Genomic DNA, 72,089 nt, shown 5'->3' on the forward strand with positions numbered 1-72,089 from the left:
GATTTTTAATATGTAGGTTGATTCCAATGATTTTTAATATGTAAGTTGATTCTAATGATTTTTAATATCTAAGTTTATTCTAATGATTTTTAATATCTAAATTTATTCCAATGATTTTTAATATCTAAGTTGATTTTAGTGATTTTTAATATGTAGGTTGATTCCAATGATTTTTAATATGTAAGTTGATTCTAATGATTTTTATTAACTAAGTTGATTCTAATGATTTTTATTAACTAAGTTGATTCAAATGAATTTTAAAATCTAAATTGATTCTAATGATTTTTAATATCTAAGTTGATTCTAATGATTTTTAATATGTAAGATGAATCTCATGATTTTTAATATCTAAGTTGATTTTAATAATTTTTAATATCTAAGTTGATTCAAATGATTTTTAAAATCTAAGTTGATTCTAATGATTTTTAACATCTAAGTTGATTCTAATGATTTTTAATACCTAAGTTGATTTTAGTGATTTTTAATATGTGTGCGCTCCAAAAATACGAGCCACAATAAGCGATTGTGAAGGTGCTGGATGCTCAATGAATTAATTAAAAAAAAATGATTCTAAATAAATTGTTTCTTTAATTAGTAACAAAGGTCGAAATAATAATAAATAAAATAAAGAAAAGTAAATTACCTTAGAAAATGCGGAAAGAAAGCGTAAGAACAAAACGAGACGATGCGGCACACACGCTGCGAAACGCTCGAGGTAGTGGTGAGTGAGATAATGCCCCCTGGCGGGGGTGGCATGTCATATTTGCGGAAATAGCTTAAGCGGAGCGAACAATCACCCGCCAAAAAATAACGAAAAGTTTTTTTTTTTTTACAACAATAAGAAATTGAAAATTTACAAAATTAAATATAGTATAATGACAAGATGAACGTGAAATTACAACGATGCAAAAGAGAATGGAACAGGATTGAATTAATTAAAAATTTTACAATAATAATTAGATAACAAACAGTTGTTGGGTTTACATTTCTGAAGGTAGTGGGCAGATTTTCGTTACTGGGCGTTGTAGTTCCCCTTGAGCGGTGCGGACGGTCACCACCCGAACGACGCCATCCAAACCGGGATGTGTTTGAATAATACGTCCCAACTTCCAACACCAAGGAGGCTGTTGATCGTTTTTTATTAGTACGACGGTGTTTAGCGGTATATTAGCTGTTGGAGTAGTCCACTTGGCCCTTTGCTGCAATGTGTGTAAATATTCTAAGCTCCACCTCTTCCAAAAATGTTGCATCATCTTCTGGAGCAAAGCCCATCTAGACAAACGGCCATTTGGGACATTCTGTAAATCGACATTCGGAATTTCATTAGATGCTGGTGATAATGTAAGAAAATGACCAGGAGTGAGGGGCTGAAGGTCATTTGGATCGGATCCAAGTGGACATAGTGGGCGAGAATTAAGGATAGATTCAATTTGAGTAACTAAAGTATAAAGTTCTTCAAATGTTAACACCTGGTATCCAATAATCCTCTTCAAATGGGTTTTTGCGGACTTGACACCAGCCTCACTCAGTCCGTTAAAATTTGGTGCCGCGGGAGGGTTGAATAGCCACTCTATACCCAACGTTTCACCCGCCATTTGGGCGTACTCGTTTAATTGGCGGTATGCTTCCACGAAATTAGTGCCTTGGTCTGAAAACAGTCGAATACATGTGCCTCGTCGAGCAACAAATCGGCGTAAAGCGGCTAAGAAAGCTTCGGCGGTTAAGTCAGAGACTAATTCTAGATGAATAGCCTTGGTTGCAGCACAAACAAAGAGACATATATACGCTTTAAAGGTTTTTGCTCCTCGATGTCTTCTGGCAGTTACAAAGAATGGGCCAGCATAATCAACACCAGCCGTAGTAAAGGCCTTCATTTGCTGTATTCTAAAAGTAGGCAAATCAGCGATAAATGAATTGATTGATTTGGGACGTGCTCGAAAACATTTTAAACATCTGGATATCACTCTATAAATTACGGTGCGAGGTGACATAATCCAGAATTGATTTGCTATCAGCGCATGTAACGTTCTATAACCAGGGTGCAAATTTTCTTGATGTAAGTGTTGAACAATTAATTCGCTCAGACGACTTTTACATGGTAACAATATACGATGTTTCGCGTCGTAGACCAGATCAGAGTGTCTCAAACGTCCACCCACTCTAATCAAATCTCCCTCGCCAATTAATGGTGCCAATTTACGATATGGTTTTGCGGGTAAACTACCAGTGTGTAAGCTTCGAAGGACATCCGGAAAGTGTTCCAATTGAACTTGACGTGCCAAAGTATGAAGTGCGGTCTGTTTCTCCAACATTGATATAGGTAGACGGCGATGTTGATTCAATTTTCGACAACCTGCAACGAATCTCAACACATAAGCTACTACATTTTTAATCTTACTTAGAGATGAACAGCGTTCCATCAATGTAAGTAAAAAGTTGTCGGTTTTCGTCGTTGTATTAACAGCCACTACATGTTTCTCTTCGGGTAATTTCTCGGCAAGGGTTGCGATTACTTGGGTAGGCCAGTCGGACGATGGACATGATAACCAGACTGGATCATTCCACCATAACTGACATCCAACCATTTCCGCCAGAAGTAGACCACGGGATCCAGGATCCGCTGGATTATCCAATGATGACACATGACGCCAACACTCGCCAGGTATTATATTTTGAATGTGGCTGGTGCGGTTGGCGACAAATGTCTTCCAACGATGTGGAGATGACTTCAGCCAACCCAAAACTATTGTGGAGTCACACCATGCGAACATCTTAGGTTGAGCGATGCAGGATAGATTGGAGATGAGAAACTCAGCCAAATCAGATAACAGAACAGCACCACAGAGTTCCAAACGAGGTAACGATGTGATTTTAAGTGGTGCTACTCTAGACCTTGCACAGAGAAAATTGACTTTAATAGAATTATCTGGTAACATTAACCTGAGATACGCCACCGCACAGTATCCGACCATAGAGGCATCGGAAAATAAATGAAGTTCTATGGATCTATCATCTGCCAATTGAACGGAACGAGGTATTCTTAATTGTGATAACTGTGGCAGCTGCTCTTTGTATTGGATCCAATAAATTTTGATTTTTTCAGACGGTGTATCATCCCAGTCACACTTTTCCAGCCATAATTGCTGAATTAAATATTTTGCGGCCAATATGCATGGTGTTATGAATCCCAAAGGGTCGAAAATACGGGCAATGTTTGAAAGTATTGCCCTTTTTGTGCACGGGTCATTTCTTGGAAGACTTGAGAACCCAAAGGTGTCGATCGAAGGGTCCCAATGAAGGCCCAAGTCCTTGATAAAACCATTCTCAGCGTGATCGAGAGACACTGGAGAAGTAACACCATCGGGACAGACTCGCTTCATTAGTTTAGGACAATTGCTAGCCCACTTGGCTAGTTCAAAACCACCCAATGAGAGTAATTTAATAATTTGTTCTTGTAGATGCAGCGCGTCGCGAACTGAAAAACTCCCGGTAACAACATCGTCTACGTACATATCGTTTATTAACACCTGAGAAGCCTCTGGAAATTTTGCCGCATAGAGCTTAGCTAGTTCCTTAATTGTGCGCAATGCCAAATACGGGGCAGAAGAAACACCATAAGTGACGGTATTGAGTTGATACTCACAAAGCTCATTTGTGTGATAGTTTCTCCAAAGAATACGTTGGAAATCTCGCTGATGGGAAATGAGTAAAATTTGACGATACATTTGCTTAATGTCGCAAATGAAGACGATTGGAAAGTAACGAAATTTGATAAGTATAGAGCATAAATTGTTTTGTAATTTTGATCCAGTCAATAAAATATCGTTTAACGATAAGCCTGACTTAGTTTTGGCGGAGGCATCGAAAACAACTCGGAGTTTTAAGGAATTGGGATTTAGGACGTAGTGGTGAGGGACATAATAGGCGTTTTCATTGCGATAATCATCACTACATACTGGAGACATGTGGCCTTTAGCTAAATAATCTTCCATAAATATTTTGTATTTTTGAAAAATCTCCGAATCTTTGATTAATTTTCTCTCGAGATATAAATATCGACGATGCGCTTGCGTATAAGATTCACCTAGCTTGGGAGTAGGTGTACGAAATGGAAGTGAGACTATAAATCTTCCTTCAGAGGTGCGATTATAGGTAGATTGAAAATGTGCGTCACATTGACGATCTTCAGGATCTTCAGGAACGATCTCGCTCATTTGTTCCAGCTCCCAAAACTTGCGAAGGCATGAATCAAGTGATGGTTCAACCAATAATGAAATGTTGGACTCTGGAAACGACGAATCAGCAGATCTTCCCGTCAATAACCATCCAAAAATAGAACCCAGGGCAGCCGGTTCATCCATGCCCCCAACACGACGATCACCAGTAAGAATATATGGCACCAGTTCAGCACCCAATAGTATGTCGATTGGCCCAGGAGATGATTGAGTTTTAGATATATTAAGATCTTGCAAATGCGGATACGCAGAAACATCAATGGAGATGCTGGGATGTTCTGAACAGATACGTTGACTGATTACAGCGGTGAAGTGTAACGTAGGTTGAAAGACATTGCACGGCTTGATATAGCATTCAACAGAGCCATTGTTACAATTGGATGACATATTATTCAAACCCTCAATCGGTACAGAATGAATCGAGCGGACCAGTTGCAATCGCTTTTGAAGGTTTTCACTGATGAAATTGATCATACTGCAGGTGTCGATTAGAGCTCTGACTTTATGGTATTTTCCAAATCGATCCTGAACATCTAATTCTGCGACCGGAAGTAAAATAGTAGCGACGGTATTGGTAGCAGAAGCGACAGTATGAGGTTGGGTTGACGTACCAGTTGAATTTGGATTTGGTGAAGATTTGTCCAGCGGAGTTAAATTTAAATGTAAAAGCGTATGGTGTCGCTTATTGCAAATTCTACAAGTTTTATTTGAGTTGCATTTACTTGTATGATGACGGTATCCTAAGCAATTCTTGCAGAACTTATTGTCAGAAATGATGTTAAACCGCTGTGAAGGAGACTTTTCGAGAAATTTATCGCACTGATAAAGGTTATGGTTCATTTTACATAAAATACAGCTTAGTTTTTGTTTTATTTCAGTAGCAAAAGTTGACGTGGACTTTAACGACGGCTTAGGTCCCTTGACTGACGATGTTAATTTAACTGAATCTAAGGCCTTTGATTGATTCTCCAAAAAACTTATTAATTGGATATAAGTTGGGATTTCGAATTCACTATGTTCTGTTTCAAATTTTGTCTTAATTGACGTGTCTAATTTTTGCAACAAAAGATTAAATAATAAAAAATCCCAATCATCAACAGGAAAGCCCAGCGTTCTTAACCCTTCAACGTTCTCGGAAAAAGTGTCTATCAACATCCGATAGGCCTTAGCGGAACCTTCAGTTGATTGTTTGATTGTAACGCTTTGAATTTCATTATAATATAGAGTCGCCAGATGTTGTTTATTTTGATATCTAGTTTTTAAAGTTTTGAAGGCGATCGAATAATTCGCCTCCGTCATCGGCAAACCCTTTACAAGATGCAAAGCTTCTCCGGAAATCGATGTTAAGAGATATTGGTACTTCGCTACCTCTGATAATGACTGATTTTCATGTACTAAAGATCGGTACAGATCGTAAAAGCTTGGCCAGCTCTTGTAATCGCCTGAGAATACTGGGAGCGAAATTTTATTCAATTTAGGAGAATTAATAGGTATAGGAGGATCTTTTGGTTTGGAAGTTTCAGAGGAAATTCTATAATTGACGGCTTTTATCGTAAAGTAAGATTCATCAGCTTGTTTACGTATAGCATCATGGGTATCAAAATCCGCCTCATCTATAAGCCCAATAACCTGATTGTGCAGCGTTTTGAATTCTTTATATGTGTCTTCAGAGTCATTAGCACGGGCAATGAAAATTAATTTTAAATCATTACTGTCAGATACAGTATGAGCAGCATCAGCCGTTTCAATTAAACGGTTAAGGCAACCGTTACGGCGTAAGATTAATTTTGAAAGTTTGTGATCAGCCATATTGACAATCTTCATCAATTTAAGAAATGATCGACAGAAAAAAAAATAAAGAGCGAAAAATAATATAATGCAATGTTATATCTTCTCTTCAAAGATAGAAAAAAAAAATAATAAACGAAATAATTAATATAATTTTATTTGTATATTTTTTTTGTTCAGATTGACTTGAATTGCGATTTCAACAAACACCAGATGTGGAGCGATGCGAATCGAAAAAGAAGTAAGAGCACGTGGTGTTGCGGGTGGGCGAAACTATATGATTGCAATTACTTAGAAATAAATTAAATTAAGGTATGCAAAGAACAATCGAAATGACACCAAGCATCCGGCTCGAAGGACCAAAAAAATGTGCTCTCCAAAAATACGAGCCACAATAAGCGATTGTGAAGGTGCTGGATGCTCAATGAATTAATTAAAAAAAAATGATTCTAAATAAATTGTTTCTTTAATTAGTAACAAAGGTCGAAATAATAATAAATAAAATAAAGAAAAGAAAATTACCTTAGAAAATGCGGAAAGAAAGCGTAAGAACAAAACGAGACGATGCGGCACACACGCTGCGAAACGCTCGAGGTAGTGGTGAGTGAGATAATGCCCCCTGGCGGGGGTGGCATGTCATATTTGCGGAAATAGCTTAAGCGGAGCGAACAATATGTAAGTTGATTCTAATGATTTTTAGTATCTAAGCTGATTTTAATGATTTTTAATATGTAGGTTGATTCTAATGATTTTTAATATCTAAGTTGATTCTAATGATTTTTATTATCTAAGTTGATTCTAATGATTTTTAATATCTAGTTTGATTCTAATGATTTTTAATATAGAAGTTGATTCTAATGATTGTTAATAAGTAACTTGATTCTAATGATTTTTAATATCTAAGTTGATTCTAATGATTGTTAATAAGTAAGTTGATTCTAATGATTTTTAATATCTAAGTTGATTCTAATGATTTTTAATATCTAAGTTGATTCTAATGATTTTTAATATGTAAGATAAATCTAATGATTTTTAATATGTAAGATAAATCTAATGATTTTTAATATGTAAGATGAATCTAATGATTTTTAATATCTAAGTTTATTCTAATGATTTTTAATATCTAAGTTGATTCTGATGATTTTTAATATGTAAGATGAATCTAATGATTTTTAATATCTAAGTTGATTCTAATGATTGTTAATAAGTAAGTTGATTCTAATGATTTTTAATATCTAAGTTGATTCTAATGATTTTTAATATCTAAGTTGATTCTAATGATTTTTAATATCTAAGTTGATTCTAATGATTTTTAATATCTAAGTTGATTCTAATGATTTTTAATATCTAAGTTGAATCTAATGATTTTTAATATCTAAGTTGATTCTAATGATTGTTAATAAGTAAGTTGATTCTAATGATTTTTAATATCTAAGTTGATTCTAATGATTTTTAATATCTAAGTTGATTCTAATGATTTTTAATATCTAAGTTGATTCTAATGATTTTTAATATCTGCGTTGATTTTAATGATTTTTAATATCTAAGTTGATTCTAATGATTTTTAATACCTAAGTTGATTTTAGTGATTTTTAATATGTAAGTTGATTCTAATGATTTTTAGTATCTAAGCTGATTTTAATGATTTTTAATATGTAGGTTGATTCTAATGATTTTTAATATCTAAGTTGATTCTAATGATTTTTATTATCTAAGTTGATTCTAATGATTTTTAATATCTAGTTTGATTCTAATGATTTTTAATATCGAAGTTGATTCTAATGATTGTTAATAAGTAACTTGATTCTAATGATTTTTAATATCTAAGTTGATTCTAATGATTGTTAATAAGTAAGTTGATTCTAATGATTTTTAATATCTAAGTTGATTCTAATGATTTTTAATATCTAAGTTGATTCTAATGATTTTTAATATGTAAGATAAATCTAATGATTTTTAATATAAGATGAATCTAATGATTTTTAATATCTAAGTTTATTCTAATGATTTTTAGTATCTAAGTTGATTCTAATGATTTTTAATATGTTAGTTGACTCCAATGATTTTTAATATGTAAGGTGAATCTAATGATTTTTAATATCTAAGTTGATTCTAATGATTTTTTATATAATCTGATGATTCTAATGATAAATCTAATGATTTTTAATATCTAAGTTGATTTTAATGATTTTTAATATCTAAGTTGATTCTAATGATTTTTAATATCGAAGTTGATTCTAATGATTTTTAATATGTAAGTTGATTCTAATGATTTTTAATATGTAAGGTGAATCTAATGATTTTTAATATCTAAGTTGATTTTAATGATTTTTAATATCGAAATTGATTCTAATGATTGTTAATATGTAAGTTGATTCTAATGATTTTTAATATGTAAGTTGATTCTAATGATTTTTAATATCTAAGTTGATTCCAGTGATTTTTAATATGTAAGTTGATTCTAATGATTTTTAATATGTAAGATAATTCTAATGATTTTTAATATCTAAGTTGATTTTAATGATTTTTAATATCTAAGTTGATTCTAATGATTTTTAATATCTAAGGTGATTTTAATGATTTTTAATATCCAAGTTGATTCTAATGATTTTTAATATCTAGGTTGATTCTAATGTTTTTTTATATCTAAGTTGATTTTAGTGATTTTTAATATGTAAGTTGATTCCAACGATTTTTAATATGTAAGGTGAATCTAATGATTTTTAACATCTAAGTTGATTCTAATGATTTTTAATATCTAAGTTGATTCTAATGATTTTTAATATCTAAGTTGATTTTAATGATTTTTAATATCCAAGTTGATTCTAATGATTTTTAATATCTAGGTTGATTCTAATGTTTTTTTATATCTAAGTTGATTTTAATAATTTTTAATATCTAAGTTGATTCAAATGATTTTTAAAATCTAAGTTGATTCTAATGACTTTTAATATCTAAGTTGATTCTGATGATTTTTAATATGTAAGATGAATCTAATGATTTTTAATATCTAAGTTTATTCTTATGATTTTTAATATCTAAGTTTATTCTAATGATTTTTAATATCTAAGTTGATTCTAATGATTTTTAATATCTAAGTTGATTTTAATGATTTTTAATATCTAAGTTGATTCTAATGATTTTTAATATCTTAGTTGTTTCAAATGATTTTTAAAATCTAAGTTGATTCTAATGATTTTTAATATCTAAGTTGATTCTAATGATTTTTAATATGTAAGATGAATCTAATGATTTTTAATATCTAAGTTGATTTTAATAATTTTTAATATCTAAGTTGATTCAAATGATTTTTAAAATCTAAGTTGATTCTAATGATTTTTAATATCTAAGTTGATTCTAATGATTTTTAATATGTAAGATGAATCTAATGATTTTTAATATCTAAGTTTATTCTAATGATTTTTAATATCTAAGTTGATTTTAGTGATTTTTAATATGTAGGTTGACTCCAATGATTTTTAATATGTAAGTTGATTCTAATGATTTTTATTAACTAAGTTGATTCAAATGATTTTTAAAATCTCAGTTGATTCTAATGATTTTTAATATCTAAGTTGATTCTAATGATTTTTAATATCTAAGTTGATTTTAATAATTTTTAATATCTAAGTTGATTCTAATGATTTTTAATATCTAAGTTGATTCTAAAGTTTTTTATTATCTAGGTTGATTCTAATGATTTTTAATATCGAATTTGATTCTAATGATTTTTAATATCTAAGTTGATTTTAGTGATTTTTAATATGTAAGTTGATTCCAATGATTTTTAATATGTAAGGTGAATTTAATGATTTTTAATATCTAAGTTGATTCTAATGATTTTTAATATGTAAGTTGATTCTAATGATTGTTAATAAGTAACTTGATTCTAATGATTTTTAATATCTAAGTAGATTTTATTGATTTTTAATATATAAGTTGATTCTAGTGATTTTTAGTATCTAAGTTGATTCTAATGATTTTTAATATATAAGTTGATTCTAATACTGCTAATAGCTCTGCCAGGGGTCGTTATTCAATTGGAAAAGGAATTGTCGATATGGTTTTAGACAGGGCTCGTAAATTGGCTGATCATTGTTCCAGTCTTTAAGGTTTCTTAATTTTACATTCGTTTGGAGATGGAACTGGTTCTGAATTCACATCCCTGCTCATGGAACGTTTGTCTCTTGATTATGGAAACAAATCAAAGCTGGAATTTGCGATCTACCCAGCTCCACATGTTTCCACAGCAGTCGTTGAGCTATACAATTCCATTTTAACCACCCATACCACTTTAGAATACTCCGATTGTGCTTTTATGGTCGATAATGAAGCCATCCATGACGTCTGCAGACGTAATTTGGATATCGAACGCCCTTCATACACCAACTAGAATCGTTTGATCTCCCAAATCGTTTCTTCTATCACGCCTCTTTACGTTTCGATGGTGCTCTCAATGTCGACCTTACCGAATTCCAAACAAATATGGTTCCATATCCTCGCATTCATTTCCCTCTTGTTACATATGCACCTGTTATTTCTGCTGGAAAATCCTATCATGAACAACTTTCTGTAGCTGAAGTCACTAACGCCTGTTTTCAGCCTGCCAATCAAATGGTAAAATGCGATCCTCGTCATGGTAAATACATGGCTTGTTGCATGTTGTATCGTGGGGATGTTGTCCCTAAGGATGTAAACGACGCGAGGGCCCTATGGATGACCTATGGATACGAGACCCTTACTCTCGACCTAGGACTTCGCCGCGATTTCACGTGTCTTTCATTGTCGCCGACGTGTGGAAACCCATCATCGGAGTCGACTTCCTGGAACACAACGGATTGTTAGTCGACGTGCGCAATTGACGGCTGGTGGACAGCGTAACATCGTTAAAAGTCCAGGGACGCGAAACGGCTGGCGAAGGTGTTCTTATCCGGGTTGTGGCGGGCGGATCCATTTTTCACAATCTCCTCACCGAATATAACCCGAAACACGGAGTAGAACACCATATCCACACGACCCCTGGACAACCCGTCGCGAGCCGATTTCGACGCCTAAGCTACAGATGAAGATAATCCGTCCATCCAAAAGTAGTTGGCCATCGCCCCTGCACATGGTCGCTTAGAAAGGCGACCATTGGAGGCCGTGCCGAGATTACCGCGCATTAAACGCGAGAACGGTGCCGGACAAATATCCGATACCTCACATGCAGGACTTCTCGCAGTCCCTACATTGGAAGAAAAACTTTTTTTGTCCTTTGGTCTTCGCAACGCGGCACAAACCTGCCAGAGACTAATGGACGAAGTTCCACGAGGTCTGGATTTCGCCTACGTGTATATCGACGATATTCTCATTCCCTCGGCCTCGGAAGAAGAGCACCTGGAACACCTGAAGCAGATTTTCCAACGCTTAAAGGAATATGGAATCCTGATAAACCCTGCGAAGTGCGTTTTCGGGAAACCGCAAGTAAATTTCCTGGGATTCAGCGTCGCCTGCGGAGGGGTAAAACCTTTACCTGAAAGGATCCAGGCCATCAAGAATTACCCGCGACCTAAGACGGCAAAGGAACTGCGGAGATTCATAGGAGCATTCAACTTCTCCAGGCAGGCCGTACCGAGAGCGGCCGAACTACAATCGCCCCTGAACGATTTTGTTAAAGGAACCTAAAAGGGAAAGCACCAATCGTCTGGACAGAGGGCGGGAAAAGACAATGTGCTGGCCGACACACTATCGCGAGTGGAAGAGTTGTCACCCGCGTTGGATTTCGAGGCATTAGCACGGGCTCAAACAAACGACGAAGAGCTATCTCAATTCCTAGAATCAGATTCTGTTTTCAACTTAAAGAAGATAACAATCCCAGGAACCAGCGAAAATGTGTACTGCGATATCTCTACGCCTAATGCCCGACTTTTCGTCACCAGGGAATTCAGCCGGGCAGCGTTCAATTCCCTACATCAACTATCACACCCCAGAATTAACGCCACGGTTAAGCTCGTAACTCAACGTTACGTGTGGCCGTTGATTAAGGCGGATTGTAGGAGGTGGGCCCGGCACTGTTTTGATTGTCAGCGAGCCGACATACGTCAGCCCCCACCGGAAACTTTACATTACCCAGTGGCAGGTTCAAGCACATCCACATTGACCTGGTGGGTCCACTACCTTTGTTAAGCGGATACAGGTACGCTTTAACGTGTGTGGACCGTTACTCGCGCTAGCCCGAAGTGATCCCCGTCGAGAATATAGAGGCATCCGCCATCGCAAAAGTTTTCGGAACCAGGCACGGATATAAAAAGGTCTTCGTCTTCAGAGACCTAGCCACCTATACACATGTTTGGATTCGCTTGGGTGGAGAACATCAAGCGTCGTTGGAAGTCCCATACGAGGGTCCATATCCCATCACCAACCGGAACGACAGGATGTTCACCCTGGAGAAGAAAGGGAAACAAATTACCGTTTCAATCGACCGCTTGAAACCGGCCTACATCCTGTCCGGAGAGGAACAACGCCAGGAGGATGCACAACGCCCAGAGGCTAGGCGGAATGATCCAGGACTCCAGCAGACAGACCCTACTCCGCCAACAACGCGATATGGGAGACGCGTTAGATTCCCTGGCCATTTCCATTCAGGTCTCTAGTATCGTGTTTTCCAACTCACGGTCAAACACTGGCAGGGGGTCTCTGTGGCGAACATCTGGGCGCCAGACAGACCTTCTCTAATGAGATGTCTGGTGGTGCGACATTCTTCCTTTATTTAATGATTTATTTAAATCCCGTTTTATTGCGATTTTTTGAAAAATACTTTTCAATTATGATTTTATTTATTTAATCCACTTCCGACTTCTTCTTCCATTTAAAAACATCGTTGATTGCAAATCAATTCCCATAATTCGATTTTTAATACTCAACCAACGATTCCGTTCACTACTTTGCGTCCTGTTTGATTTGATTACTTCAGTAGTTGTGGTTAAGATGTCGAAAACGCTCGGTTTTCACGTTGTAGAAACGTATTTCCGAAAATATCAGTTTTGGCCCTCCGCGCAAGGACTTCGCGGTCTTACGTAATAATATTACTTCCCATTTCAATTAAAACACTGGCAAATAACATCAATAATGTTATTTCAAACGTATACAATCAGTACTATTATTTATGTTATCCTCGGCATATGAATATTGTGTAGCTAATCAGGAATTATTGGTTGCACGTTTACAACATCTTATCGAAATAATTGATAGTATAAAATTAACGAGAAAAGAGAAAAGAAATTTAAAAAAATTAAAACGTGTTATGTATCACCATGAAATATTTAGGTATTCTAAACTTAAAATTTGTTTTGATGTATCGACGAAGAAATGTTAATGATTTCAGAATGTACCAATTCGCAAATACATTTTGCACTCCTTTTCTAATTCCTGCAAAAATTTTGGTTGCAATTTGTTTATCTGTGGGGATCACTGAATTTGTTCTGGTTTGAATCTTTATTTAATTTGTCCTATTTAATTAATACAATTGTTTTTAGAGAAAAGATTTAGCTAGTTTTTTCGTAATTGCAATAAACTTTGAGGGCTTCTTTCGTAATCATACAATCGGACAGCAACTTACTACTGTTGTATATATAACTTATCTTATATACAGGTGTTCCGAAACTCAACGTCAAGCTTGACGTTGATTTTCTGCAAACCCTGTATAATTTTATAAAAAGATTTTCTTGTTTTGAATAGACTGGTAGTGTGGCGGATGCTGTGTATAACTTAAATTGGTACGAAGCGGATGTATCAACACGCAAAGATGTTTTAATTTTACTATGTATGTCTCAGAAGGAGATTAAAGTGGAGTTTCCTGTGGTTCGCGAATTCTCGCACGCAGCGGCTGCAAATGTAAACATTTTTGTTTTGATATATTTGATGATAATAAATATTGTAGTAATTCAGACTGATACGAATATCTGATCCATATCCATTCCAAAATCTTATTTTCAAAATTTACCCATAATGATAAAGACGTATCTTGTAAAAATAAATTTGAATGATTTTTGGAATAATCTAAGATTGCCAGAACTTGGTCGCTAGGATTTTGATAAAAAAAAATAACAACAACATAATTAGAGTTGAACGGTAGAAGAAGACTCATCGTTTTATTGTGAACGTGTTCAACAATGAAAAGCTACTAAAGAAAAAACATAACCCGATACCAAGAGTAAGAAGAAGAAATAACTAAAGTGAATTTGAATTATTTAAAAAAAAAACTAGAACTCTAAAAAAATAATTAACCAAGTGAATAAAATTGTTTAAAAATTCAAAGTAAACCTTTAAAACATTAACCTTAGAAACAGTAAACAGAATAAAGAAAAACCCGGAAGAAGAAAATTTAAACGATTGATTTGAATTGACATCTAGTGTGAGAGTGAGGAAACACCGAGAATTTAACAGATGAGTTAGAAGATTCGGACATTGAAGCCAAGATAGAAAGAGACGGCCAGTCAGAGTGAGATGGAGACAAAACAAATTAATTATGATAAGTCTTTGATGTTTGTTTACTGTTCATTATCAATTTGAATTTAAAAATTTAATTTAATTTTTTTTGTCAATTAGACTATTCAATATTTAGTATATTTAGTATATTCAGCCCGATTTAACACAACATCTATTCTTGACACATGATATAAAATTAAACCCTTATTAAGTAATTAATTAAATAATTTATTAATTTATTATCATTTTTCTAATCTTAAATAAATTTGTTTTTTGAACTGAACTCACACAAGTGAACCCTGAGAACGAACGTTATCTTATAAATACTTCACTGACAATCGTTATCAATACAATATATACTATATTCCATACATAATGGGCACGCGAGTCCTTTGTCCTCCTCAAGGCAACTTGGAGCTATTTGGCCAGCGGGAAGGGAACGCCAGGGAGATGCACATTAGAAATTGAGTGATATAAATTCATTAAAGTGGAAATAATAGTTATAATATTAATAATAACAGTATATTATTATATGAGCATATAATGAGAGGGCTATTATTCAAGAAGGTTAAGTTTATGTCACGAGCGTAGCGAGTGGCATAATTAACCTGAGTGAATAATAGCTCATTATATGCGAGTAGAATACTATACTTTGTCCACGACTATTGGAAATTGATTTCATAAATTTATTTTTTAAATACATTTTTGAATAAAGGTTAAACGTCAATGTGACATAAATTCAATGTTACTAACTGTAACCAACTTCACAACAATTTGTCAAAATTAAACGTCAGTTTTATAAAATTAATTAATTTATGCTTAAATCATACGAAAAAAGGAATTTGTTTAGGTTTTTTTAATGTCAAACATTTAGAAAGTCCTAAAAAATTGAATTGAATTGACATTTTTTGAACTTTTAACGTTTCAAATAATTATTATTAGTCTGGTCAAGATGGCTACCCGTGAATAATGATTATTATTCTCCGCTATTATTCACTACGTGAAAAATGACTACCATTTTGTTTTAGAAAACTCATTATAAGGTATATACACTGTTGGAAATAATTCACGAGCACACCCTGTATAATCTGAACGCGTGTGTCTAGCGCAATAAAATTTGGTATGGAAGTAGTACTAAAGTAGTGTAACTTACTCTCACATGGAGAGCGGCACAACTCTACTGGGAGGAGAAACATCAATAGCGAGAGTATCCCCCGTGAGCTTCGCGTACCATCGCTACACGACGTGGCATGAAGTCTATAAGTCGCTGTATTGTAGCGAGAGGGATGGCCAACCATGCCATCTCAACTTGCCTCCATAGCTCCTCAACGTTAGCCGAGGAAGCCGGATAATGTAGAAGTCTCCGACCAGTCATGTCTCAAACATGTTCGACCGGATTCAGATGCGGAAACCGAGCTAGCCATGGAAGCTAGCCATTCGTATACGGTGCTCTTCCACAAAGGTCTGTACAACACGCCCGATGTGTTGTCGTACGTTGTCGTGCATGTATAGCAGACCTGGGAGCCGCCGAACGTAGGGATGCACAACGGACCGTAGCACCTCATCTACGTATCGTTGACCGGTCATGGTCTACTATACACGCAGCAGACGTGTACGTCCACCATATGTAATCGCACCCCATACCATAATGCTCGGTTGTCGGTGCATAGGGCGTTCTTGCACACACTGCTCGAGTAGACGATCACCACGGCTCCGACAAACTAAAATTCGCGCATCACCGGTGCTCAATTCGAATCTTGATTCGTCGGAAAACAAAATGTCCCTCTACTCGGCAACCAACTAATGCCTAGCGTCGACCCACTCGTGACGTATGCTGCGGTGCTCTGGTGTTACTGGAATCCGTTGTATCGCACGAGGCGAGCGCAGTCCCTACCTACTAAACGCCGCCGTACAGTTCGTGTAGTGAGTGCGCCTTCCCCTGCCGGTGGCCAAACAGCTCCAAGTTGCCTTGAGGAGGACACACACGACGCTAGAGCGCTGAGCACAAGAGCGCGATCCTCATGTGCTGGGGACGCGCAGGGCCGTCCCGGCCGCGGCTGAAGGTACTTATGTCCTACCTCAAACCATTCTCGCCATGCCCGTTGCACTGGTGATAACGACGCGCAATTTCATAGAACGATACACCCTCAATGTGCATACCCAAAAACATTCCTTGCTCAAACTCGCTTAAGTAACGCGATCGCCCAATCATTGCGCACAGAGTACGATAACAATGTGGTCCCGCACACCACACTAAAAACGACCGGTATTTTCCATCCACTTCGGTCTCCATAGCGTAAAAAGAAAAACAATGAAAACGTGGACGATTCTGGAAACGAGTGTGGACGCTACATTAACGGATTGTGGTGACGTCATAGCATATTCGAGAAAGATTACAGGTGTTGCGTCGGTTAAATACTTTATACGTGGTGTTTAAAAAAAAAAGAGAACAAATGAGTGAATACGGAGAAACGGTGGACGTGACAGGCGAATTTGGTTGTTCAACAGTACGAGATTTCAATGTTGAAGATGAAACGTCTATCGATGGAGAAAGAAGATTGCTGCAACAAGAACGAGAATTATTAAAGAGGGAACGAGATCTGATGGAAAGAGAAAGAAAATTAAACGATTCCGGACGAAGCGTAAATTACTTTTATAATGCTGGAAATCAAGTTTTACCTGAGTTTGACCCTGGAAAATTACATTCACTGACGGCCAAACAATGGATTAAAAAAAACGAAAATATGGCACAGGTGTTTCATTGGGAAGATGATACCTTACTGTTTAACGCTGTGTCTAAACTAAAAGGCGCTGCACAATTATGGTTTAATGCAGCACAAGACCGGATATCAAGTTGGGTTGAGTTCAAAAAATTGGTCGTTGCTGATTTTCCTACTGCCGTTGACGACGTTGATATTCATTTTGAATTATCAAGAAAGAAAAAGAAACCTGATGAATCATACGAGAATTATGTATATTTCATGAAAGCTATTGGAAATAAGGGTGAGATAAATGAAAAATCGTTGGTAAAATATATCATAATGGGAATACCTGATAGAGAACTTGGGAAGTTATTAGCTATTAGTACACCATGTGATACTCAAGATTTATTATCAAAAATAAAAGATTATGAAGCAACCATGAAAAATATGTTCGATCGAAGGGGAAATACTCAACGAGATACATTCCATGATCCACAAGGTGATAAGTCAGTCAGTGCTTCTCGAAATGAAAGAAGGTGTTACAATTGTGGTGAAACTGGTCATATGGCGACAAATTGCAGCAAACCAAAACAAAGAAAATGTTTCAAATGTAATAGAGACGGGCATATTGCGAAGGATTGTACTACACCAAGGCGAGTAAATAAAGTAGAACAATATACATGTAGAGATGAATATCATAAAATTGTACAGATTAATAAAACCGACATTGTAGCATTTATCGATCTTGGTAGTGATGTAGTTACAATACGCCAACAGGAAGCAAATGAATTAAAATTACATTATAAACCCTCTATTGTAAGACTGACAGGATTTGGGGGAGGAAAATGTCAACCAATAGGAGAATCCAATGTTGAAATAGTAATAGATGGAATAGAGATGACATCTGAAGTACTTGTTGTACCTGATTCGACCCAGAATGAACCAATAATAATTGGAAGAAGTGTTGTAGATAAACCTAATATCCGTGTTATAAAGGAATATAATACTTTGACGATAAGTCAGATTGAAAAAGAGAAAACTAAAGAAATTGAATATGTAGAAGTCGATTTAGATAATGAAGATTTCAATAAAGGTTGTAACCAAGCACAAGAAATAGTAAATATAGCAAGAACTCAGATGAAAGTACAAAAGCAAAAAGTTGATGTAAATGCAGAAATACAAGAAAGTGACAAAATGGAGTTAGTTAAATTATTAGAAGAACATGTACGAACATGAACATGTAAGAACATGAACCAAATGTTTGCGGATAAATATTCTGATTTGGGATGCACGGATTTGTTTGAGATGAAGATTGAAGTTACAAATACAAAACCAATATCAAGTCGTCCATATAGGCTAGCATATAGTCAGCGAGATATAGTCAACGATCAAGTCGGTGAATTATTGAAAGCTGGTATTATTAGTCCTTCAACATCTGAGTATGCGAGTCCTGTTGTGCTGGTGAGTAAGAAAACAGGAGGAGAGCGTTTATGTATTGATTACAGGCGACTAAACGAGGTGACCCGAAAAGAGCATACACAAATGCCGTTGATAGATGAACAACTAAATAAACTTGCTGGTAAGAAATATTTTACTACTCTTGACCTAGCTAATGGATATTACCAAGTACCGATTAGTGAAGAAAGCAGGCATTTGACAGCTTTTGTAACAATAGATGGCTTGTACGAGTTTAACAGGATGCCATTTGGACTTGTTAACGCTCCAAGTATTTTCAACCGTTTAATGAGTAAAGTCTTAAGAAAGGTAGGACCAAATATTGCTCTTGTGTACATGGATGACATATTGATTGCGAGCGAAACTGTCGTGGAAGGTCTTGAGAAATTGAAAATCGTACTTAAAGTGTTGAAAGAAGCTAGACTCACATTAAGAATGAGCAAATGTAAATTTTTGTATAATAAGATTGACTACCTTGGGTTCGAGATTAGCGAAGAGGAACTGAGACCAGGAATTAGGAAAATTGAAGCTGTTTCTTATTTTCGGAGACCACCAACAGTGCAGGAAGTACGACAATTTATTGGGTTAACTAGTTTTTTTAGAAGATTCATTAAGAACTTTTCCATTGTTGTTAAACCGTTGACAATATTAACCAGAAAAGATGAGAAGTTTGTTTGGGGAAGTGCACAAGAAAACGCTTTTGAATTACTAAAGAGGAGGTTATGTGAAAGACCGGTTTTGGCATTATACAATCCTGGTTCTGAACTGGAGGTACATACCGATGCTAGTAAGATAGGTGTTGCTGGAATATTAATGCAGCAAACTGAAGGTATGTGGAAACCAATATGTTTTTATAGTAGACAAACATCTGAGATCGAATCTAAATACCATAGTTACGAATTGGAAATGCTTGCTATAGTCGAGAGTCTAGAGAGATTTAGAGTGTATGTGCTAGGAAAACAAATTAGAATAATAACAGATTGCAATTCAATTAAACAAACAGTAAAGAAACAAGATATGTCACCGAGAATTGCTAGGTGGTGTTTGAAATTGTTGGAATATAATTATGTGGTTGAGCAACGAAAAGCCGAACAAATGAAACATGTTGACGCATTGAGTAGATGTCCTCAAGAAGAGGCTAGTGAACCAGAGATAGCTGGTTTGAACATTTTAATGATTAACGAAGAAGATTGGCTTATAACAATGCAAATGCAAGATGTAAAATTAATGACAATAACGCAAATATTGCAAAGACCCCCGAATAATAACGATGAGAAACAAATACATGACGATTATGAATTAATTAAGAACAGATTATATAGAAAATTGGTAGATGATAAATGTTGGGTTGTACCCAAAGGGATTATATGGAAGGTCATTCAAAATAGTCATGATCGTATGGGTCATTATGGTGTGGACAAAACGATAAGTCACCTTAATAGTTATTTTTGATACAAGATAGCGAAATGACACTTTTGCAATCGAGAACGAAAGTTCGAGAATGCAAAAGAATTTCGCTGTCGTGTATCAAACAACATTTTTTCGAAAACTGCGTATTCTAAAGTTATAAATTAATAAAAAGACCAAATAGAGGATAATGACATTTAGAATTCTGTAACAAGTCAGAAAAGATATCTATATTTAATTCGGGGAAGTACAGAAATATTTTGGGAGTGGGGACAACGGATGAGGGACTCGCGAAAAGAGGAGAGAAAGAAGAAGTTAGAGAGTGTGGTCGAGAGTTAGAGCAGAGGCATGGGTAAAGTGAGGGAATGAAAAGTGGGAAAAGACTAAAAAAAATTAAAAGAGAAAAATAAGAGAAGAAAGCAGAAGAAAAAGGTGTCAATCAACCCAAAAACCGTTATGTGAGTACGATATAGAAGTATTTACTGTTTTTTTTTGTTTTTTTTTTTTACTTGATTTGTGTTTAAAAGAAATTAAATTAAAGTATCTCATTAATTAATTCAAAGTTTTTATTGATTTTTTGTATTTTGTTTATTGACATCCGCCGCTTGATCCTTTCCCCCTTGTCTTTTGACACACTTAACCACGTTACGAGGCTCCTATAAAGAGTGGACCCGAGGAGAATACCCTTCTCCGAGAATATACTCGGGGGCCTCTTACCACCTCACGCTCGGGGGTGGTAACATATTTGGTGGCAGCGGGTGGGATGTGTGTTGAAGACGGGTGGAGATGTGTTAACGGTGAGATGTATGTAAAAATATGGGAAATTCCCCTTTATTCAAATTAAAATTGATCCCAACAACATAGATTTGGTTATGTAAAAATCGAAATTATTTTCATTGTTATTTTGTCTCGGTCATTTGAGTTAAAATAGAGCTTCAAATCTTTTTTTTTTTTTTTAATGAGATAGAGAGAGAAAGGTAGTATTTTTGCGAAAACAAATTTATCATATTATAAACTGAGATCCAGACGGTCTGAGCTGTTCCAACGTATCGCACTGTAGAAATCGCGAAATCATCAAGTTGCGAATTACTCTTGATAACGGACCCCCTTTATAAAATTTTTATTTTGCAAATACCATATACTTACATTTTATTTAAGTTTTATTCGAACTAAAAACCAAAATAATGGCTACAAATACAGATGAAAAACCTATCGTAAAAGTTGAAATGCCTAAACCATCATTAGCATCTATTTTAAATTCAATTGAAAATTTTACTGGTAAAGAGAACGTTAAACATTTTTTTGAACGAGTAGAACAGAGAGCAAGTTTAGATAACATTGGAGACGAAGACTTAATTAAAATCGAGCGATGTAGACTAACGGGAGACGCATTCAGTTACTATAAAAGCGAATCAACAAATGAAATAACATATAAGCAATTCAAACAAAAATTTATTACAAAATTTTCGAAATTGAAAATACCAGGTCAGGCTCAACTAATTTTGTCGAGATGTATACAGGGTCGTAACGAAACTATTAGTCAATTTCTCACGCGACTAAAATTAATTGGACAGGAGGTATTAGAAGAGGATTTAATTGACGCTTCACAGGCGGAACGGGAGGGTATAATTAAAAAACATAACAATATTCTATTGACGCAATTTAGAATGGGAATAAAACGGGAAATTTCTAGGATTATTGGAGTTTTACTGATGCGGGAGAGTGATTTAACACTCGATATAGCCGCAGAAATAGCGAGTCAAGAGGAATTGAACCAGATGATGACGGAAAATACAATTAATTACTGTTCACATAGTTATTATTCTGAATATGCTTGCAATTTCTCCCAAGAAGGTGTTTCTAAATCTCAGCCTCATTCAACTGCACCACGGGTTAGTTTTAATAAACCAAATTTTAAAGCACAGCAATTCGATAAAAAGAATCGCCCATCCACTTCGTATCATTCATCATTTTCTAAACCTTTCGAATCTAACTCAACAAAACCTGATTTTAAATATAATCAAAAATCAAATAATGTGTGTTACAAATGTTATCAACCGGGACATTTTTCTGGAAATTGCCGAAATGAGGTTGTTTGTAGATTTTGCAAAAAAAACGGGTCACGTAGAAGTTAAGTACTACTACTCGATCCCATACTCAGTTTAACCATCAAAATGGAAATATAAGAAATGAATCACGCAACCCAAATGAAACACAAAATTTTATAAAAACGGGAACCAGTCATTTAAACCTAAATGCCACCTCGTATGTGCCCCAATCCGAGGGAAAATGTTAAATCCAGGGGTAAATGATCAGATTACAAATAAAAACGCAATAGTAAAATCGGTTAGCAGTGCCATAAATTCAGAGGCAGACAAATCCATAATTTTTTTAAAAATGGGGTGTACAAAATTATCATTTTTGATTGATTCGGGTTCAGCAGTATCGTTATTGAAGGAGGGGAGTTTACTCCGGACTAAAATTAATTACCACTTAGATTTGCAGCAACATATAACTTTAAAATGTATCACGGGAAATGAAATAGAAGGAGTAGGATTTTCTTTGTTAGATTTTAGGGTGAAAAACAAGAAATTTAATATTAATTGTGTGATTTGTAAAAATATTGCCATTGAAACCGATGGGATAATCGGATGCGACTTCCTAATTAGCAATCAAGCTATTCTTGATTATAATCAGGGAATTTTGAGGTTAGGACATATTCACTTGAAATTGATCATGACATCATCAAAAAGACAAAAATCTTCTACTGCGCATGGGAACTGTTTACAAAATGACATGAATATGAGTGAGAAAAGCAACTGCCAAACACAAATTATAAAAACTCCCTCTCCAGTTTTAACTAAAGGTTTCCCATTTAAGGTGTTAACACCGAAAAATGAAGAACTATTATCTTCCAATATATCTTCGGTATTGGGTTTTGGTTTATCAAGTGGGTGCCATGAACAAAAGATAGGGAATAAAGAAAATATAGAAAAGGTTGGAGTAATGCAAACACAAACGAAGGATCATCGAGGGAAAGAAAAGAACACGGAGGGATCATCGTCATCTGGACCAAAGATGATTGGTGATACAGAACGAACAGTTGGTCCCTGTTCGGCTCTGTTGATGGGGGCTTTAGAAATTCCAGGACGATGTGAGGTTGTTTGTGAAGCTTTACAAAACCAATGGGAAAAAAATGAAGAAGTTATCATTGAACCAACTGATACGGGTGTTTATGGGTCAATGTCAGCAAGAGTTGTAACAAGGGTAAATAAAAATCAACGGGTTCCGGTGCGCCTGATCAACGTCACCGAGAAACCATTAATGATGAATAAGGGAACAAGTGTTGGAATTATTACGCGCGTAAATAAAATTGATATTGAACACAAAGGAGATGAGAATTCATCAGCTGGGATTTGGGAAGAGGTACCTCAACTTGAAAATGTAAATGGTGTAAATAGCACTACTCATAAAAGGGAGAAAATGTATAGTAATTACAGGGAATACGAAGAGAAAATATCGAAAAATATTGTAGAAAATTGGGATATTCTTGAAGATAAGGGTAATTTATTTGATGCACCGAGGGATTATAGCTTGGCACATTGTGTGAGTGAAGATTTGAAAATGGGAGCAGGAATTGCTGCTGAATTCAAAGAAAAATTTATGGGAATAAAAGAATTAAATAAACAGAATCCAAAAGTGAGAGATGTTTTGTATTTAAGACGAGATGGAAGGTAATATTTTGTACCTTATTACTAAAAGAAAATATTTTTATAAACCAACTTACGAAGATTTGTTTTATACCTTGGGAAAATTAAGGGAATTTTGTGAAAAAAATAATATTCATAAATTAGCCCTACCAAAGATTGCTTGTGGGTTAGATGGGTTAAAGTGGGACAGAGTTATCAATATAATCAGATGGATATTTAAAGGATCAAATATTTGGGTGAGAATTTATCATCTTAATGGATTGGATAGGGATGTGAACCCTTATTCAGTTCGTGTAATAGATACTGGAATTGAAAACGCGGAGCATGACATACAAAAATTATTTGATTTAAATCATTTGAAAGGTGAAGATAAACGGTTATTATTAAAATTGTTAATTGAGTACAAAGATATCTTTTTATTTGGAAATAATAAATTGGGAACTGCTAATGGCGTGAAACATAGAATTGTTACAGAGGATTGCCATCCAATTGCAAAACCACCATACCGAGTACCAAATAGTCAAAGGGAAGTTTTAAATAAAGAAATAAGCAAAATGCTTGACGAAGGAGTGATTGAAGAGTCGCAATCACCTTGGTCAGCACCTGTTGTTATGGTACCGAAAAAGTCTGATAATGGAAAACAAGAAGTTCGAGTATTGACTATCGAGGGTTAAATTCAGTCACTAAAAGGGATTTCTATCCGTTACCTAACCTGAACGAAACAATAGATAGATCGGGAAGTTCTACCATATTTACAACACTAGACCTTGCTTCTGGGTATTGGCAAGTGGAAATAGAAGAAGAAGATCAAGAAAAAACCGGATTTAGTACGCCAAAAGGGCACTATCATTGTAAAAAGATGCCATTTGGTCTGGTCAATGCGCCCAGTACCTTTCAACGGTTAATGAATACCAATTTATCGGGATTAACGGGGAGTAAGTGTTTAGTTTATTTAGACGACGTTATAGTATTCAGTGGGAACGAAATAATTGAACATCTAAACAGACTAACAGAAGTGTTTGAAAGAATTAGAAGGGCAAATTTGAGATTAAAACCAAGTAAATGCAAGTTTTTACTATCCGAAACCAAATATTTGGGTCACATTATTTCAAACGAAGGAATTAAACCGGATGCAGAAAAAGTTCAAGCTGTACTTAATTATCCTAAACCAAAAACTGTAAAAGATATTCGGGCATTTTTAGGATTAGCAGGGTTTTATAGGCGGTTGATTGAAAGTTATTCAGCAATTGCTAAACCTTTAACGGCATTAACAAAAAAGGATCAACCTTTTATTTGGGGAGAAGAACAGGAAAAATCACTTACTTTACTTCGGAAATCCTTCTGTGATAAACCTGTTTTACACTATCCTGATTTCACACAACCTTTTTATCTAACCACGGATGCTTCGGGAATAGCAATAGGAGCTATACTGAGCCAAAAAGTTGGAGGACATGAAAAACCTGTGGCATATGCCAGTAGGCAACTACAAAAAGCAGAAATGAATTACTCCACTACAGAAAGAGAATGCTTGGCGGTGATATGGGGCGTTAAACATTATCGGGTATATTTGTTTGGAAAACATTTTAAAATCATAACAGATCATCGACCATTAAAATGGTTATTGTCAATCAAAGATCCAAGTTCACGTTTAGCCCGATGGGCATTAACGCTAGCAGAATACGACTTTGAAATAATACATCGACCAGGACGATTACACGGAAACGCTGATGCGTTATCCAGAGTGCAAATAGAGGCAGGAGTAAATTCTTTAACCACCGGAGAGATAAAGACAATAGCTGATAAACAGAAGGAGGATTGTTTCGCTAAAACTATTATTGAAAGAATTGAAAACGATCCAAAGTATTTAGATTTCTTTATTGACAAAGAGGGGATACTATATAAACCAAAACAACAGAATGAAAGATACCATAGATTAGTAGTACCAGCGGAATTAAGAAAAGAAATTATGTATCAATGTCATGACTTGCAGTATGCTGGACATTTTGGAGTCGATAAAACCAAGTCTCAGGTGAAACAAAAGTACTATTGGAAAAATATGGGCGACGATATAAAAAGCTACTGTGATAAATGTTTAGCCTGTAACAAACGGAAAAGTTCGTCACATTTAAAACCAGCTCCATTACAATTATTTACGCCAGCACAGGAACCATTTGAAAGGGTATCAATGGACATCGTAGGACCATTGCCGATCACCTACAATGGAAATAAATATACACTCACGGTTCAGGATTATTTTACGAGATACACCGAAGCGATCCCATTGCAAAATCAGAAGGCTGAGACAGTGGCGAAAGCTTTTGTGGTCCATGTGATTACGCGGCATGGGACTCCAAAGTTATTACTTATCGATCAAGGCACAAATTTCATGTCGAAATTAATGGACGAAGTATGTAAATTACTACAAATCAAAAAGATTCGCACTACTCCATATCATCCACAAACGAATGGCATGATTGAGAGAATGCATCGAGTTTTAAAGGACTTACTATCTCATGTGGTAGATGATAAACAAAAAGATTGGGACGATTGGTTGCCATATGTAATGATGGCTTACCGAAACAACGTACATTCTACTACCCGAGAGTCTCCATACTTTTTATTTCACGGAAGGGATATGAATCTACCCTACGAACTTTATACCAAACCAGATCGTTATCGATATGATTATGACGACAATTACGTATCCGAACTGCTGGAACGATTACATCAATCGTATCAGTTTGTGAGAAGTCATGAGATCAAAGCTAAAAATAAACAATTAGTTCAATTTAATAAAAGGGCTAAAGAGAAAAATCTGGAACTAGGTGACAAAGTATTATTATACAATCCAGGGATCACAACTGGAGTAAATTTAAAGTTAAGTAAACCATGGGTAGGACCATACCGAATAATAGGACAAGCAGGTCCAGTAAACTTTCAAATAAAGGAAATTAATGGTTCAAAAGTTGAATTAGTACATTCGAATCGTATAAAACTCTATAAGGGAGAAGTTGAAGAAAAGTGAAAGAAACAGTCAGATACTAAAGACCTAGAGAACAACAAATTGAGTTTTGATATAGAGGAACCTATGTGGTATGATTGGAAAGTATTTCCGGACCAAAATAACGAAGACGGAGGGGAAGATCTGTTAGAAGAACAGACAGCTCAGAGTATAGTGCAATACGTTCCAGAAGAAAATATAGAAGATACTAACCTCGAAACAACTGAACCAGGGAATGATACAACGGTTCAAAGAGAAGAAAACACTGGGCATTCATATCGTACCAGAAGTAGAGGTGATGTACCAGAATTGCCATGGGTATTACCGAAAAGAATTTAATAATTTTTATGTATACATTTTGTTGGTTGTTTCCATTGATTATTGTTAATAAGGTTTTATCTATCTAGACATAGTATATTGTTAAGGCTTCGAATATTAATATATACATAGATACATAGATATAATACGTTTTCTTGGGATTTATAGATTTATAGGAGTATAATTGTTTGAATACATTAATAAAATATATATTTTCAGGTTCTATTTAACTAGTTGGCTACTGATTTTTACGGGGATGTATATAAAGGGTTTAATTGTATACGATTGTCGGGGACCACCTACCAACATTACAGCAGTGTCGCTTCACGATGTGGCACCCTGTCCATCTCCGCAAACAAACTACACTGAGAAGAAAATAAATGTCCGAGTGATTCAGAAAAATGACTATTCCAAAATAAATGTAAAAACTTGTCTTATAGAAGTAACACGGTTGATCAGATATTGTGGTATGAATAGTCATGTTAGTGATGTCCACCAAGGGTTGATGAAAACCATCAGGCCAATTGGACGAGATGAGTGTCGCAAACTTCATAATACTGGTACTTATATAGGATATTCAGGGAACGTTATTTCTAATATAAAAGTGAATGCCACAACATCTGCATCAATTACCGTTGCTGGGAAGTTATCTATGAACGGAGATTGTGAAGGAACAGTTTATACAGAAAATGGTCAGACTTGGTCTAGGGTAGTTGTTACTGCGGCTGTTACATTTATGTTAAAAGAATATTATGCCACTAGCGCTTTGGATTCTAATGAAATATCATTGATGGGAGGAAGTACATGTCCATTTGTAGATGGATACTGTATGGATGTTGAAGCAGGTGAAACTATTTGGGATGAAATAGAACAAGGAGCTTGTAAGAAACGGCAATATTCAATTATTTATGAAGGTATTGGAACAGAAGTTTCAGTAAGTAGTCAGGATACAGTTGAAAATTATTTGGTTGTTGAGCAAGACGAATACATCTTTGCATTGAATCTACTAAGGAAGGGTATTGTATGTAATTATGAGGTTTGGGTTACCGAACATCCTCGATTACTAGTAACAAAATCTAAAAATGCTTTTTATCATTTAAATTCTAAAACTCATGACGTCAATAATATAAATCCGTTAACATATGTTAATTCAAAATTTATGTATATTGAAATTTCGTCAAAATTACTATTTAGAGAGTTACATGTTCAAGCAGTATATCGAAGATGTTTAATAAAGAGAGAGGTATTGAGAAATAGATTGTTGATGGCACCTTTAAATACAAATGCTATTGCCAGTATTTTCAAGACTTCTCTGGGGTATATGGGAAGGGTTCTAGGGGAAGTTTTATACATCATTAAATGTGAACCAAAAATCGCAGAAGTGCGAAGGGTTGATAAATGCTATAATGAATTGCCGATACTGGTTAATAACAATGAGTCATTATTTATGGCTCCTATCACACATGTAGTGCAAGAGCATGCCGAAGAGATAATGTGCTCTCCGGTAGCTCCTTCACTATTTTATATAGAGAACCGATGGGTAGGATTTGGTCTATATCCTACAGTGTATAGTTCTCCAGTTTGTTTAGAAATTAACGATGAAAATAATATAAAATTTAGTCCTATTCGAAATTTGGGAAGTGGAGGATTGTATACTCAAAATGAAATTGATAAGATTCAACATAATTTTCTGTTTGGATCCGAGGGTGATGCAATTACCTCATTTTTAGTCAATCGGGTTGCAGGTAGAACTGATGATTCAAACCAGTACGACACAACAAAATTATTTAGTTCAAAAGAAATTAAACGAATCGCTAAGTCGACACTAAGTTATGCTTGGGTTGGTTTACCGATATTGGGATTATTATGTCAGGATTTATGGGAATATACATAGCATTTATCATCCTAAAATATATAGGTGTCCCGTTAAGGGTACGGAGCGGCTGTATCTCAACAACGGTAAGGCCTAGAGGTTTGGGAAAAAAATCCTTATAAGCAAAGTGGGTAAGAGAAATAGCTGGAAATTATTTTGAAGTTCGTAATTTGACCGCTAGGGGGCATTACTGCCATAGAGACACATAAAATTCCCGCTATCTCAGAAAGTTAGACGATGAGCTATAACTTTGACAACATCATTTAATAGCTCGGATAATACCGCATCGCTTTTGTTTTGCAATATTTCCCATATCTGTCATAATAAGGGAGGGGGAGGCCAACGCGTTTTCAAATGTTTACTTTTTAGTATCTTCTGAACCATTCAACCAATTTGAATATTTTTGGTCTCGTTTGAAAGAGCATTTTATGCTCTTTTAAAAGATATTTTCAGTAAGACCGTTTGGTTTAAAACAAATAAGCTAGAGGGCGTTATCTGCAGCGATGACCTATTTTTGTGATTTTTGAAAAAAAGTTAAATGGAACGGTACTATTTACTTCACAGATCCTTAGTCACCATAAAATTTGCTAAATATTAGTGAAAACCGCATCTCGATATCGCCATCCGTTCTCGAATTATAGAAGAAAATGTTAAAAATTCGGGTTTCTTCAATCAGATCTAATCACCTTATCGAGAAAACAAAGCACATAGCCATGGTAACTATGGTAACTAGTTGAAAACATTGCGCTTTGACAACTGTCAAAACTTAATTCAAATAATTATTGTCGGTTACATTTATTTTGTTTTACAATCATGTCTTTTACTAACGTAGAAGCGTATGATATGTTACGTATTTATTTTCAATGTTTGGAAAATGCTGTAATTGCATCGCGCGAATATGCAATGCAGTTTCCATAAAGAAGACATTTTTCTCGAGACGTGTTTTCAAGATTGGCTAGGCGATTACGGGAAACTGGTAATGTGCAACCTATTCAGGCACCTATAAGAACTCGCAAAACATGCATCGAGGAAAATATTATTAATGTTTTGGCCTACGTACAATTCGACCCCACATTGAGCACGAGAAAAATTTCCAACGACCTGGGAATCCCGAAACCAACTGTGCATAAGATTCTTCAAGAGAATAATATGCATCCCTACTATATTATTTTACATCAGGCCTTAAGAGAAGCCGATTATGATAACAGACTTAAATATTGTCATTGGCTGTTAAGTATGATTCGTGAAAATGAAAATTTTTCATCAGAAATACTATGGACAGATGAAGCATCTTTCAATAGCGCAGGTGGTGTAAATTTGCATAACATGCATTATTGGTCGGAGCAAAATCCACATTGGATGCGGCAGATAGAGCATCAAAATCGCTGGAGTTTGAATGTATGGTGCGGAATTGTGGAAGGAAAACTTATAGGCCCACATTTTTTTGACGCAACACTTAACGGAGAACGATTTTTGGAATTTTTGAACGTTTTCCTTCCACCCCTTTTAGAAAACGGCTCCTTGGAAACAAGAAGGAACATGTGGTTTCAGCTTGATGGTTGTCCGGCGCACTATGACCGAAACGTACGTCAGCATTTAGATGAACAGCATCCAAATCGTGTTATTGGAAGGGGCAGTCTATCTCCTTGGCCGGCGCGTTCCCCGGATCTAACTTGTTTGGATTTTTATCTATGGGGTAGATTAAAAGACCTAGTTTTTCAAGAAGAACCAACAACCAAGGAAAATATGATGGAGAGAATACGAAGTGCCATTAGAAACTTGTCCAGGGCTGAAATTCAAGCAGCAGTTTTTTCCACCGAAACTAGAACAAATAAATGCATCGAGAATGATGGAAAACATTTTGAACATTTATGAGCTATCTTTAGCTAAAAGTTGAGTAATTCTAAGTGTTTTTGTTTATTTTGTTTTATTGTTATAGTTGATGTTTCGTTGGTCCGTTGACCTTTAAACACGCTTCAAAAATGGTTTTCAACCAGTCCTAACCCTGGATAAAGTGTGAAGGAAGGCTCTACGTAATAAATTTTTATGCTCTGTTATTTGTTTGTTAAGATAATGTGATCAGATTGAGGTATACGAATTTTTAATATTTTCTTCTATAATTCGAGAACGGATGGCGATATCGAGGTGCGGTTTTCACTAATATTTAGCAAATTTTATGGTGACTAAGGATCTGTGAAGTAAATAGTACCGTTCCATTTAACTTTTTTTCAAAAATCACAAAAATAGGTGATCGCTGCAGATAACGCCCTCTAGCTTATTTGTTTTAAACCAAACGGTCTTACTGAAAATATCTTTTAAAAGAGCATAAAATGCTCTTTCAAACGAGACCAAATATAATCAAATTGGTTGAATGGTTCAGGAGATACTAAAAAGTAAACATTTGAAAACGCGTTGGCCCCCCCCTCCCTTATTATGACAGATATGAGAAATATTGCAAAACAAAAGCGATGCGGTATTATCCAAGCTATTAAATGATGTTGTCAAAGTTATAGCTCATCGTCTAACTTTCTGAGATAGCGGAAATTTTATGTTTCTCTATGGCAGTTACGCCCCCTAGCGGTCAAATTACGAATTTCAAAATAATTTCCAGCTAATTCTCTTGCCCACTTTGCCTATAAGGATTTTTTTCCCAAACCTCTACCCCTTACCGTTGTTGAGATACAGCCGCTCCTTACCCTTAACGGGACACCCTGTATTTGTTCAATAATTTTAAATGGTTTTGTTTTATACCAGGCTCTGGGATGCGGATTTTCGATTATTGACAGTTTTTGGACGACTTTAACTTCATGGTTTTTACATCGAAGTTATAATCACAAAGTATCGGATCCAGAGAACCAGGAAGATACTGCACGAGTACAAGATGGTCATTCTGTTCAACCTACAGCACCCTTGAGCAGTAAAGTGATGTATCCGGAAATTCATATTGTACAAGAGACGCCATGAATTTTCGATTAAATATGTCGTTACGAGTTTGTAACACAAAGACACTCTTATTGTCTGTAATTAGGTTAAGAAGTTATTGTTATGAAAAAGGAAAAAAAAATAATAATTCATTAAGAGAAAGTTAAGAAAGTTTGATACTCATCACCATGTGGAGGTAATAAGTTTTGAATAGTTTTTTTTTTGAGTTGTTAAAATTTTTTTTAAATTTATGAACGAAAAGTTTTGATTTAAACAAAGCTTTGCATATTGAATAACGCAATATATCTTATCAAAATAATTCTCCGAAAAAGAAAAAAAAATGCTGGGAAATGAAAAGGAAACGCCTTCCTTTCCTTGGAATGGATTAAGTGAAGAACAACTACGAAGGATGAAGCTGTTAGCTATCGGGCATGTCGTATGGAAATCGATACAATCTAGCAAGTAAAGACAGAAAAAGAAAAAATTACCACAAAACTTCGAAAGAAAGAAAAAATACATATATATTAAGAAGTAAAGAAAAGAAAAAAAAAACAATATATATGTATATGTTATGAAGAAAAGCGAAAATTAAGTTACAACTGTAGTTGACACAGCCAGTTAACACTAATAGTAACGATGATGCTCTACAATGAAGAAAAAAAAAAAAAAATCTTGAATAGATATATTGCTTGGGTAAAAACGTAAACGAGTATTGATAACGTGTTGATGACCATGTTGATGAGTATTTAAAGCATTAGTTTTATAAACATATATGTATGTACTTTATAAGAAAAAAAATATTTCAATTTCTTTTTCTAATAGAGTTAAGTTTATTTTGATGTTTAATTATGTATTGGATTTTTGATAAAATTGTTGATTGACACTTGGATGATACAAAATATTTCTGTTTTTTTGTAAATAAGTTGTTGGTAATGCGTAACCAACATCTTAATTAAAGGGGGGAGTAATGTAACAAGTCAGAAAAGATATCTATATTTAATTCGGGGAAGTGCAGAAATATTTTGGGAGTGGGGACAACGGATGAGGGACTCGCGAAAAGAGGAGAGAAAGAAGAAGTTAGAGAGTGTGTTCGAGAGTTAGAGTAGAGACATGGGTAAAGTGTGGGAGTGAAAAGTGGAAAAAGACTAAAAAAAATTAAAAGAGAAAAATAAGAGAAGAAAGCAGAAGAAAAAGGTGTCAATCAACCCAAAAACCGTTATGTGAGTACGATATAGAAGTATTTACTGTTTTTTTTTTTTATTTGATTTGTGTTTAAAAGAAATTAAATTAAAGTATCTCATTAATTAATTCAAAGTTTTTATTGATCTTTTGTATTTTGTTTATTGACATCCGCCGCTTGATCCTTTCCCCCTTGTCTTTTGACACACTTAACCACGTTACGAGGCTCCTATAAAGAGTGGACTGGAGGAGAATACCCTTCTCCGAGAATATACTCGGGGGCCTCTTACCACCTCACGCTCGGGGGTGGTAACAATTCATTTAATGTTATGTCAAAAACTTAACGTCACATCGATTTAACCTCATATATTGAACAAATGTACTACTATAAATTTGCATTTAAACATGAAATGAAATGATAAAACAATTAAATGTTGATTATTTTGTGTTTATAATTTGTTCATAACAATAAATTAACAGTTAATAGTATCAAATTCTTTGATTGTCGTAGCTGGACGTAAAAGTCTTTTCCGTCCTGGACGTAAAAGCTTTTACGTCCTGTTGACAAAAAACTATCGTTTTGACGGTCGCTAAGTACTACGCAAAAGTCAGCTTTTAATAGCAGTTTTCGAAAAACAATATTTATGGTTCCCAAAAATGAGGAAAAGAGTCAGAAATTATATACGAGCCTGTGTAGAATGTGCATATAGGAAAATATCTGGAGGTAAGAAGGAAGGAGAATTGCATAATATAGAGAGACAACCAATACCTTTCCATACAGTTAATATCGACCATTTAGGACCGCTTCCTAAGAGTACGAAGGGTAACACACATCTTCTGGTATATATAGACAACTTTACCAAATATCTAATAGTAAGAGCAGTGAAGAATACAAAAAGTGAACCAGTCGTGAGGATTATGGAAGAAATACATAATACTTTTGGACCACCAACTAGACTTGTATCTGACAGAGGCACGGCGTTCACCTCAAAGAAATTTACGGAATATTGTAAAATGAATCAAATCATACATATTCAAAATACAACTGCGACACCACGTGCAAATGGACAGGTGGAACGTTACAACAGAACACTAATGACAGCAATATTTACAAGAAGTGAGAATGAGGATGGACGAGATTGGGATAAACGACTGTGTGAAATCCAATTCGCTGTAAATTCCTTACCAAATAGTGTCACGAAGAAAACACCTCATGAATTATTATTCGCTTACAGGCCTAGAAATGCTTTACAAAATCATTTGTTATTGGCGCTAACAGAAGATGAAGCTGTGAGTGAGAAAGAGATAACAGAAATAAGAACAGACGCACTACATGTGATTAGAAAACGACACAAAGATCAAAAGGAAAGATTTGACAAACTACGCATAAAACTAAGAAAATATCAAGAAGGAGACTTGGTGTTAGTAAAATGTGAAGCAACAGCTACTGGCGAATCTAGAAAACTGGCATTACGTTACAAAGGACCTTACGTTATCCATAAAGTTTTACCAAACGATAGATACGAGTTGAAAGATATACCTGGAGCACCAAGAAGTCAAAAACCTTATCATTCTGTTTTTGCATCCGACCGTATGAAACCATGGTGTGTCATAACAGATCTGGACGGAGAAGAAGATGAGTCGACAGACAGCGAAGAAGAAATGAATTCGGAAGATGGAGAAGTCAGGGCCGAGGACGACCCAAATGGTAGCAAGGCCGAATGTGAAGATCGATACCGCTAAGAGAGAGAGAGAGAGAGAGATGAAGAACAGAGAGAGTAGGGAGTGGGAAGGACGGTTAAGGGCATTAGTTTAGTAAGAGAGTCAGAGTTGAGTTAAAGAGCGGAATGTGTGAGGCGTTGGAAGTTATTTCGTTTGTTATAAATTGATGACTTGTAGTTTACTGAGAATATTGTTAATAAAGTGATATCTAACACAAATATTGGTTTATTAGTTTTTCTCATAAAAATTAAACAAAATGCGGAATTTCGCCGGAAAAACCAACGTATCTTCGTCGACTACCTGTCGAAATGCAATCGGCCAGTTAAATGGTGGACGGTAGGTTAACGGTAGGTATACGCTCGAGCTAAGACGGATTTAAAATTGATAGTTCCCTTACTTATTTTTGAAGTATATTAAATTTATCAATCATATTTTATCAAAAAAAAATATTTAAAGTGAAAAAAATCAAAGTCAATATAAGAAATGAAATTTTTTATTAAAGATTTTGCCGTATTGGTTGAAAAATTGGCTTAGTGTTGTTATTGAATAATAAAAGAATTTTTTATTTATTAAGAACAAACATTTTTGTAGTGTTTCCTCTCTCACACGGCTTAACATGTGATGATCAATATTTTGGCAGACGTCAATAATTTTTTGTTTTAAATCCTCAATACTGTCCAGCGAAATTTTATATACCTTGGATTTTAAATAAACACCATAAAAAGAAATCTAAAGGTGTCAGATCTGGTGATCTTGCTGGCCATTCAATCGGCCCACGTCGACCGATCCACCGTCCATTAAAATTTGTATCAAGATAATTTCGTACCATTGCCGCATAAGGTGGAGGAGCCATTTCAAAATCGTCAGGATTCTAGTATACAATTTGCAAAAGACTTGGATTAATATCTTCTTCTAATAATCCTAAATGCAATTCCGGTCTAATTTTCGGTTAGGAATATTGGTCCCACGATGTGATTTCCCAATATGCCTGTCCAAACATTTATTTTCTTGGGAAATTGAGTGTTAACTTCACGATATTCATGTGGATTAAAATCACTCTAGTAACGTACATTTTGCCGATGCAATTTTCCATCCAAAAAGAAAGTACATTCATCACCGAAACAAATCTAAAAATATATCCCCGCCGTTGTTGGACCCACATCACACGTTGATGCGATAGCAGCAGACGACATCATGCACGCATTAAATACTTCTGTTAACATCTGCACTTGTGTGTCTTCAGAAATCGAACGACGACCAGTTCTTTTACAGTCTTCGACGGTTCCAGTTTCCAAAAACTTATTTACAAGTTCTCTTAAAAATTTTCGGCTAATTGGATGTTCAGGAAATCGTTCATTAAATTGTCGCTCTGTTTCATGTACATTTCTGTCAGCACGAGCGAATATTAAAATTCCTCCGATTTTGTGCTCTAAACTCCTTCTAGCCATTTTGATCTCGCCTTTCTTTGGTTATACTTGGTCGGGTAGAATTCCAAGATAGAAATGAAGGACAATCTTTGCATGCTGCCTTAAATACAAAATTTCAAGGTACCTACAAACTTTAAAATTGTTGTTATGACAATTTTTTCTTAGAAGTTTTTAGAAGAACTTTCTTTTTATCCTTCTTCTTGCATTGATTGTTTCATAACAACATTCTAAAAGAATTGCCGATTTTAACCCTGCTTAACCCGAGCGTAGACCGACCTTTAATTGACCGTCCACCATTTATCTGGCCCATTGTATCTCGACAGGTAGTCAACGAAGGTACGTTGGTTTTTCCTGCGAAATTTCGCATTTTGTTTAATATTTATGTAAAAAACTAATAAACCGATATTTGATTGTGAGGTATCGTTGGATTCGTATTGTTTTATTCTTTCGGAAGATACCATAATATACTGGGTGTTCCATTTAAAAAAACAAAGTTGATCCGTTTTCCGGAAAAACTAAAAGTGATAGCAAAATTTTCCATAAGAAAATGTTTGTGCTGATAAAATATAGAAACTGACGTTTTTTTGCTCATATTGATATCTCAATCTGTTCAGAAGTTAAACAGGGGGGGGGGGGTTACTTTACGCTAGCACTGTATACATATATGGTCTAAATATTGTAAGTTCGCCGGTCGAGGTGGGGAAGTCATCTGACGTTTTTCTCGTTCGATAGGAAGTAACCATTTTTATTTCGCTGCCACCTTACAACTTAATAATAACCGAAGATTACTCTAGTTTTAAAAACAAAAACACTAAACAGAACAGTTGGGACAAACTATTGCTGACCCGGGAGAGCATTCCTAAGCTAAGCTACCTGCAGGCTGAACAGAAAATCAATATTTTCAAAAAATCATAACAACTGAATTTTTAACAAGTTCAACGATTTACGCATTAATTTGTAGCTAACAGATTACAGTTTAAGAGAGATAAAAACCTTTATACATAAACAATAAAATCAATATTTTTAAAAAATTATACCAACTGAATCTTTATATAAATTGTTGATTTGAATAAATCATACGGGAATTGTCATGCTAAAAATCCATTAAACTAAATCAATTTGTATGATTAAATTTTTAATGTTGTTTTTACCGTTAAGTTAAGAATATTTTCCATTCAATTCCATTCCAGTCGGATTGTGTTCGAAATGCAGGCAACACCCGGTTTTTACCTTTTAGAACAACATTTTCGGAAACGTCAATTTTGGCCCGCACTGAATGGATTTCGAGGACTCGCACCAACAATTCTAATTATTTTTAATACATCGTGGGCAATTTATCCATTTATAACAGAAATTATTAGTAAGTATTTTTCTTTTAAGACTACGGAATAGAATTAAACATCATCATTTCAGATTATAAAACGAATTTTGCAAAATGTTTATTTCACATGGAATTTATTGTTATGAGTTCGGTAGTTGTAATTAGTAACATTCTATTATTTCGAAATCGGTATCGTTTACTTGAAATGATTGATATTTTGAGCAATTTTAAGAAATTCAATATCCCGGAGAGAACTAAATTTGTCGATAACATATTAAAATATTTACTAAAATCAACAAATTATTTGGCATTTCTTTTGCCGTTTCTTTTTGGTTTCTTTATTATGTTTGATAATAATTGCGCGACTTTAGGAAGTGTTAAGCATTGTTTTCTATTTGATTATTATGTCCCATTTAATTTGAAACATTGGAATATAACATTAATGATGTTATTTGAAGAATATGTATGGGGCGTTATAATAAATATCATGCTTTCTGGAATAACTTTGTATTGGTATTCCGTGGAATTATTGATTTTGCGTCTAAAAAACCTAAACGAGATTATTGCTAATACAAATTTGGCTAAACCTAAGAAGAGAAATGTCGAAAAATTGCGATTAATTATCGTGTATCAACAACAATTATTCAGGTTCGTATATAAGCATTTTATTGTTTTTTAATATTTACAATTTCCCCTGCTACTATACATTCTACTATATACGGGGTGATTTAAATAAAAAGGTAGGTACTAGAAGCCAAATTGAAAATATTTTCTTAATAATGTTTTGACCACAACTTAATAATCACAAAGATATAGAACGTCAAACACAACTTTGTTCACAATAAACAAAAAATAACAATAACTATCTCAATAACTGTCTCGAACCATACGCAAAGTCTACTCTGTTCACCGTGGCCGATTCTTAACTAACTAACTCTAACGTCTCTCTCTCTCTCTTTTTGGATTTCGTCATCGACGCTCCCCATCGACGTCATCGGGTCCCAGGAAGCTCACAGCTCAGCCTCTCCTGATCCTGTGACGTCCTCGTCCACATCTTAATTAATTAAGAGTTCACAACCATTCTCATCCATGGTTTCCCCTCTCCTAAGATCTGCCCTCGGTCCAACTCCTCCTCCCTCGACTCACTGCACCCATTCAACATATGTTCCAACGTTTCCCTGCGCACATTTCTCCCTGCATAGCCTACACCACCTCTCCTCATCGGCCACCCAGTATCTGTTAGCTCTCTCCTCGTTTCCACAACGGAACTTCTTCCCATCCTCATCTCCTTCCAATAACAAGTATCTAGTCAGCCCCTCCGTAATTATGTCCCTGTACCTTTCGTTATACCTTCTCTCTTTTATTTGTGTCCTTCTTTCCTGTCTCTGCACATCTCGGTCCCTATCTCTCAACTCCCTCCACATCTCCCTATAATCTTCCTCGCTGCCAGATTCCTTCCAAAGACCCTCTTCCCCCAACCCCATACTTGTCCCATCACTTTATTCGTCTTTTTTGCAATAGCTATCACATGCGACCCCTCCCTGTTGTCCTCCCTAAACACATATCCCAAGTAAGTATACTCCCTAACCGCCTCGATCTCTTTTCCCTCCCATCTCCAGTTTTCTGTTCTTTCCCTTATCCACCTTATCAAAAGCCGCCTTCAAATCTATAAACAGGGCGTACAATTTCCCTCCCTTCTTATCCAGCTCTCTATCTGCCAGATGCTTCAACACGTACACATTGTCGATTGCTCCCCTTCCCTTCCGAAAGCCTGCCCAACAAATTCGCCCCAACTCCATCTCCTCCTCCAGTCTTCCCAGCAGTATCTTCGTGTATACCTTGTATCCGGAATCTAGTAGGTTAATTCCCCTGTAGCTCTCTACCCTTCCCTTATTACCCTTTTTATATACTGGGCAAATTACCCCCACTTTCCATCCCTCCGGAATCCCACCCCCTCTCCATACGCTATTCATCCCCTCCATGGTGAACGAGGCATGCTTCCAACCATGCCTCGTTCTGGATCCTATCTTCCCTTAAGCGCTGCTTCCATCTCCTCTTCTGCTATCTCCTCTCCCCCATCTCCCTCATAGCCTCCCAAACCCGTTAGCCTCGTTTCAACCCCTCCCAATAATCCCACAAAGTAACTCTTCCATTCTGTCATGTGTTTTTCGCTGGTTATCCTCTCCCTACCCTTTTTTCTCTTTTTCAGATACCTCCAGATCACCTTCCCTTTGTTATCCCTCTAATCTCTGCCGCCTCCTTCTCCCTCAGTTCTGTTCTTTCTACTGCATAACTCTCTGTATCCTCTCCTGGCCTCCCTATATCTATCCACCCCTATCTTACCCGTCTCCACTGCCTCAACCTCCTTCTCGCCTCCCTCTTCGCCTTCTTGCACTCACCATCATACCAATCGTTCCTCCCTACTCTGCCCCCCCTACGTACACACTCCCTTTTCAGTGTTGCCTCTCGCACTATCTGGATAAGTTCTTCGAAACCATTGTATCCTCTGTTGCCAAGTGTCAAGGTTTCCCCTGTAGAATGCTACTCCTTCTTCCGACAAGTCTGTCCTGATGAACTTGCTCGCCTTCTGCCGTCCACCCCCTTTACCTCCACGTCCAACGGTTGGTGATCCGACTCTACCGCTTCTACCACTTTAAACCTTTCCACCCTCTCCCACATTTCAACAATTTTTTTTTTATTTAATGAATAAATAAGGAGATAACCCCAAAATAATAATTTTTTCGTTTTTATACATAATTATACTTAGATGCTTAATTAATAGAGATGTAAAATTTTTTTATTAAGATAATTGATTCAAAATCGAAATTGAAACAAATTTTATTTAAAACATTTTTTCATAAAAATAATAATTATCGAGATAATTCATTTTGATAGCATACTATTCAGAGGGAAATTAAAATTTCAAGTTAGCAAACAATTGTATTAACAAACACTGTTCCTGAAGTAATTCTAAAGAATTATTGTTAATAAAAATTTTTGATTTGATCAATAATTAAGAAGATAATCTCAAAAAAAATTTATATATTTATATATTTTTTTATTGAGAAAATCGTTTTAGAATTTAATTTAGAACAACTTTTGTATGACTTAACAAAATGATTGTCATATTTTTCTTGATTAATTGTTTTAGAATGTTTCAACTCGTTAAGAACTACTTTACAATGTTCCTTGTCCCAGCGAAAATGATTCTTTTACCTTCTTTAATTATATCGACAACTGTATTTGTTTTGGTTTGTTTTTTCTACATATTATAGAGTAATATGTATATCGATTAATGATTCTAATTATATTTTTAGAAAAAGAACTTGATAGCTTTAATTGTTTTAATATTGTGTTTCTTGGCCTTATTTTTAATTCATTCGATTGGACAAAGAGTTACTACTTGGGTATGGATAATAACACAAATCTTAATGAGGTAATATCGTTAATTCTATGTAGGCTGAAAATGTGGCAATATCAATTTATAATTTGAACTGGTACGAGGCGGACGTTTCAACAAGAAAAGATGTTTTAATATTGTTGTGTTGGAGTCAAAAAGCACTCGTTTTTGAATTTCCTCTGTTCGGGCAAACATCGCATGCCGCAGCAGCACGAGTAAGTAATTTATGCGGCTAAATATTTTTAAATCATAAAATTAAATCTTTCGTTAAAGGAATGCCAAAAGGTCTATGTTTTTTGCAATTGGGTTTTAAAAATTACAAAGTAATACACGTTTGAAAAGTACGCATTATAACTGTCACAATATTTAAATAAGGTAATGATATATATTTAAGTATAATAAATAATTTTAATCTTAAAACCGGATTTAATTTAACCCATGAATCACGCCTTAACTCCCAACCTATGTATATACCATACCTATGTATGTTAAATTGTTGTTTAAAGATTCTATTTTATGATATGATACAAACTATTGGATAGTGTTATGGAAATTTCCAGGAAAGAAATATTTAAAAAATTAATTATTAATTATAAATCAATTTCGGTTTTAACCAGCCTTGAGCAAGCACGTGTTTCGTTGTGCTCCTCTTTTATGGTAAAAATCGTTGTTCCGTGGTCTTATAATAATAATAATTTCCCACAGGTACCACCCAGTTGCAGGAAGCAAAATGTTATAATATCACAATATTTAAATTAACTAAATGAAAGATATAGCTCTAGTTACTTGAAAGAGCAACAAATTCATAAAATTTTCATATTTTTGTATTTATCTCGATATTGATGCATCTAAGAACAAAAGTGCAAGAGAGCAATATTGTTAAGAATAAAATTTGCAACAATTTTTGTTATAAAAGTTTTCTTATAGCATACTCCGATTCCTAAATGTTACCTTTAATATCTTGAAAAATAAACAAATTTTTCAAATTTTCATATTTTTGTAATTTTCTCGATATTGACGTATCTAAGAGTGAAAGTGCAACAGAGCAATATTGTTAAGAATAAAATTTGCAACAATTTTTGTTATAAAAGTTTTATTATAGCATACTCCGATTCCTAAACGTTACTGTAGCATGCTGTGCACACGACATGTACAAAACAAAAAACAACGTTTCCATAAAAAATTATTATCAATCAAATTATAATCAATCGATCAGTCCTTCCAATGTAGTCCATGTTATCATTTATTAAAATATTAAAATATATTATATTGTGGACACATATATATCCACAATTTGGTGACCCCGAAGATTGAACCTGCCCCCGACGAATTATTAACAACAATCAAAATCTGACGTTAACGTGTCAAGCACTAGTGACTACCATTACACAACAACAACAACAATAGGACAAAAAATTTAGAAAATCAAATAAATTCTTTGACTACCCAATTTCAAAACATACCAACAAATACGTCGAAGAATTGTAATTGTAATTGTAATTGTTTTCACAATTCTCGAGATAGACATCGTTCTTCGTCACGTCACTCGCGCAATAGATCCAATTCTACGAGTTATTCGACTATTTGTTGGTATCACCGTAAATTTGGAGACAACGCGGTTAAATGTGGAGGAACATATTGCAAATTTTATAATTCCTTCACCGACGAAAACAAAAATTTTCCATCGACATCAAAAAACTAATAAAGGTTTCAAAAGAAAACTTTTCCAAATTCAAAATTTTGACAAAAAGTCAACCTCAATTTACGGTAAATTCTGTCAGTTCGCGACTTTTTATTTTTATGAAATTTTCATTTTTCATTTTTTTACTATGGGATCCCCCATTTCAGGAATCATTGCTGACATTTTCGTCAATAACTTCGAGGCCACTTTGTTCTCTGACAAATATCTTTTCTTCACTAAACACATTAAATTTTACAAAAGATATGTTGATGACATTCTTCTTGTATTCGAAGGTAATAAGGCTTAACTTGTTGCTCTTAACAACATATTTAATAACATTAACAACTTACAGTTTACTAACGAAATAGAAAACTACATGTGCATTAACTTCCTTGATTTAAAAATTACTAGAAAACCGTCTGAGAACAGAGTGGCCTTCGATATTTTCCGCAAGCCTACTACCACCGATTGCATAATTCCTAAAACCTCCTTCACTTGTAAACAGCATAAATACGCCTCCTTGAGATTCATGTTCAACAGAGTTCTTAAATACCCTCTTGATCTTACAGAGTTTAAACAAGAAATCCAAACAATTGTAGGGGTGGGCCTCGATAATGGTTATTCCTTTGATGAAATACAGAGCCTTTTTTACCGTATACATCAAAATAATATTAACAATCTCATATACCCTAAATTTTCTAAACAACCTTTTTACATTTCCGTACCTTATCAGCCCCACTTACAGGAGACTCTCTCTGCAAATCTGAAAGACTTTAATATTACCCCGGTATTTACCGCTGGACATAAACTTGGGCAGAATCTTGCTAACAATAGACACAGTTTTTCTGATATTCAGAGAAGCGGGATTTATAGACTGAGTTGTGGTGATTGTGACAATTTCTATATAGGCCAAACTGGTCGTGACCTAGAGACCAGATACAAAGAACACATATCTAAATCCTCTTCTGCCTTTAAAAAACATCTAATAACCATACCTCCAACATTTCCAACATAAAATTACTTAAACAACTAAAAAAATGGACCTCTATGAGGAGTATTACATTAACTTATACAATAGAAAAAACCCTAACTTAATCATCAATGAAATCACTGAATTTTATAACAACCGTTTATTTCTTAAAATTTGAATTTTGAATTTTGCCGCCTCTGCCTGCTCGTTGCAATGATCATCCCCCCTCCTTTTTTGTAAAACCAACTTCATACCGGTCTTATGAAAATGGCCGATTAAGTGCGCACTTAACTCTAGGTAACGTTTTATAAGTTTTTTTCGTTTTATACTCATTTAATTATTCTTTTTCCTTTTTTCTTTTTAGATTATTTTTGTTTCAAAAACTGTATACTCGTTTCATCGCCTCACTTATTTAGCCTTCAGCCTTTTTGCCTTTAACATGCCTTCAGCTTTTCTTTTAGTGGGTGAGACGATGAAATGATGGTTCAGTTTCTTTAATTGTTCGAGTCTCCAATCATTTTTGTTAGTTTTTATCAATTTTCGTTTCTCAATCTTTTTCCACATGATGCATAACTGTTACGATCTTTTGATCATTTCTCGTTGATTTGACGGTAAGAAATAATTATTCCTTAAATTTTTAACACCTGCTAATTTTTTATTATCACTTTAGTTGTACCTGAAGACGCTCTAATAAAGCGAAACAATTGTTGTACATATCCTCTAATAAATTTACATCATTGTGGAATTTTTTGATATCATTCCTTATAATCATCACACAATGAACCTGGAGTATCTCATCGCTAAATTTTCATTTTTGACAATCAAAATAACCTAAACTTTTAATTGACACTGGAGCTGACATTTCGGTTCTACCTCACAAATTATATCCGAAACGTAACCAAGATACCAACTCAAACCTTTCTGCCGCTAATGGTACTACAATTACTACATACGGTAAAAAAATGCTTACAATTTCATTAAATCTAATAAGGAATTTTCCATTCGTATTTACTATAGCTAATGTTAGTAAACCAATCATTGGTGCGGATTTCCTTCATGTATTTGGTATCTTGGTGGATATAAAAAAGAAGCGATTGGTAGATTCGAAAACCAATTTGTTTTCAGTCGGTTCCATTGTCAAAAATACTATTCCAACTCCCAAAATTTTCTCTTTTGAAACCAAATATACAACACTCTTAAAAAAATTTCCAAAATTAACGTCTGCACCGGACTTTACAAAACCAGTTGGACATAACACTCGACACAGAATTGTTACCAACTCACACTTACCGTTTTGTCGTCCCCGACGTTTAGACGTGCACAAACACAACATCGCAAAGAAAGAATTCGAACAAATGGTGGCATTAGGAATCTGCCGACCCTCTTCTTCTTCTACAGCGTCGCCTCTTCACATGGTTCCTAAGAAAGATTCCAACGATTGGACATCATGTGGAGACTATCGACAGCTCAACAACATCACAGTACCAGATCGGTATCCTCTTCCGCACATTCAGGATTTTAATTTACATTTACACAACTGCAAATTTTTTTCAAAATTAGATCTGGTACGAGCTTATCACCAAATTCCTGTAGAAGAAGACGATATTCCTAAAACGGCTATGACTACACCGTTTGGTCTGTTCGAATTCACGAGAATGCCTTTCGGTTTACGTAATGCCGCACAAACCTTTCAAAGGCTCATAAACGAAGTTCTATCTGGCTTAGATTTCCTATTCGTATATCTAGATGATATTCTTGTAGCCAGTCGCAATGATTAAGAACATTATCTTCATTTACAACAATTGTTTGATAATCTTGATCTCTTGTAATATCAATATACAACCAATAAAATGTGTTTTTGGAGTTACAGATTTAAATTTCCTAAGTCACCAAATTTCTGCTGAAGGCATTCGCCCTTTGCAATCTAAGGTTAATGCCATAACTGAATTTCCAAAACCAACCACACTAAAACAATTACAGTGATTCTTAGGAATGATAAATTTTTATCACAGATTTTTACCAAACATCTCAAACAATTTAGCTCCTTTACATCATTTATCAAAAACACTTTATTCACAAAAACTTAAATCAATCACTTCTTGGACACACCATCACGACATTTCTTTCACTACAGCCAAAGAACTTTTATCAAAATCCTCTTGCACACCCATCACCACAAGCAACTCTTTCACTGACGACAGACGCCTCAAGTAAAGGTATAGGGGCAGTTTTATCACAGACTATAGACAATAAAATACAACCTTTAGCATTTTTTTCTCAAAAATTATCTTCAAGCCAAATAAATTATTCAACTTTTGATAGAGAATTGTTAGCAATTTACACTAGTATCAAATTCTTTAAAGATTTTTTACATGGACATCAATTTGTGGTTTACACTGACCACAAACCTCTAATCAACACATTTTTTTCTAACACAGAAAAAAGTCCACGTCAGACACGACATCTTAGTTATATAATACAATTCACATCAGATATCAGGTACATTACAAGAGAATCAAACATTGTAGCGGACATGTTGTCCAGAACAAATATTGATTCTCTAATTTCACAGTACCCTGACACACAAACCTTAAAAAACGCACAATTTAATGATACAGAATTAACACATTTACTAAACAAACAATACTCAAAGACACAAACTACTAAATATAACCTATCGTAACAAACAACATCACATTCAGATGTAAAGCTTTGGTGCGACATTTCAACAAACAATCCTCGAACATACATACCACAAAAATTTCGTAAAACAATTTTCAACAAATTTCACAACTTAACACATCCTGGTATTCGCGCTACTACACACATCATCAAAACACGATTCTTTTGGCGTCACATGACAAAACACATTGAGTTATGGACAAAAACCTGTTTGCGATGTCAACAAACAAAAGTTCAAAAATACACAAAATCACCTATTAGTAAAATTCCGATACCAAAATTAAGATTCGATCATATCCACATTGATTTGGTCGGTCCACTCACTCCGTCCGTTGGCTGCACATATGTGCTCACCGTAATAGATCGTTTCACGCGTTGGCCAAAAGCTTATCCTCTCAAAGATATTGGTTCTTCTTCTATTGCGGATACTTTGTTTCGTCATTATTTCAGCCGATTTGGCATTCCTAGCACTATAACCCTTGATCAGGAACGACAATTCGAATCAAAATTTTTTCTTTTCAAAATTTCACACCCTTCTAGGAACACGTCAGATTCAGACATCCACCTTCCATCCCCAAAGCAACGGAATTTTAGAAAGGTTTCACCGTTCTTTAAAAACAGCCATAACTGCCAGAGGTAACACTACGAGGTGGAACAATGATCTTCCCTTGGTTCTCCTAGGCCTCAGATCATCGCTTAAGGAAGACCTAGGTTGTTCATCTGCCGAACTCGTATACGCTCAACCACTTAGGCTTCCAGGAGAATTTTTTGTTAATATTCAACACCCTTTGGAATCTGATCCATTGCTGTCTAGTTTACGAGAAACATTCTCTTGTTTGAAACCAGTAAACACAGTTTTTCATTCTAACCAAAAACCATTTATTCATAAAAATTTATTCATTTCAAAATTTGTTTTTGTCAAAATTAATGGGATTCAACCCTCTTTAACACCAAGATATGAAGGCCCATTTAAAGTGATAAAAACGTTTACGAAATATTTTGTAATTTTCAAAAATAACAAGTTATAGTAGAAACCACGAGAGCTGGCAGTGACAGATCGCTTAAAAATGGTATGAATCAAGATATGGACGTACGACTTAGATTATTTCACCACATACATTTAAATGTAGGTTATGTTAGTAATGGAGGTTATATGTCAAACATTGTCAAAGATATTATTTAATGATTTTCCTTTCAAAGAAAACATTTTCGGCTTGTGAAAACACTGACGGATTCATGGCAACGCTCACAAAACGTTTCGATTTGAGGTTATAACTATAGAGTTACATCCCTTAGAAGAACAGACGTAGTTTTTCGACGTGACCATTTGAATTGTACAGCAGACATATTAAACTAATGCTATCTCTTTCTAACACATATTACTCTCTAGCGGTTTGTGAATTACGTATGCCATTTGTAAGAGCGGAAAATTTTAATGATGATTTACTGCCAGCTCTCGTGGCGTCTACTATAACATCAACAACCTTAAACCAGCATTTCTTTTAAAAGAAAATTTAACATGTCACCACAGCGAGGTAATCAGTTCTCATAATACAACAATTCAAAAAAAAGTTACTTTCAATTTTTAAATATGATTTTTTTTCTTTAACCACCATATTCCTCTTTTTATTAATCTTTATAGGAGGGGAAGTGGCTGTAGCATGCTGTGCACACGACATGTACAAACAAAACCACGTTTCCATATAAAATTATTATTGTTTATATAAAATTATTATCAATCAAATTATAATCAATCGATCAGTTCTTCCAATGTAGTCCATGTTATCATTTATTAAAATATATTATATTATTATATTGTGGACACATATATATCCACATATCTGTATGTGAAAAAAAAAACAAAAATTACAAAAAATTTAAGAAATTAACAATTGACTGAATTATTAAATAAGTGAATTTACATTTATAAGTGAATTTACATGCAGGTGATCACTGATTGTCTGGAATCCTGTTGCCCACTTTACACAGAGTGTGTGTTGGCGCCCGTCTCATAATGTTTGTCCTAGCATAAGGAATGACGAATACGCAGCTATATCTTGAGTTACTCCTTGGAACAACAAACCCTAGTCGCTCAAGAATGAAAGGGCAATCAATGTTATATTCGATAAGCTTTTGTAGAAACCTTTCATAAAACGTGTTTCTTCTGTCCATCAATGAAACCATATTGTGTAGTGCAAGCAAATCATTTTATGGTATACCTCGCTCAGGTTAAATTCCATCAGATTTGTAAGAAAGAAATTTTAAGAATCTACGATGGACTCGATCAAGGCTTAAGAACTCACACGAATATAAGGGACTCCAAATCAGGCAAGCGTATTCTAACTTACTCAGAACGTAAGCTCAATACAAGCCTCTTTGGTTTTGTTTTGCGACGGAGTTATCATACTCTTCGCTTGTCTGTGACCTGGAAATTCTTTCCAGCGTAAGGCTATTTTTGAAGCCTCCCAGTTGTTGATTGTTTGCTTTAGGTGGCTTTTTTGTAGTCCACATCCAGGTTGGGGTCCAATGAAGGGCGTGTTTGCTGCCTCTTTGGCCAGCTTGTCGGCCTTCTCATTGCCCTCAATGTTGCTGTGACCTGGAATCCACCATAGGGTAACATCATTGCCCCTAGCGAGTTCTCTCAGGTTGTTGGTACACTCTCTGATCAGTGCGGAGCCACACGTGTAGACCTGAATTGCCTTTATGGCGGCCCGACTGTCTGTGAAAATGTTTATGGATGCACCTTTTTGTCCTTTTTGTAGGTTCAAAGCGGTGCAGAAGTTATAGCAGTTTATAGCAAGAACTTCTGCTTGGAAAATTGTTAAGTCCGAGCTGAGGGGCAATTTGATGTGGCTACTTGGTCCTCTGATGCCCATGCCTACTCCAGATCTTACTGTCTTTGAAGCATCGGTGTACCAGGCTAGGGCTCCTCTTTTTAGTTGAGGCCCTCCCTTCGCCCAATTATCCCTGCTACTAAATATGACCCTATACGGTTGGTTGAAATTGTATTCCGTCGGTATGAGGTCCGTTTTAATTTCAATCAGGTGATTTAGATATGGGTGCTTGAGGATCTCGAGGTGTCCTCTGAGGTTACCCTGCATCAACTTGAGTGAAGAAACTGTTTTCAGTGATAAGGCACTTAAGGCTGCCTCCTTTTGTATATATATGCGGAGCGGTGTCAGACCGAGTAGGGCTTCCAAAGCAGCCGTCGGACAGGATCTCATTGCACCCGTTATGTTAAGACATGCTAACCGCTGGATTTGTGCCAGCTGTTGTTGAGCTGTCTTATGTTTTGTTTTTGGCCACCAAACCAATGAGGCGTAGGCGACCATGGGTCTGATTATTAGGCCCAATGAGCCATTCGAGGTTTGAGACCCCAGTTCTTCCTAGGATCCTGCGGCAAACAGGATCCTAGGATCCTGTTTGCCGCAGGATGCCGTACGGCAGGATGCCGTACGGCAGGATGCCGTAGTTCTTCCTAGGATCCTGCCATGATGGCCTTTTTCCTCACCTTATCTAAGTTCCAGTTTAGTTTACTGTCAAGTATTACCCCTAGGTATTTAGTTTCTGTTTTGAGGTTAATAGTTCTGCTTTCAATGGAGGGTGCTTTTATTTGTAGCTTCCTTCTCCGAGTGAAAGGGACTATTTCGATTTTATTGGGATTGATGCTGAGCCCATTGCGTCTGCACCAAGTACTGGTGAGTAGTAGGGCTTTCTGCATTAGCTGAGTTATGATTGAATCATATTTACCTCGGATTGTGATTACCAGGTCATCAAGGCTTTAGATAGATCAGTGTATACAACATCCACCTGCCCACGTTTATCCAAGGTGCTACAGATAAACTCGGAAATCGTAGCCAAGTTGGTAATTCTAGAGCGACCCGAAATAAAACCATGCTGGGAAGCTGACACAAAGGGCACGTGCTGGTTTACATAAAAGAATATAATAACTTTTCAAATAGTTTAGCAAAATTGGAAATTATCGAAATTGGTCTATAGTTTGAGAGGGACGTACGATCATCCTTTTTATAAACAGGCACAATTCTTGATCGCTTCCATCTTTCAGGAAATTCACAGGACGTAATGGACAAGTTAATAATAAATTTTTGGCAACAAATCATCTCCAACAGTATGCTTATTAGAAAACGTTGCCATTAATTTAATTAGCTCCTCTTCTGTAGTGGGATGAAAAGAGTATGGCAACGAATTCAAATTAGATTCAGTGAAAGTTCGGTCAGTAGACAGTGTGAACAGCAGAAAACATGTTAGCAAAAGCATTTATAATATCTTAAGGATCAGCAAGAACATTGCTCTCACTATCAATCAGATTACAGGGTATTCTTGTGGTACGTCTCTTTATTTCCGGCGAAAACCATGGTAGGTAAGAACTATTAGATTTGGTTTTAATAGGGACATGTGTATTAATTACGGAGTAAATGGCATCATAGAAGGCAACCAAAGCCTCATTGACATCGGTATGGGAAAGCAAAAAAGATCAATCATACTTAAAGAAGTGATCATATAATGCAGGGTAATTTGCTCGATTTAAGTCATATCGTAAATTATCAGAAAATGGGAACCGCTGTTGAGTAGTAGGTGTAGAGTAGTAAAGTTCCAGTTCAAGACTGGGATGATAAGAATCTTCTGGTACAACTGGATTGTCCGATCTTATTATGGGAAAATTCAGGTCAGCATTAGAGATCAACAAATCCAACATTCTGCCATCTTCATTCTTAACGTTATTGTACTGTTTGGCATTAAGAACACTTAAAAAATCAATAAAAGCCCTGGTTTTAATTGAATGTTGACTGGTAGGTAAGATTAAATCGGGGAGATTGAAATCTCCAACCAACACAAAGAAATGGTTAATTATAATAGCCTCAAGAGCAGTAGTAAATGTTTCCATATCATCAGAAGCTATTTCGGGAGGAATGTAGACTAGTATGATTAAAATAGACTTGTTATTAATAAGACACCTACGGATTACTAAATCTATCATAGGTACTGTTGCACGAAGATGACTAGTATCGATAATGCCAAATGGTATGGTATGTTTTAGTGCAAGCAAACGAAAACATATATTTATATATTTTATACGAAAACATGGAAAATAGTGAATTTAAGAAAATGAAGTACATGAAGGAAATATATGAAGAGGAAACAGAAAATGAACTTAAGGAAGTTACTATTGAAGAATAGAAAGACAGAAGAAAGAAGTGGAAATGAAAGGTAAAAAACAAACAAAACTACCATAACACTTGAAAGATTTCGAAGTATATTATTCTTGTTACACATTAATAAATGGAAGTGATCAACCAGAATCCTACAGTGAGGCAGTGAAAGTAAAGAAATTCCAAGAAGCAAGAAACAAAGATTTTATTTCACTGGAAAAACTGCAAACTTGGAAAGAAACTTCTTTACCACCTGCTAAAATACAATAGACACTAGATAGATATTCAACATTAAACAAGACGGAATGCACAAGGCAAAACTTGTGGCTAAAGGTTTCCAACTAAAAAAGGAATTGTCTACAATACAGTATGCTCCAATAGCAAGAATGGCAACAATAAGAACATTAATTATACATTCAGTACAAAAGAATTGGAAGTTGCAACAGTTGGATGTACCATAAGCTTTCCTGAATGGAGAACTTAAGCCTGAAGTTTATATAAAAATACCACATGGTTATAAAACTAAAAAGGGTACTGTTTTGAAGCTAAATCGAGCTAGTAACTGGAAATGAAGATAAAATAAACGAAATTACAAGGTTACTAAAAGAGGTTTTTGATGCAACTGTTTTGGGAGAGTTGAAGAAATTTATAGGGATCCAAGTGAGTCGAAAGCAAGAAACTTTGTTTATTAAGCAAACTCGGAACTCTAACACACCTATCGATTTCAAATAAAGGAGAAAGATAAAGTGGCAAGTTAATACGAAGTTTGACATATTTGCAATAGTTTCAAGGCCACACATTATGTTTTCTACATCATTGTTAAGTAGATATCTTGATAAGCCAGGTGAGGAATCATGGAATGCAGCAAAAAGAATATTGAGATACCTGAAAGAGACGAAAGGACCAGAAGAAGTAACTGGATATACAGATGTTGATTGGGCATCTGTTCAACAAATAGGAGATTACGTAGCTGCTTTCTATTCTGTGATTCGATTTAAACTGAAGATATTATTTCTCTGAACCCCGCTTGTTTCTCCATTTCTAATGAGCGCATTTTTCTTGTATTAAGCTCTTAATATTCGGCCATGTAGTCTGCTTAGTGAATTTGTGATTGTTACACATCGGTAATTGTAACAGTTGTTCCTATCGCCTTTCTTTTTTGCATCGGTGTTATCCATCCGTCCTAATAAGTCTCTGGAATTTCTTTGCCATTTCCAAAATCTTGAAGGACGGCTGCCAGCCTTACCAGCACTGAGTTTACCTTGATACTTTTCATTGCTTTCAGTACTTTTTTACATTTATTTCTACCGGAGGTCCTTCTACTCTCTCTGTTGCTTGTGATTGTGTTAGGAACTGCAGTATTTAGAAGTATTTGTCTTCTACCCGTAGCATTAAGTCTCATGCAAGCAGTATTTGTCCTCTCCCAGTGATACCTACTAACTTCTGATAACAGTGTTAAGTCTTCTGGAAGCAGCTATTAATTACTGAGTCTCGGTCACAAGCGACATCGACTTAGTTTGTCAAAAGACCTGCAACTTCACCTGATAAAGCTGAGGGCGCACGCCAAGACGTTACAATATGATGACCTGTTTCAGTGAGGCGCTACAACCCATACTGTGTCTTGGCCTCCTTTATTACTTGCCTCCGACGGTGGCGATCAAGAGCTGCTCTGTTCCATGTTCTGACGCTCATGAATAGTTGTGCGTCCTCCATCACTTCGTCCTCCCATCATTCATGAACTCATTATTGAATGCATTCTGTTGCTTAAAAGCCTTTTTGGCATTATATTCTCGCACATTCGTTTCACATAACCAGTCAATTGCAGTCTTTGCAGTCCTTATTTCTGCGATAGTGGCTTCCTTGAATAGATGGTTAAGTTCCACGTTGTGTCGTAGTTTTCTTTCAAATATTCCCAGCTTATTCTTTGCAGTCTCTGTCATAACCCATGTCTCGGAAATGATTTTTTAAAATTTAACTAATATTTTCGTTTATTGCTGTTATTAAAAAGGATCAATTTCAAAAGGATCTTAATCATCCTTGAGTCGTTGCTTAGTTGAACGCTTTGTAATTGGAAAACAAAACAATTAAGACCCTATAAACGAATGATTGATTTCCCATTTGACGATTGTTGAGAGTGAAATCAAGGTAACTTTTTAACATTATAAATAATGCGGAGATTTAGTTTGATTTCATACTTCCTTGATGAAAAATCAATTGTCGTAAATCAATTTTTAATACAGACACACGTAACCACGTTTATATATGTTAGACGTTACATCCTTTCTTTTTAGTTCAGAATCGTTCGAGATGACGAATACGCTCGGGTTTTATCTTCTCGAAAAGTATTTGCGCGAATGCTACATTTGGCACACCTCGCATGGATTCAGAGGAATCGGGCCGACAATTTTAATTGCAATACATTTAATTTGGCGTTCTTACCTATTATTTATACAATTTACAAGTGAGTACACTATAGCAATAGTAAGTTAATTAATTTTATTATTAAAACAATTTTAGATTACAACACAAATTTTGCGAAATTATTGGTTCATTTAGGATTGAATGTCATGGGTCTAGCAACTATGTTTTATAGCATTCAATCGTTACGAAATAAACGTCGTCTGTTTAAAATGATTCATGTATTGAGTGATTTTAATCAATATGTTATTCCCAAAAGACTGAAATTTGTTGAAGAGAATATGAAAACAGCATTAAAATCGATTCGTTTTGGCGGATTTTTTCTAGCATATCTTTTGACGTACTATGTTGTGTTAAAAAATGATTGTGACAGTGTTGCAAAGACTCAACAATGTTTCCTACTGTAATATTATATTCCATTTGATTTAAAGCAGTGGCAAATAACTTTACTACTGTTATTTCAGGTATACATTTTAAGTGTTACCCAAAAAGTGCTATGTGCATTATAGCACTTTTTGGGTTGTTATTTTCGGTCGAGTTATTAATCTTGCGAATTAAAAACCTGAAAAACATGATTAATAATATACATTTCACTAGAGACAGGCAGAGAAACTTCAAAATGTTGCGACCTATTGTCTTGTATCATCAAGATATATTTCGGTATTGTAACCGTAATGTTAATTTCATCATTTTTATGATATCAGTTATAATTTTAGGATGTTTAAATGCGTTTACAATTTCTATACCAATGTTCTTGCGCCTACAAAACTTTGCAATTTATTTTGTTTATCTACATCTATTACTGCATTTGTTCTGGTTTGACTTTTTTTATAATATTAATATTTTATATCCTAATGTGATTATTATAGGAAAAGGATATAGTAAGTTGCTATGTTACTATTTCGAACTTCGCAGCATTACTTTTAATCCATACGATTGGACAAAGATTTACGACAGTGGTATGAACTCATATTTAGTATTATTAAATAATTATTAATAATCTACAGTGTTCGTCATAAAGTATCCCCATCATAAAGTATCAACACCCTCTTTTTTTGGGGCCATTGCACGTTTCTGAAATTTTGTCATTCTATTGAGAATTTTACGTCTGTTTTTTTCCCTCTTTCCAATCTCTGTTTAGTCTCTTTCTTTTATTCCATATTTCTTGGTCCCTGTTCAATTTTCTTCTTGTCTTACCAAGCTCTGTTTAATGTTTTTCTTTTGCGACCAGACCCTTTTTAGAGACCAGTTTTCTTACCTTTTCAGTGTATATTCAACTTAACTCTTCTATTATCACGTACTTTCTAAGTATCCTCTTCTCTGTCTAGTCCATGTCTTGCCTTTACAGTTTGTTTCCAGTTTTCGTCTTCCCTGGTCAGTGCCTTCCTATTTTACCAATTCCGCTGCAGCCTCATGTTCTATTACAAGTTCGTCTAGTCTTCCAGTCTTCGGACACTGTATATTCGAAAATTCAATTTTTTTAAAACATAAAGGAATGTTTTTTTTTCCTATTATAGGCGGCTAGTGTTGCCGATGAAGTTTATAACATGAATTGGTTTGAAGCGGACGTTTCAACACGAAAAGATGTTTTAATATTATTGTGTATGAGTCAAAAACCACTCATACTGGGGGTCCCTTTATTTGGAGATTTGTCACATTCGGCAGCAGCTAAGGTAATTATTTATATTTATGAAATATAATGATTATAAACAATTAATAAGCTGAATGATATTCTTTTAAGGAATTCAAGTTGGTTTATATTTTCTTCAATTGGATTTTAACTGTCACGAAAAAGAATTCTTAAAGCATATTAGAATATTAAAGAATATAGAATATTTAATGGTCATAACCTAAGTTGTAAATGTTAACACCGTTTTTATTACATTCTAAAATTGTGCAATATTGCTTAGTTTTTGTAATATATAGAGAAAAACATTAAATTTCTCTTTGATCCATTTTGTTTTCCTTCTCAGTGAAGTTTGAAACATTTGTCACAATGTGTTTAAATATCTTCTAGACTTTGTAATGTTGTCAACTTGTTTTTTAATGAAACATTTTGACCCATACTGTATATTGCTGTGATATGTAACGCAACGTACTGTTCACCGGGAAATTAAAACTAAGTTTTTTATAAATATATTATTAAATTAATAAAAGTTGTTTGTAATTCAATTCTAAACAAATATTGCATTTAAATAATGTTGATTTGAACAATAATTATTAATAGTATATCCTCGAAACTGTTGATTTATACCAGTACAATACAATGCAACCTGATGGAGATATGGAAAATCTCGGCCAACCATTATAGTAATAATCGTAATAGTTCATCATCTTCCAATAAAATTATCCTAAATAGTCTTTTCATCATTGACATTTTTCGATTTTACAAATAAACTTTATCATCAAACGTATTATGTATAGAAACAAAGATCAAAATTTAAGCTTTAATTTAGTAAAAAAATCATTTCTTAGGTCCCAAAAATAAAGTCGGTATGATTTTTTAAAGTTTAACAAAGATTTTCGACTCAATTTCTGCTACAATTAAACATTGATGTTTTTCGATTTTACAAAAAACTTTAATTAGTGACACCAAAAATTGAGAGCTGGAATTAATGGAGCCAGAGGTACAAAAACACGCACCAAATAATCAATTCTCATTGATCAATAGTCATGATTCAACTTTTAATAGGACCACGTATGTACCACGTATGCTTGGATTTCAGTTTAACCCCATCAATTCAGTTGAGTTGAGCACTTTAAAATGTCAAAAACACTTGGTTTCTACTTACTCGAAAAATATTTTCGAAAATATCAAAAAATATCAATCAACATGGGCTTCGAGGACTCGGACCAATAATATTGATTATCGTAAATATACTTTGGAATATGTATCCTTTCATAATAGAAATGATAAGTATGTATTACGTAATTGCACAGAATAAAAATATATTAGGTGAGTATAAAAATATCAAACTAGTTCTAAGTAAGTAACAATAAACTGTTCTATTTTTTTTTTATTTTTCTTTTTTTCCTATTTTTTTTTAACTATTTAAGTATGTTGTAAACTTTAGAAGAAGAATTTTGCGTGAATTCGACAGAGAAACAGCTTTTGTAAGCATTTTCTACTCATAATAAGCTAAGTTTTGTGCGTGAAACACATTTTTTAAGGTCATCATTGGTGAAGATTTTGAAAGGGTAGTAGTGGTTGTTTTTCTCCCCAACTTCTACGCCACTGGAAAAAGTACAGTTTTGAGACACCCATTTGAACCGCCAATGTTTTTTACACAAAATGGGTACTGAAGGTCATGAACTCTAAAGTTGACCGTTTTCGAGAAAAATCAACTTTTATGTTGAATAACGTGGACAATTTTTTGAAATAAGAATTTTATTTTACTATAACTTTAGAATACACAGTTAAATTGAATGCTGAAAATATCCGCCGTTAGCTTCAATGCACGCAGCAATTCTTCGACGCATTGACTATCTATCACGCAGGAAAATTCCCGGAGTCTTCCGAATTATGTCGCAAGACACAACAATGCGCTTTCTTAATTGGTCAACATTTTCAACTGGAGTAACGTAGACTAGGGTTTTCAGATGGCCCCAAAAAAAATCTAATCACTTAAGGTCTTAACGGTCTGGGTATTCGTCGTCCAAGTATTGGCGAGCAACCAAACTAAAGTGGGCCGCAGCTCCATCATGCATAAAGTACATGTTTTGTCTTATTTGAAGAGGTACATCTTCCAGCAGTTCCGGCAATACTTCTACAAACTGTCGATAATCTGCACCGTTTAATCTGTTCGGTAAAAAATGTGGGCCTATCAAATGATCACCGACGATGGCAGCTCAAACATTTACGGAAAATTGTTGCTGATGATGGCCTTCTGCAATTTCATGTGGATTTTCTTCTTCCCATATGTGGTTATTGTGAAAATTGAAAATACCGTCATTCGAGAAAGATGCTTCATCGGTAACCAGAACTTCGGCTCCAAACTCAGGATTTTGAGCTATTTTGTCTTGCATCCATGTACAAAAAGCCTATCTTGGCGGAAAATCTCTTGGCAATAAGGCTTGTACTCTTTCGATATGGTAGGGATACAAATGTTGCCTTTTCAAAATTTTCCAATAATTCTCCAACCGTCGAGTGAGATAGGTTTAAATTGTGAGCAATTTTTCTGGTAAATACTTGTGGTCGGATTTTCATCAATTTCGTTGCGGACAGCCTCTTCTACTTGGGGATTTGCAACTTTCCTAGGCCGCCCATTATCAGCTGTATTCCTTTTAAAACTTCCATTTTCCCATAGTCGTTGGTGAATGCGTAGAAACAAGTTATGGTGTGGTGCTGGGCGATCAGGATGTCTTTCTTGATACAACCGCCTTGCTTCTGCCGAATTATCGCACGCAATTCCGTAAGGGTAATGCATTTCGCACATTTCAGCGTTTGTGTAATTCATTTTTAATTTTGTAAGTTTACTTTTGGCAGGTACAAGCTAATTGTTATTTTGATAGGAGGTACCTTTTGTTATAAAATTTCAAGCCTACTTGTTAAAAATAAATTGTACAATTTTTTACTCAACGCTGAAATGTGCGAATGCGTTGCCTTTACGGTTTGGAGAATTTGTATCATTTTTTCATTTTTTTGTTTTGTAATTATGAAGTTAACGCTTGCTTTTGTTACTTGTTCTAGAAAATTGACCATGCTTTTCAACATAAAAGTTGATTTTTCGAGAAAACGGTCAACTTTACAGCTCATGACCTACAGCACCTTTTTTGTGTAAAAACAGAGGCTAAGTTGATAAAACCTTTTTTTTTTTTCAAATTTTTGCACAAGCTATCACATCCTGAAGTCTTGCACATATATTATGAATGTACGGAGCGGCTGTATCTCGACAACGGTAAGGCCTAGTAGTTTGGGAAACAATCCATATTAGCAACGTGACCAAGAGAAATAGCTGGAAATTATTTTGAAGTTCGTAATTCGACCGCTAGGAGGCGTAACTGCCATTGAGAAACATAAAATTCCCGTTATCTCAGAAACTAAGACGATGAGCTATAATTTTGACAACATCATTTAATAGCTTGCATAATACCGCAACGCTTTTGTTTTGCGATATTTCTCATATCTGTAATAATAAGGGAAGGGGAGGCCAATGCGTTTTCATATGTTTACATTTTAATATCTCCTGGACCATTCAACCGATTTGAATATTTTCGGTGTTGTTTGAAAGAGCATTTTATGCTCTTTTTAAAGATATTTTCAGTAAGGCCGTTTGCTTTAAAACAAATAAGCTAGAGGGCGTTATCTGTAGCAGTTACATATTTTTGTGATTTTTGAAGAAAAAAGTTAAACGGAACGATACTATTTACTTCACAGACCCTTAGTCACCTTAAAATTTGCTAAAGTTTAGTAAAAACCGCATCTTGATATCGCCACCCGTTCTCGAATTATAGAAGAAAATGTTAAAAACTCGAGTGCCATCTCGAGTACCACTTTCTCCTAGTCTCTCGATTTTGGCGGAAGAATAAAACACTGTATGAAGACTGGACAACAAAGAGAGTTTATTTTCGGACGGGCATAGTTTTATATAGATTTTGGACAAAACAGGCTTACAGAAATATATACAAGGAATTAAAGACACGATACATACATGTTAACAATAATTATTTATAATATATACAATAAAAGAAAAAAATAGCGGAGTGTGACCAAATTAATAAATGTAATTAAGAATAGGAGTTTTATTTACTCTCCCTTCGCGCGTGTGATCGCGTTGCTCATAAATTTGAATTATTCGTGAGTGTGGGCGCGTTCTGAACAGTACAGGAGATATTAAAATATAAACATTTGAAAACGCATTGGCCTCCTCCCTTATTATGAAAGAGCATGCGCGGATAGTAAAGTCGCACTAGCGCTCGCGGTGTAAAGTTTTGGGAATTTTATTGGTTTTTTGGGCCAAAAATTTACTAAATTTGGTGTACACCAATAACTAATAAGTGTTTGCATCATTTGGTAAAGTGAAATAATCAAGAACGGTTCGTCGAAAGGGTGAAAAGTCGTCTGACTCGTCAGAACTGGAGTGTTTGATCATGGCTGCCCTTGAGAAGGAGGATTTTATTAAAGGACTGAGTGGCCTCATAGCTAAGGTGGTAGCAGACCAATTGGATACGTTGAAGAGAGAATTTGATGGTAAAATTAGTGATTTTCGGCGTGATTTGAGCAATATTCACGAAAAATGCGATAATATTGAGAAACAAATCTCTAAACAGATATCTGGTGAAATACAAGTTCTTAAGCGGCGCTGTGACGAGATCGATAAATCTGGTTCTGATAAAATTGATCGTCTCGAACAATATGGGAGACGAAATAATTTACGTTTATTTGGTGTAAAGGAGACCCCGGAAGAAAATACCGATCTGGTCGTTTTAAATATTTTTAAAAGTTATCTTGGAGAAGAATTGGATATATCAGCTATTCAACGATCTCACCGAATTGGTAAAATTAAGGAAAAATACAATCGGGCTATTATTATCAAGTTTTCTTCTTATCGTGTACGTTCAAAAATTTATTCGCTAAAGAGCCAACTGAAGGGAACAAGGGTTGTGATTAAGGAAGATCTTACGCGCGCCAGAGCGGATATGGTAAAGGAACTGGTGGATGACTATGGTAAAGGTCGTGTGTGGACGATGGATGGTATTATTTACGCGAAAAACGACAAGGGCACCATAGATAGATTCGGATAATTCGCCAAAACAGATATGTCTTTATTTTTTATTTTTGTTCTTTATTTTTATATTTTACTAGTAGTACTCTTGTTTTGGTTATTTCATGATTATCTTCTCATTTTTTTTTATCATTATATAGTATTTTTTCTTTTGAATAATTTTTTTTTGTTTAATGTTTTGTATATGTATATATACATATGTATTTTTTTTTGTTATATATGTATGTATCTAGGTTTTTTAAAGCTACCCGCGAGCGTGAGCGTTGAGGTTTGTTATTAGAAAAGTTTTTTAATATGTTAGCGAATGATACAGTGACTTTTGCGCATTTGAATGTGGGTTCACTTATGTCTGATTTTGGATCGGTTAAGGATTTATTATATTTGCGAAATTATGATGTTTGTGCTATTACTGAAACGTGGTTATCAGAGACTATTACCGATGACGTTGTAGATATTACGGGATACAATTTCGTGAGGAGGGACCGCGGCGCCAGGGGGGGGAGTGGGATTGTATATTAGAAAAAATTTCAAATATGATGTCTTACATTTAAATTTAGTAGACAATGGTACTTACGAGCATGTTTGGGTTAAGTTACGTTCGAGAGGCGCTGTCTTGGCTGTGGGTGTGGTGTACAGACCCCCGAATTATGTCGGTGATTTATTTTTTGAGAACCTGGAGGAGACATTGATGCTGGCACAACAACTCTGTTCACATGTGGTATGTTTGGGTGATTTTAATATCAATTTGTTGGACCGTGACTCGCGTCCTGTTCTGTCGTTCAACCTCTTGTTGGACTCCTTGGATATGACTCAAGTAGTTCAGGAGCCTACAAGGGTGACGCACACTACCTCAACGCTTATAGATTTTATTATTGTTTCTAATGAATTAACGGTGCGGGATGCCCTTGTTGACGAAACTCCAACTATATCGGACCATGCTCTGGTCTTCTGCAGCATCGGACTGAGAAAGATAAATTCTAATTCCCATCAGTACAAACAATTTAGAAATCTTAAAAATATAAACTTGGATTTATTTGAGGCTGATGTTAGCAATTATGGTTGGGATTTAATTTATGAGTTGCATGACATTGACGACAAAATTTCATTCTTAAATGCGGGTTTGTTAAGTTTGATCGATTTTCATGCTCCTGTAAAAACTCTACGTATCACGAGGCCTTCCGCACCGTGGATAACCGAGAATTTGAAATTTATGATGAACCTAAGAGATAAAGCTTACCGAAAGTTTAAGCATTCTAGGAATCATAATGATTTTATGTATTTTAGGCAGCTCCGCAATTTGGTCAACTCTAGTGGTCGTCATGAAAAGAAGGCATATCTGCGGTATCGTAGCGGTGCTGATCTGGGTAACGTTTGGAAACATCTGAGAGATTTAAATATCTTAAATAAAACTCATTGTCACATGGATTTGTCGCACTTGGGAACTGCAAATGATCTAAATAATTTCTTTGTTGCCAATAATAATAATGCGGATCCCCCCGACCCTTATACCAGACGTTATTATTCTTCTAACAAGTTTAGTACTAAATCTTTTAAGTTCATCGCTACTACTGAAACAGAGGTAGCTAATCTTGTTCTGCAGCAATTATCGACAGCGGTGGGAGCGGACGGTTTGGGGTTGTCGGTTGTGCAATTGTTTTGTCCATTGATTTTGCCTCACATTACTCATATCTACAATTTCTGCATTGAAAATAGTTGCTTTCCACGGGAGTGGAGAACGTCTCTCGTGACTCCAATCCCAAAAAATGGCAATCCAGCTGAGTTTTCTCACCTGCGGCCGATAAGCATCCTTCCTACTTTATCCAAGATTTTTGAAAAGATACTGTCCAGGCAAATTAAAGAGTATTTGACTCAAAATTCTATTCTACCAAAACAGCAATCAGGGTTGAGAGAGGGGTATAGTTGTACTACGTTACTGTTGAATGTGTTGGATGATATAATCTCGGCAATTGATAGGGGTAGGATGTGTGCATTAGTTTTGCTTGACTACAGTAAAGCTTTTGACACTATTAATCACGAGTTACTGCTGTCCATTTTGGGTCATATTGGTTTCGAAAATTGTTCTGTGAATCTTTTGAGGAGTTACCTGTTTGGTCGCCGTCAGTTGGTCGGTTGGGCAACGAATACTCGGATCCCCTTCCGGTTCCTTCTGGAGCTCCTCAGGGATCCATATTGGGGCCACTATTGTTTCGCTGATGATACACAGATCTACGTTGATTTTCCTGTATCGGAGGCTGCAGCGGCTAATGATGTATTGATAGGGGATCTGGAGAATTTGGTGAGGGAGAGTGGGGGCCATGGCTTAAAACTCAATTCCGCAAAGTCGACTTATATGATATTCGGTGGAATTAGGGGTAAGGAAACTTCAAATGATTTTAGAGTTGAGGTTAGTGGTGTCACCTTAAATCGTGTTGAGTCAGCCAGAAATCTGGGATTACAAATCGATACGGACCTAAGATTTAGACAACACATTAGTAATTGTATGAAAAAAGCTTATATGAACTTAAAAAATATATATGCAAGCAGGAAAATGTTGCCTACCAACACTAAAAAGCTGTTGTTAAATACTCTAGTGTTGTCTCATTTCGATTATGCCGATGTAGTCTACGGTCCGTGTGTTGATGGGCGGGATGCCAGGCGAATTCAAATGGCCCAGAATAATTGTATGCGCTTGATATTTGGGATTCGTAGACACCAACATATTTCTCACAAACTTGCTGACCTCGGATGGCTTAATATGGCCAATAGACGCCAGTATCATGCAGCCTCCTTGTTCCACAAAGTGGTTCTGAATAAGACGCCACCCTATCTTTACGAAAAATTAACTTTTCGAACGGATGTTCATAATATTAATGGAATAAGTTAGATGGAGTTTTTTGATCGCAAAAATTGACAACTATGATAAGGTTATTGGGTGTAGCGATCGGTATAAGAAAAAAAAGAGAACTAAATTTTTCTTTGCTATATTTCGAAACAAATTGTTTCTTCTACAGGCAAAAAACTGTGAACAAATGTATCAAAATTAACATTCAAACTATCAATGGCTTACATAAAAAGGAAGAAGCTTACAGGTTAGTTGATAAGCGGCACGATTACGGAACATTTCAACGATCCACCAAAAAACATAGCATCAAAACCCACAAAGGGTGACTCGAATTAATAAATTAAAATTAGGACACTTAAACTACAAACTAAAATAACTGACGTTACAAAAGTAAAAATCTTATGATGACTGAACATGGCGAAGAAACCAGTTCTTAAAAATATATTTTTATTTTTAGAGACTGCGCGATAGACAAAATCACAACGATACAGTCGAAAAACATATTTTCAATTTTAATTAAAAAATTAATGAATCACTAACGTTGGTGTTGTCACTTAATACTCTTTCCCTTCTCAACTTTTCCCAATGAAATAAATACGAGTAAAAACTACTTAAATTATTTGTATCTGTTTTAAAATTCACCGTATTATCAGTGATATTAATGTGGTACATTTCCAAAAATAATCTGCCGTAATAATTAGGATCACCATCAACTATCGACACATTATCAAAATCAAAAGTATGGTTACAGTTTATCATATGACTGGCCAAAGCACAGTGAGTTTTTTTCGTTTTAAAATCACTCCTATGTGAACTAATCCTGTTTTTTAGCCATTGACGGGTGACACCAATGTAACAACCGTTACACTCATTACAATTAACACGATAGATGACATTAGATTTGTACATCACGGGATCTTTATCTTTGATGCTACTATAACAACAACCTATCCTGTAAGGGTAGTAATCAACTATTTTTCTATCAGGTGGTAGATGCGGTCCAATTATTTTTTTAATTTTATCAGATATCTTTGGGATTTTCATAATTTTACTGAATTTAGATTGTCTGGTAGGTGGTATATCAAAAATACTGTTAACAGTTGGTTGAGAGATGTTATTGGAAGAAGAGAAAAGAATCTTGTTAACTAAGTGCTTAGGAAAACTGTTGCCAATAAAAATCCTTTTTAGCTTTAACAGTGCGTTGCATTGAAACCTGTCATCACAAATTCTTAGTACTCTATTCTTCATACCACGTAAGGTATTAATTTTATGGTTAAATGAATGTGAGGAGAAATAGTTTATGTAACGTCCCGAATATGTCGGTTTGGTGTACCAATCATAAATCACAGAATTGTTCTCACGTATGACTCTACAATCGAGAAAAGGGACCCAGCTATCAGTTTCAGTTTCCACAGTGAACTGGATGTAAGGGTTAAATGAGTTGAAAACATCAAGAACGTAGTCAACACGATCACTAGGAACGCTGGTGATAATGTCATCAACAAATTTCTTTATAAACGGCAACTGAAAGTCCAATTTGGGAATCACACTATCCAAAACAAAATCCATTACCATCAGCGCCAAGATGGGGCTAATAGGAGAACCCATAGGAGTACCAAACTTCTGAACATAAATCTGATCTTGAAACGAAAAGTAAGTATTGTCAAAAACAAACTTTAAAAGTATACAAAAGGTTTCCAAATTAAAACTGCAATGATCATCAATTAAATTCCACTTGTCTTTCACAATATTAAGGACCAAATCCAGTGGGATGTTCGTAAAAAGACTTATTACGTCAAGTGAAACGACAACAAAGTTCTTAGGGATGTGACAGCCTTTTACTTGACTGACAAAATCGAAGGTATCTTTTACATTGTAAGATGTAGCATTACTTAAGGCAGTGGTTAGCATGTCAGATAAGAACTTTGACAGGTTATACACGGTTGAACCACAAGCTGATATAATGGGTCTTAATGGAGTATTGGGTTTATGGACCTTAGGGAGGAAGTATGCTTTACATAAGACTGAATGTTTGGTACATATAAGTTTGTGTTCATGTTCATTTATGGATTTTTCATCATAAAGTTTTTTAATTAAATTATTTAACTTTCTTTGTATGGTGTCTACAGGATATTTAGTTATTTTTGCATAGATGGTTTGGTCTTGAAGCATTTCGTTGACTTTATTTAAATACTCATCTGTTTAAAATTCAATTTATAACTTCAAAATTAATACGTTTATTCATTTATTTATTTTAATTTTTGTTTGAGTGTCGAGTGGTGCGTGTGCAGAAATTTCAAAACGTGTAATGTAACTAGTTATATCTTTCAATAAATCCTCTTTTGTGTCCAGCCTTCAACTGTATCAGTTCTTCCTTGTGAAACGAGTTATTCTTTGTGTAAATTTAAACATTGATTAAAAGAGTAAAACTTAATTATAAACATTATCATATCGCGGAACTTACCTTTAATTTTCTGTCGTTCACTATAAACTTTTTCGAGTTAACGTTAAATAATCTATTTTCTTTTTTTTTTAAAACAAATTTTCTTGAACTGTTTTCGAACATTTTTTGGTCCTTCGACCCGGATCAACTCGCGGATGTGCGTACGGTTTAACTTGCGGACATCTTTTTCGAATTAGCGGCGATTCTGATTAATATTATAGATTATTTATAACTAATTTCTTTCGGTACGGAGTTAATTATTCTAGTTCGGATATTTTCTAACGAGACTTTATTTCTTCGCATTCAAGATGTCTACTGAAGAAAAAAAGAGAGACATAAACGCGCTTTTCGAGCAACAAAACGACTTTTTCGGTATAATTTCTCGCGTTATAGACAATACAAAAAAGATGGGGAGAGGTAACTGGACAACCAGCAATCTTAAAAGTCGACTTGATCGACTAGAAGTCAGTTGGAATGAATTTTTTAATATTCATAAGAAATTAATCCCTTGTAAAGTCGAATATGCCGATACTATATACTTTTCGGACGATCAATTCGCGGTTTGTGAGGAAGCGTATTTGGACGCAAATAGTATTTGGGATAATATTTTGGTTTATTTGATTGTTCGCAAGCTCGATTCAGAAACGGCTAAAGATTGGGAAAAGTCCATTAGCAGTTATCGTGACCCTTCAACATTCGAGGAGTTTGAGGAATTTCTTGTTCGTAGGATCTACACCCTTGAAGCGATCGAAAAGCTGCCTGGAAATAATAAAAGAGTTACGCAATCGTTTAATAAAAATTTTAATTTCAAATCTCACAACGCATCAGTTCCAACTTCGGGATGTTCGGCTTGCGGCGCTGCTCATTACATTGCCACTTGCCCAGAGTATTTAACACGGAATGTGTCTCAAAGAACAGATTTAATAATCTCACGGGGTCTCTGTTTTAATTGTTTGGGGCCACACTTGTTTAAAAAATGTCGAGTTTCTAAACGGTGTCGGTTCTGTAACAAGCCCCATCATTCCACCCTTCACGAATCTCCTCCCGAGGCACGTATATTTAATAATAAAAACACCAATCCACAATCGAACTCTCCAGCGAAACAACTTCCTTCATCAAGTCATGTCGTGCATTCTCATCACCTTCAGACTTCGGTGCTCCTTGCCACGGCTTTAGTGCGGATCATCTCGCCCCGCGGAGATTCGTTAATAATTCGCGCGTTGATTGACCAAGGTTCGGAGGTGTCTTTCGTCGGCGAAACATTAGTTCAACAGCTTCATCTTCAACGGCGTTCAGCGAACGTTCCTATAACCGGGATCGGGTCGAAGCGTACCTGCGTTACCAACGGCGTGGTATCGGTACGGTTGGTTTCGCGACTGAATCCGATCATTTCCTTCGAGGAGGAAACTTTAATTTTACCACAATTAACATCTTATTTGCCTCAAAAGCGTTTTAAACACTTACCGATTGAAATGAGTGACCTGCCTTTAGCGGATCCAGAGTTTACCTCAGAAAGGAAAATCGACTTAATACTGGGAGTTCAGTTTTATTCAAAAATAATTCAAAACGGTGTATTAAAGAGCAAAGACGGTCTTTTAATTGCGCAGCAAACTGCCCTCGGTTGGGTTCTTTCCGGCGCGTTATCTGAACAACCTTCTAATCATTCGAGCTCTTATGGTTTTCAATGTTCCATCGACCGGGAATTCCTCGACGTGATGCAGCGCTTCTGGAAGCAAGAAGATGATACCGTCAATATTCCGCGTCTTTCATCTGACGAACGCAAGTGTGAAGAGCATTTCACACAAACTCATTCGCGAGATTCGAACGGTCGATTTTTGGTACGGTTACCTTTTCGGAAGTCGCCTAATGAGCTCGGAACTTCTTATTCGGTCGCTGTGGGTTCTTTCAACCGAATGGAGTTACGGTTCACGAAAAATGAACAGCTCAAGTTCGAATATAGTAAATTTATGAGCGAGTATCTTTCATAGGGACATATGCGGCATGTTTCTGGGAAATTAACTTTTCCGAACTATTATTTACCTCACCATGGAGTCGTTCGTGAGACCAGTTCGACCACGCGATTGCGGGTGGTTTTTAACAGGTCCCAACCAACGTCAACGGGAGTGTCACTAAACGATTGCCTTCATACGGGACCAAAACTCCAAAACGAATTAATAGACGTTTTAATGCGGTGGAGGCGCCACGCGGTAGCTTTTTCGTGCGATCTTGAGAAAATGTACCGCCAGATTAAGGTGCATGAGGATGATTTACCATTCCAGAGGATCGTTTGGCGGGAAGACTCTTCGCAAAAGCTTAAGAGCTACGAACTCACCACGGTTACGTACGGTCTTTCAACGAACATCATTCTCGTCAACCTCTCGGCGCGGTGATACTTTTCAGAGACACGTATGTTGACGACATTCTTTCCGGAGGGAATGATATTGATGAGGTGCAGGAGGTAATCTTCCAACTAAACCAAGTGTTAACGGCGGGCGGTTTTAACGCGCATAAGTGGAATTCGAACCGTTCGGAAGCTCTTACATTATTGTCTTCTGATCTCATCGCAGAAACGAGTACCCTAGACATTGATGATGGTCACTCTCCTCGCGAGCTCGGACTTCTCTGGAATAAAGTAGACGATCAATTTCTATTTAGTTTGAACTTTATGCGCGAAAATTCTGTAAAATTTACCAAACGTTCGGTATTATCATTTATTACGCGGTTATTCGACCCTCTCGGGTGGTTGTCTCCGTTGATAATCACAGCGAAGATTTTCATGCAAGAATTGTGGACGCGCAAACTCGACTGGGATGAATCTTTACCAAACGACTTGGTTTCGAAGTGGACGTCGTTTCTTGACGATTTTCGCGGTATTCCAACTATTCGCGTACCGCGCTGGCTTGGAATGAACAGCGACGTCACTTCCATTGAATTGCATGGTTTCGCGGACGCTTCTAATAACGCGTTTGGAGCAGTCATTTACCTTCGTGTAACTAAACCCGGTAAAGTTGTAGTTTCGTTAATTGGTTCTAAAACAAAAGTGGCGCCTTTAAAAAGTGTTACTATCCCGCGGCTCGAGTTATGCGCGGCTGTTCTTCTGGTGCGGTTGACGAAACGCGTTCTAAGTGTTTTAGACTTCCAAGATGTTCCCGTCCATCTGTGGAGTGATTCGACGGTGGTCCTTTCATGGATATGCAGCCACCCAAGCAGATGGAAGGACTTCGTCCGTAATCGAATAATAGAAATCCAGGAATTACCCGAAGCTCAGTGGTCCTATGTTACGAGTCAAGACAACCCTGCTGACCTCGCTTCCAGAGGAGTTCCCGTACATCGACTGCAGTATGATTCGTTTTGGTGGTCAGGACCTTCGTGGTTGTCTCTACCTTCGTCCAACTGGCCTTCCGGTCGACCAGCAGCACCACCCGAGGCAAAACGAGAGCAACGTTCCAATCCAATTATTCATACAGCATCTGTCATGTATGGCTGGGACCTGAAACATCGATATTCAACGCTTAATAAGCTTCTTCGCGTCACAGCCTGGTGCTTTCGCATTTTCAACAGACTAAAATTTGATTCTGTTACAGAAGTTCTTTCACCAAAAGAAATTAACCATGCTCTTATGTTCTGGATACGAGAATATCAAAAGTTTCATTTCGACGAAGAAGTCAGAACTCTACAAGAAGGACGAGTGGTAAAGAATTCAAGTTCGTTGTACCGACTTACTCCATTCCTTGATGGTGAAGGATTTCTTAGAGTGACTGGTCGCCTTAGATTTGCTGCTCTGGATTGGGACGAGAAGCATCCGATTATATTGCCCAAAGAATCCAGATTAACAACATTAATAATAGACAGTCACCATCGGGGCACATTGCACGGAGGGACCCAGCTAACCTTGTCGTCAATACGACGTCGTTTTTGGATTGTCGGTGGTCGCGTTCCGATCAGATCCTTCATCCAAAAATGTATGATCTGTGCTAAACAACGGACGGAGGCTAGCCAGCAACTTATGGGACAGTTGCCCCCTTCACGTGTCACACCATCCAGACCATTCACCAACACCGGAGTCGACTACGCTGGACCTTTTCAGCTTCGAACCTTCCGAGGGCGAAGCGGTAAGACATCGGGTTTCCTGGCAGCATATAAGCGATTTTCCGGTCGTCGAGGTCTCTGTAAATATTTATACAGTGACTGCGGAACGAATCTGGTTGGCGCCGACCGCGAACTTCGGACAATGTTTTCAGCTGCTTCAAAGGAGTGGAAACACATTGCTGGAATCTTGAGCGACGACAGGACACAATGGAGGTTTAATCCTCCAGCTGCACCACATTTTGGCGGAAAATGGGAGGCTGGAGTACGATCCGTCAAAACACACCTTAAAAAAATTGTCGGAGCTACCCTGCTTACCTACGAGGAGTTCTACACTGTATTAGTTCAAATTGAGGCTGTTTTGAACTCTAGACCTCTTTGTGCAATCTCCGAGGATCCTAGCAATTATGACGTTCTTACACCAGCTCATTTCTTGATTGGTTCGGCTCTTAATATCGTTCCCGAGCCGTCCCTCTTAGACGAAAATGTATCTCGTCCCTCTCGCTGGCAAGCTCTTCGACGAATGGTAGAGGATTTCTGGAGAAAATGGGAAAGATTCTACCTTCAATCAATCCAGAACTCGACTAAATGGTTTGATAAACGAAACCTACCAGAGATTGGAAGTCTGGTACTCGTCAAGGATGAGCGACTCCCTCCAGCTAAATGGTTGATGGCACGAGTTCTTCAGCTTCACTCCGGTTCCGATGGCAATGTTAGGATTGCCACAATAAAGACGCCTACTACCACACTAATTCGTCCTATCGCTGAGTTATGTGTACTTCCCTGTTAAAGATTTTGTTTAATTCCCCACAACGAAGATATATGTTTATATCTATTTTCACTTACTTGCAATTTTGTTGTTTATTTCTTATTTTTGTCGACGGTACATGTTTTCACTTTTCAATTCTTATTTTGATACCGTAATTTTCGTTAACTCTCTGTTCAAATTCGATTCAATGCTTTGTTTAACTGTCAAATGAATTGTGTCCCTTTGCGTTTACTCTTTCGATTTCGGTAACCCCTTTTGTACACATTTTGTAAGTCCATGTGGACAGTTAGACGAAAGGTCGCGATTTATTTCTTATATAGAATTCTTTATTTTCATTTCACAAAGTTATCTGTTTTGACGTTACCTCTTTTCATATCGTTTTCTTTATTGCCGACGTGCTCGGCAAGGCGGGCGGAATGTTTAAAATTCAATTTATAACTTCAAAATTAATACGTTTATTCATTTATTTATTTTAATTTTTGTTTGAGTGTCGAGTGGTGCGTGCGCAGAAATTTCAAAACGTGTAATATAACTAGTTATGTCTTTCAATAAATCCTCTTTTGTGTCCAGCCTTCAAGTGTATCAGTTCTTCCTTGTGAAACGAGTTATTCTTTGTGTAAATTTAAACATTGATTAAAAGAGTAAGACTTAATTATAAACATTATCATATCGCGGAACTTACCTTTAATTTTCTGTCGTTCACTATAAACTTTTTCGAGTTAACGTTAAATAATCTATTTTCTTTTTTTTTTAAACAAATTTTCTTGAACTGTTTTCGAACAACATCCTTATCCAAAATTACAGTTTTTGCTCCTTTATCAGCATTGATAATTATTAAATTAGTATTTCTTTTCAGAAAGGATTTAGTTTTCTTTAAAAGGTTTAAAAGGTGGTTTTCAAGCCAAGTACAACTTATATCACTATTAATAAAATTAGTAATCACATTAGTGATTTTAGCTCTAAGAATATCCCGTATCAACTTATCTGTAAGTTTCTTCCTTTTTATGTAAGCCATTGATAGTTTGAATGTTAATTTTGATACATTTGTTCAGTTTTTTGCCTGTAGAAGAAACAATTTGTTTCGAAATATAGCAAAGAAAAATTTAGTTCCCTTTTTTTTCTTATACCGATCGCTACACCCAATAACCTTATCATAGTTGTCATAATATTAATATCCGCAATCGGGGTTTGCTTACCATGCCGCAGCATCGGACTGCGCTTTTTGAACGGTCATATAGTTACAATATATCGAAAGTCTATAACCGCATTCCGCCTTGGACGAGATCACTGTCCATCCCGGCATTCAGAAAGCATTTTTTCTCTACAACGTTTCTGTCGCACGACTAATATTACTTCTTTTGTTTTTTTTTTTTGTT

General features: G+C 35.6%; 4 protein-coding genes across 4 annotated transcripts; 3 read left to right on the forward strand and 1 right to left on the reverse strand.

Annotated features, from left to right (window-relative positions):
* Positions 1–980: 980 nt before the first annotated feature.
* LOC139431534 (uncharacterized) lies at positions 981–6,044 on the reverse strand. Its single transcript, XM_071199413.1, has one exon. It carries the CDS (start codon positions 6,042–6,044, stop codon positions 981–983), a length of 5,064 nt encoding a protein of 1,687 aa, XP_071055514.1.
* Positions 6,045–10,176: 4,132 nt separating this feature from the next.
* LOC111421538 (tubulin alpha-8 chain-like) lies at positions 10,177–10,868 on the forward strand. Its single transcript, XM_071199414.1, is given in 2 exon segments — positions 10,177–10,450; positions 10,453–10,868. Coding segments are annotated over 2 exon segments (672 nt in total). The 5' UTR covers positions 10,177–10,194.
* A 23,106-nt stretch (positions 10,869–33,974) lies between these two features.
* Positions 33,975–34,799, forward strand: LOC139431535 (uncharacterized). The gene has a single exon (XM_071199415.1). The coding sequence runs from the start codon at positions 33,975–33,977 to the stop codon at positions 34,797–34,799; it is 825 nt and encodes a 274-aa protein (XP_071055516.1).
* Positions 34,800–59,938: 25,139 nt separating this feature from the next.
* LOC111416210 (uncharacterized) lies at positions 59,939–60,592 on the forward strand. The gene has a single exon (XM_023048175.2). The coding sequence runs from the start codon at positions 59,939–59,941 to the stop codon at positions 60,590–60,592; it is 654 nt and encodes a 217-aa protein (XP_022903943.2).
* Positions 60,593–72,089: the final 11,497 nt, after the last annotated feature.

This window comes from Onthophagus taurus, chromosome 10 (genome assembly GCF_036711975.1).
Source record: "Onthophagus taurus isolate NC chromosome 10, IU_Otau_3.0, whole genome shotgun sequence".
Lineage (NCBI taxonomy): Eukaryota > Metazoa > Arthropoda > Insecta > Coleoptera > Scarabaeidae > Onthophagus > Onthophagus taurus.

Coding starts and splice junctions, on each gene's coding strand:
- LOC111416210 (XM_023048175.2), top strand. CDS start 59,939: ATGGCTGCCCTTGAGAAGGAGGATTTTATTAAAGGACTGAGTGGCCTC.
- LOC139431534 (XM_071199413.1), bottom strand. CDS start 6,044: ATGGCTGATCACAAACTTTCAAAATTAATCTTACGCCGTAACGGTTGC.
- LOC139431535 (XM_071199415.1), top strand. CDS start 33,975: ATGGAAGAAATACATAATACTTTTGGACCACCAACTAGACTTGTATCT.